The 67,100-nt window shown below is 41.7% G+C and overlaps 3 non-coding genes across 3 annotated transcripts; 1 reads left to right on the top strand and 2 right to left on the bottom strand.

Moving 5' to 3' along the window:
• The first annotated feature begins 10,069 nt into the window (after positions 1–10,069).
• LOC140280596 (U5 spliceosomal RNA) lies at positions 10,070–10,183 on the top strand. Its single transcript, XR_011909537.1, has one exon. It is a non-coding gene; the product is annotated as a U5 spliceosomal RNA (small nuclear RNA).
• A 39,720-nt stretch (positions 10,184–49,903) lies between these two features.
• On the bottom strand, positions 49,904–50,087 carry LOC140280462 (U2 spliceosomal RNA). Its single transcript, XR_011909428.1, has one exon. It is a non-coding gene; the product is annotated as a U2 spliceosomal RNA (small nuclear RNA).
• Positions 50,088–50,395: 308 nt separating this feature from the next.
• Positions 50,396–50,509, bottom strand: LOC140280702 (U5 spliceosomal RNA). The gene has a single exon (XR_011909634.1). It is a non-coding gene; the product is annotated as a U5 spliceosomal RNA (small nuclear RNA).
• Between the last annotated feature and the right edge of the window lie 16,591 nt (positions 50,510–67,100).

Below are 67,100 nucleotides of genomic sequence, written 5' to 3'. Positions count from 1 at the left end.
ATACACCATCAAAAGCGGGAGAGGAGGTGTTCCACTGTAAGAAGGTGTGAATGTCTGACCATAGTTGGTAAAAAGCGGGTAAGAAAAGGTGAAAATACCCGACTGTACACAATCAATAGCGGGAGCGGAGTTGTTCGGCTACTAAAAGGTGTGAAAGTCCGACCCTGGTTTGTAAAAAGCGGGTAAGAGAAGGTGCGAATGCCCGACAATGTATGATCAAAAGAGGGAGCGGAGGTTTTCGGCTGCAAGAAGGTCTGAATGTCCAACAATAATTTTGTAAAAACCGGGGAAGATAAGGCTCGAAAGCCCGACTATACATCATCAAAAGCGGGAGCGGAGGTGTTCAGCTGCAAGAAGGTCTGAATGTCCATCAATAATTGCTAGAAAACATGAAAGAAAATTTTCGAATATCAAACCACACATCATCATAAGCGGGAGAGGAGGTGTTCAGCTGCAAGAAGGTGTGAATGTCCGACCATAGTTTTTAAAAAATGGGTAAGAAAAGGTGCGAATGCTCAACCATACATCATCAAAAGCAGGAGTGGATGTGTTCGGCTAAAAGAAGGTTTGAATGTCCGACCATAGTTCGTAAAATGCGGGTAAGAAAAGGTTCGAATGCCCGAACATACACCATCAAAAGAGGGAGCGGAGGTGTTCCGCTGTAAGACGGTGTGAATGTCCAACAATAGTTGGTAAAAAGCGGGTAAGAAAAGGTTAAAATACCCGACTGTACACAATCAATAGCGGGAGCGGAGTTGTTCGGCTACTAAAAGGTGTGAAAGTCCGACCCTGGTTTGTAAAAAGCGGGTAAGAAAAGGTTCGAATGCCCGAACATACACCATCAAAAGAGGGAGCGGAGGTGTTCCGCTGTAAGACGGTGTGAATGTCCGATTATAGTTGGTAAAAAGCGGGTAAGAAAAGGTTAAAATACCAAACTGTACACAATCAAAAGAGGGAGCGGAGTTGTTCAGCTAAGAGAAGGTGTGAAAGTCCAACCATGGTTTGAAAAAAGTGGGTAAGAAAAGGTTCGTATGCCCGAATATACACTATCAAAACCGGAAGCGTAGGTGTTCGGCTGCAAGAAGGTGTGAACGTCCGACCAAAGATTGTAAAAAAGCAGTTAAGAAAAGGTTCGAATATCTAACCAAACATAATCAAAAGCGGGAGCAGAGCTGTTCGACTGCAAGTAGGTGTGAATGTCAGAGAATAATTTGCAAAAAGCTGATGAGAAAGGGTGAGAAATCCCGACTATACACCATCAAATGCGGTAGCGGAGTTGTTCGGCTGTGAGTAGGTGTGATTTTCCAACCATAATTGCTGAAAAATGTGTTAGAAAAGGTAAGAATGCCGGTCCATACATCATCAAAAGCGGGAGAGGTGGTGTTCGGCTGCAAGTAGGTGTGAATGTCCATTAATAATTGCTTTAAAACATGAAAGAAAATTTTCGAATATCAAACCTTACATGATCATTAGCGGGAGAGGAGGTGTTCAGCTGCAATAAGATGTGAATATCCACCCATAATTACTGAAAAATGGGTAGGAAAAGATGCGAATGTCCAACCATAAATCATCAAAAGCAGGAGTGGAGTTGTTCAGCTACAAGAAGGTATGAAAGTCCAACCATGGTTTGTAAAAAGCGGGTAAGAGAAGGTTCGAATACCCGAATATATACCATCAAAAGCGGAAGCGGGGGTGTTCGGCTGCAAGAAGGTGTGAACGTCCGACCATAGTTTGTAAAAAGCAGTTAAGAAAAGGTTTGAATATCCAACCGAACATAATCAAAAGCGGGAGCAGAGCTGTTCGACTGCAAGTAGGTGTGAATGTCAGATCATAATTGCTGAAAAATGTGATAGAAAAGACTAGAATTCCGGACAATACATCATCAAAAGCGGGAGAGGTGGTTTTTCGGCTGCAAGTAGGTGTGAATGTCCAGCCATAATTACTCACAAACGGGGGAAGAAAAGGTAGTATTTCCAGACCACACATGATCAAAACAGGGAATGGAGGTGGTTCAGCTGCAAGGTGTGAATGTCTGACTAAAGTTTGTAAAAACCGTGTAAGACAAGGGGCGAATGCCCGACAATGTATGATCAAAAGAGGGAGCGGAGGTTTTCGGCTGCAAGGTCTGAATGTCCAACCATAATTTGTAAAAATCGGGGAAGAAAAGGCTCGAAAGCCCGACTATACACCATCAAAAGCGGGAGCAGAGGTGTTCAGGTGCAAGAAGGTCTGAATGTCCGACCAATAATTACTGAAAAATGGGTAAGAAAATGTGCGAATGCCAAATCATACATCATCAAAAGCAGGAGCGGATGTGTTCGGCTACAAGAAGGTTTGAATGTCCAACCATAGTAAGTAATAGGTGGGTAAGAAAAGGCTCTAAAGCCCGAACATACACCATCAAAGGAGGGAGCGGAGGTGTTCCGCTGTAAGAAGGTGTGAACTTCCGACCAAAGTTTGTAAAAAGCATTAAGAAAATGTTCGAATATCCAACCAAACATAATCAAAAGCGGGAGCAGAGCTGTTCGACTGCAAGTAGGTGTGAATATCAGATCATAATTTGAAATAAGCTGATGAGAAAGGATGAGAATGCCCGACTATACACTATCAAATGTGGGAGCGGAGGTGTTCGTCTGTGAGTAGGTGTGAATGTCCGACCATAATTGCTGAAAAATGTGTTAGAAAAGGTAAGAATGCCGGACCATATATCATCAAAAGCGGGAGAGGTTGTGTTCGGCTGCAAGAAGGTGTGAATGTCCAGCCATAATTACTCACAAACGGGTAAGAAAAGGTACTATTGCCAGACCATATATGATCAAAACAGGGAGCGGAGGTGGTTCAGCTGCAAGAAGGTTTGAATGTCCGACTAAAGTTTGTAAAAAGCGGGTAAGACAAGGTGTGAATGCCCGACAATGTATGATCAAAAGAGGAGCGGAGGTTTTCTGCTGCAAGAAGGTCTGAATGTCCACCCATAATTACTGAAAAATGGGTAAGAAAAGGTGCGAAAGCCCAACCGCACATGATCATAAGTGGATGAGAAGGTGTTCGACTGCAAGTAGGTGTGAATGTAAGATCATAATTTGTAAAAAGTGGGTAAGAAAAGGTAAGAATGCCCAACCATAAATTATCAAAAGCGGCAGCAGAGTTTCGGCTGGTATTTATCAATGTCTAGATAGATTTCAACAAAAAACAACGTTGTACTTTGCAGTAAAAGAAAGTGCAAATCAAAAGTTTTAGGAATCCGAGAATAAGCTTATTTTCATGAGTTCTGCACGATTTCGGATTTTATGTATAAAATGAATTTCTTCACGCAAACTAAGTTAACACTGCTTTGTCCTTCATATGTACCCATTTCTACATATATTTCAAGCATAAACTTCCTCATATTACCCTGAATGAGAAAGAGCCACACTTGTGATTAAGCCATACGCCCCTTTTGAGGAGTTCTGCGTGATTTGGGATTTTATCTATAAAATTAATTCCTTCACTCAAACTATGTTAAAACGGCTTTTACCTTCATATTTATAAATGTCTCGATAGATTTAAACAAAAAAACAACGTTGTACTTTGCAGTAAAGGAAAGAGCAAATCAAAAGTTTTAGGAATCCGAGAATAAGCTTATTTTCATGAGTTCTGCACGATTTCGGATTTTATGTATAAAATGAATTCATTCACTCAAACCAAGTTAAAACTGCTTTTTCCTTCATATTTATCAATGTCTAGATCGACTTCAACGAAGAACAATATTGTATTTTGCAGTAGAAGAAAGAGCAAAGCTGAAGGATCAGGAATCCGAGAATAAGCTTCTTTTCATACGTTCTGCATGATTTGGGATTTTATCTATAAAATCAATTCCTTCACTCAAACTATGTTAAAACGGCTTTTACCTTCATATTTATCAATGTCTCGATAGATTTAAACAAAAAAACAACGTTGTACTTTGCAGTAAAAGAAAGAGCAAATCAAAAGTTTTAGGAATCCGAGAATAAGCTTATTTTCATGAGTTCTGCACGATTTCGGATTTTATGTATAAAATGAATTCATTCACTCAAACCAAGTTAAAACTGCTTTTTCATTCATATTTATCAATGTCTAGATCGACTTCAACAAAGAACAACATTGTATTTTGCAGTAGAAGAAAGAGCAAAACTGAAGGATCAGGAATCCGAGAATAAGCTTCTTTTCATACGTTCTGCATGATTTGGGATTTTATGTATAAAATGAATTCCTTCACTCAAATTAAGTTAACACTGCTTTGTCCTTCATATGTACCCATTTCTACATATATTTCAAGCATAAACTTCCTCATACTACCCTGAATGAGAAAGAACCACACTTGTGATTAAGCCATACGCCCCTTTTGAGGAGTTCTGCATGATTTGGGATTTTATGTATAAAATGAATTCATTCACTCAAACCAAGTTAAAACTGCTTTTTCCTTCATATTTATCAACGTCTAGATCGACTTCAACAAAGAACAACATTGTATTTTGCAGTAGAAGAAAGAGCAACACTGAAGGATCAGGAATCCGAGAATAAGCTTATTTTCTTATGGGCGAGTGGGAACTGCTTTGTCCTTCATATTTATCAATGTGTAGATGGATTTCAACTTCTTCTACTGCAAAGTCCAATGTTTTTCTTTGTTGAAGTCGATCTAGACATTGATGAATAGGGAAGGACAAAGCAGTTTTAACTTGGTTTCAGTGAAGTAATGCATTTTATAAGCAAAATCCCAAATCATGCAGAACTCACGAAATGCTTTTTCTCGCTTTTCACTGCTTTTTACAAACTTTGGTCGGACGTTCACACCTTCTTGCATCCGAACACCTCCGCTTCCGCTTTTGATGATGTATATTCGGGCATTCGAACCTTTTTTTACCCGCTTTTTACAAACTATTGTCGGACTTTCACACCTTCTTGCAGCCGAACACCACCTCTCCCGCTTTTGATGATGTATAGTCGGGCTTTCGAGCCTTTTCTTACCCGGTTTTTACAATTTATGGTTGGACATCCAGACCTTGCAGCCGAACACCTCCGCTCTCTCTTTTGATCATACATTGTTGGGCATTCGCACCTTGTCTTACCCGCTTTTTACAAACTATAGTCAGACATTCACACCTTGCAGCTGAACCTCCGCTCCCTGTTTTGATCATGTATGGTCTGGCAATACTACCTTTTCTTCCCCCGTTTGTGAGTAATTATGGCTGGACATTCACACCTACTTGCAGTCGAACAGCTCAGCTCCCGCTTTTGATTATGTTTGGTTGGATATTCGAACCTTTTCTTAACTGCTTTTTACAAACCATGGTCGGACTTTCACACCTTCTTGTAGCCGAACAACTCCGCTCCCGCTATTGATTGTGTACAGTCAGGTATTTTAACCTTTTCTTACCCGCTTTTTACCAACTATTGTTGGACATTCACACCTTCTTACAGCGGAACACCTCCGCTCCCTCTTTTGATGGTGTATGTTCGGGCACTCGAACCTTTTCTTACCCGCTTTTTACAAACTATGGTCAGACATTCAAACCTTCTTGTAGCCGAACACACCCACTCCTACTTTTGATGATGGGTATTCAAACCTACTTGTTGACCGCTTTTCATTAATTATGGGTGGACATACACACCTTGTCGCAGCCAAACACCTCCGCTCCCTGTTTTGATCATGTATGATTGGACATTCGCACCTTTTCTCACCCGCTTTTTACTATGGTCGGCCATTCACAGCTTCCTCTCCACCATACTTGTATGGTGGGATATTCACACCCACTTGCATCCGAAGACCTCCGCCCCCACTTTTGTTGATATTTAGTCGGTCATTCGCAGCTTACCCGCTTTTGGCAAACTATGGCCTTCTTGCAGCCAAACACCTCTGATCTCGTTTTTGATGATGTAAGGTTGGGCATTCAGACCTTGCTTCACCTGCTTTTCACCAAATATAGTCGAACAGTCACACCTTCTTGCACCCGAACACTTCTGCTCCACCTTTTAGTGTTCTATGGGGTATTCACACCTTTTTTTTCACCGCATTTTATTGATTATGGTTGGAAATTCTCATCCACTCTTATCCGAAGACTTCTCCTCCTGCTTTTGTTAATATATAGTCGGGCATTCAAACCTTTTCTTACCCGCTTTTTACAAATTATGGTCGAACATTCACACCTACTTGCAGCCGAATACCTCCGCTCCCGCTTTTGATGGTGTATAGTCGGGCTTTCGAGCCTTTTCTTCCCCGGTTTTTACAAATTATGGTTGTACATTCAGACCTTGCAGCCGAAAACCTCCGCTCCCTCATTTGATCATACATTGTCAGGCATTCGCACCTTGTCTTACCCGCTTTTTATAAACTTTAGTCAGACATTCACACCTTGCAGCTGAACCACCTCCGCTCCCTGTTTTGATAATGTATGGTCTGGCAATACTACCTTTTCTTACCGGTTTGTGAGTAATTATGGCTGGACATTCACACCTACTTGCAGCCGAACACCACTTTTCCCGCTTTTGATGATGTATGGTCCGGCATTCTAGTCTTTTCTAACACATTTTTCAGCAATTATGGTTTGACATTCACACCTACTCACAGCCGAACACTTCCGCTCCCGCATTTGATGGTGTATAGTCGGGCATTCTCACCCTTTCTCATCAGCTTTTTGCAAATTATGATCTGACATTCACACCTACTTGCAGTCGAACAGCTCTGCTCCCGCTTTTGATTATGTTTGGTTGGATATTCGAAACTTTTCTTCACTGCTTTTTACAAACTTTGGTCGGACGTTCACACCTTCTTACAGCGGAACACCTCCGCTCCCTCCTTTGATGGTGTATGTTCGGGCATTCGAACCTTTTCTTACCCGCTTTTTACAAACTATGGTCAGACATTCAAACCTTCTTGTAGCCGAACACATCCACTCCTGCTTTTGATGATGGGTATTCAAACCTACTTGTTGCCCGCTTTTCATTAATTATGGGTTGACATACACACCTTGTCGCAGCCAAACACCTCCGCTCCCTGTTAGGATCATGTATGGTTGGGCATTCGAGCCTTTTCTTACCCATTTTGCAGTAATTATGGGTGGACATTCACACCTTCTTGCATTTGAACACCTCCTCTCCCGCTTATGATCATGTGCGGTTTGATATTCGAAAATTCTCTTCCATGTTTTCTAGCCATTATTGATGGACATTCAGACCTTCTTGCAGCTGAACACCTCCGCTCCAGCTGTTGATGGTGTATAGTCGGGCTTTCGAGCCTTTTCTTCCCAGATTTTTACAAAATATGGATGGACATTCAGACCTTGTTTCAGCCGAAAACCTCCGCTCCCTCTTTTGATCATACATTGTCGGGCATTCGCACCTTTTCTTACCCGCTTTTTACAAACCATGGTCGGATTTTCACACCTTTTAGTAGCGGAACAACTCTGCTCCCGCTATTGATTGTGTACAATCGGGTATTTTAACCTTTTCTTACCTGCTTTTTGCCAACTATGGTCGGACATTCACACCTTCTTACAGCGGAACACCTCCGCTCCCTCCTTTGATGGTGTATGTTCGGGCATTCGAACCTTTTCTTACCCGCTTTTTACAAACTATGGTCAGACATTCACACCTTCTTGCAGCCGAACACTTCCGCTCTACCTTTTAGTGTTCTATGGGGTATTCACACCTTTTTTTTCACCGCATTTTATAGATTATGGTTGTAAATTCTCACCCACTCTTATCCGAAGACCTCTCCTCCTGCTTTGGTTAATATATAGTCGGGCATTCGAACCTTTTCTTACCCGCTTTTTACAAATTATGGTCGAACATTCACACCTACTTGCAGCCGAACACCTCCGCTCCCGCTTTTGATGGTGTATAGTCGGGCTTTCTTGCCTTTTCTTCCCCGGTTTTTACAAATTATGGTTGGACATTCAGACCTTGCAGCCGAAAACCTCTGCTCCCTCTTTTGATCATACATTGTCAGGCATTCGCACCTACTTGCAGCCGAATACTTCCGCTCCACCTTTTAGTGATGTATGGTTGGCATTTGCAGCTTTTCTTACCCTTTCTTACCCTACTGATTGCTTAAGATTAAGTTGTTTTTTCTCAAACTACAACATTTTTTTAATTGTTGAAACTTGATTTGAAGTGGATAAATAAGGAGGACAAACAGTTTTAAGTCAGGTTGATAGAAGGAATTAATTTTATAGCAAAATCTGTATTTCGTCATATGTCGAGAGATGCTTATTGCTGAAGAAGTACAAAGTACAACGTTGTTTATCGTTGAAACTTGATTAGACATGAATAAATATGAAGGACAAAGCAGTCTTAACTTGGTTAGAGTTAAGGAATTCGTTTTATAGGAGAATCCGAATTCGTGCATAACTCGTAAAATAGAGCTTATTTTCGGATTCCTGAAGAATGAGTCTGGTTCTTTCTCATAATACAAAGTTTGTTGTTTATTGTTGAAACTTCATCAGAAGTGAAGAAATAAATGAATGCCTATCAACAAATGTGGGATCTAAACTCTAGTGCTTCCTCTAAAATAATTTCCTTTCTCAATTCAGAAATGTGTGTGTGTAAGTCACAACACCTGTGACACCAAAACGGCTTTCTTTTCTCTCTTTTCTCTACACTCTGCACTGTGAGCACACACACCAAATCAGAAAGGCTTTTTTCTCTCTTTTCTACATTATGGACTGTGGGGACACAAAACCGCTCTCTCCTTTTTTTTTTTGATTGTGTGCCAGGGCGTTGTCTCACGTATTAGATTATGCTTACGATACGAATGGGTTTATCAGTCACATCAGAATCCATACATACTGATCCTCCCGTAATAAAATGGTCGGATCTTATCAAACACACTTTGTTTCTTGTGACAATCAAGTCAGCGAAACAGCGTATACACGTCAAGACACTGAATCAAGTTTGCCACAAGAACTCATAAGTTTGGCAGTATTGCTCTGCCGTCAGCAATCATACACCCATTTTATTTTCGTGAGACATGTGCAGGCACCTGTTCATCTACTGTTCTATCACTATGAATTAGTTTATCTATTATCAATAAGGATACTTCTACAACTACTATCAAAGTATGTCCAGACTTCTTATGTTGTCAGTTGCTATATATGAATAAGTGGGTAGCTACTGACAAGCATTAAGCATGTCACACAGCCCAAACATATAACATTTCAGGACACACCACACAGTTAACAACCACAGTGAAGTGTCAAAGCCCAAACATGTAACATTCAACAGGACACTTACACAACACATTCAAATCAAACAGTCAGACAACATACAAGAACATATACCCCAGCCGGCATTGCTCCCTGCCTATTTTCCTACAGCTCACTATGTGTGCGCACACCTTTATTCACAAACTCTTCAACTTATACTCTTTTACCAAAGCTGCTACAGCTCGATTGGCCGAATACCCTTAGATCCTATTTCGGTGAATTTGACATCTGCCTTACATGTAACAGATTAGCGGTTTAGCAGTTTTAATTTAGTTTGAGTGAAGGAATTCATTTTATAGCAAAATCCGAAATCGTGAAGCACTCATGAAAGTAAGCTTATTCTCGGATTCCTGAAACTTTAGATTTGCTCTTTCTTTTACTGCAAAGTACAACGTTGTTTTTTTTTTGTTTAAATCTTTCTAGACATGGTAAATATGAAGGACAAAGCAGTTTTAACATAGTTTGAGTGAAGGAATTCATTTTATAGATAAAATCCCAAGAGTCTGCAGAGAAAAGAGAGTGAATGCGAAGTAGACTTTAACACGGCTATGGGAGCGAGCCGAGTGTCGGCTAACCGGGAGAATTGCTTGAAAGAAACGCGACACCGAATGAGCGGTCAGAACAAAGCCTCAATACGGTTTTCCCGTGGTGCTTTTGCTGCTGCCTTGTCTTTTGCACAGAGTAAAAGACAAGGCAGCCATCGAATAGATTGTTCCTACTTGGTCAGCCGAGGAGCGGGGGGGGGGGGGGGGGGGGGGGGGGAGCAAGCGTCTCAACCAAGCAAAGCTCACCATGGGGAAGGTGGCTATGGCAACTAGCCTGATGCCCTGCTCCCGCAGTGACGGATAATCGTACTCTGGTTTCTCTTCATAACGTACAAGTCTTTCGCCTTTTACTAAAGACTTCTGTGGAGAGCAGCACTAATGAGTTGTTTCTATTTTTGGCAGGCTTTACCTTTGCGGGTGAAGCCCTTTCTGTCTGTGCAAAAGAAATCTTCTTACTGTGCAGAGTGACTTCTCTGAGTAGAGTCGCCTTACTTGTTGCGACTGTGCCGATGTTCGAAGCTGGAGTGCAAAGTTGTTGCTTGAATGGTGCTTGCTGGAGCGTGCGGGAGTGCAAAGTTATACCATTTAAAAGGGCTGAAGAGTGCTCAGTGCAGCGGGTGGGCGACACTCTGGCCACCTTGAAAACCGAGGTTACATCCACTACCAGGGGCAGCCCAAGTTCTGCCGCAAGTGTGGTGAGCATGGGCACCTGGTTGAGGCTTGTACCAAGGTGTTATGTGGGAAGAGCAGAGAAATTGGGCAAACTTTTGGAGAGTGTCCAAATGGCAGGAAATGTAATCTCTGTGGAGAATTAAATCACCTCTTCAGAGATTGCCCTAAATCTTTTGCCAACAAATTAAAGACGGTAAAGCCACAGTCAAGCCAACAAAGAGAAGGACCAAAGGTGGCAGTTGGTGAACAAAGTGAAGAGGTTGACCCAATAAATTCAAACTTCCCGCCAAAAGCTTGGATTGGAAGTGAGGAGCAAAAAGGGGAGGGGCCTGTAGAGGCCTCACCACTCAGTGTTGAAGTCTGTGAGAATTCACAGGCAGAGGGTGGAGCTACGCTAAATGAGGAGGAAGAGCAGACAGGTGAGTCTAGTGAAGATACTCACCTCCCCGAAGGTCAACAGCCGAAGAGGACGGCATCTGAGCCTCTGATTCCCCAGTGGTATCAGAGAAGAGGGGAAGGGTTAGGTCCCTTTCAGACAGTTCTTCAGTGGAAGAACCTAGAGTCTTCCCCTCCGACTCACAAAATGAGGTCTCCTTTTTAACTTCAGGTCTGCAATCGACCCCCAGGGACTCAAAGTTAAATGCAACATTGCGTCAGAGGCCAACACCGAGAGTCCGAAAAGGAAATATAGATCACCCTACTCACTTTTCACCTAAAGAAATGAAGGAAGAGCTAGTTTCCCAAGAAATAACCTGTGTGTAATTTGTTTTTATAACTTAGAAAAACGAAAATGACATACCTACTTTCCTTTATGCTTTTAATGGTTCTCACCTTCTCAACACTAAATGTGAGAAGTGTGAAATCAAAGACAAGAGCCCAGAGTATTTTATCCTTCTTAGACTCCATAAAATCAGATGTGTTTTTAATACAAGAATGTGGACTACCTTTTTTAAAAAACCATAGACAATGGGAGGAAATGTGGCCCCATTTATCGATATGGAGTGGCTCAAATCAAAATAAAAATGATGGTGTGGCCATTCTAATTAAAAATCCGCATGTTCTGGTGAAAGGTAGCACAGTGGTGAGAGACGGACGGGCACTTTTAGCACACTTGAATTTTATGGGGCAAGACTTTAACCTCTTAAATATTTATGGTTTCAATGGAAAAAATGAAAGGTATGACCTTTTAGAAGATATACAGCTTTACATGCTAGGGCAAGTACCTTTCCTAGGAGGGGATTTTAACTGTATCTTGAGCAGGAAAGATAGAAAAAGAGCAGGGGTAGATTTTAAAGTGGATAAGACTTCGATTTTACTTCAGGGCATATGCAGGGATTTTAAGCTTACTGACTGTTTTAAAACCATGCATCCCAGAGAGGAGGGCTTCACCTGGTTTAGTCATGATGGCACCAGAGCCTCTCGCATTGATTATTTCTTTACTAGAGATTGCCCACCCACTGATGTTAGATTAACCCCTGTTTTCTTTTCAGACCACCTTATGCTCTCCTGCACCCTTTCACCCCCTTCTGGTGTGACGGTAGGAAGTGGTCTGTGGAAACTCAACTGTTCCCTGTTGGAGGATGAAATCATAGTCAGTCAGTACAGGGAATGTTATAAAGAGTGGCAGACCCTTCAAGACCTCTACGAAACACATGCACAATGGTGGGAAATGGTGAAGGAAACGACCCAGACTTTTTTTAAACAGCAAGGTAAACGTTAAAAAAGGAAAGAGAATAGATGTATGATGGGACTACATAAACGCTTACAGCGCTACTTTAAACTAAATCAGTGTGGCATAGACTTTAAAGAAGAAATCAAAGATGTCAAAAAGGAAATGTCAGTTTTAGCAGAAATAAAGAGTAAAGGAATTTTTGTAAGAAGCAGGGAGCAGGAAATTGAGGAAGGTGAAAAAGAAAGAAAGTTATAAATAAAAAGGAGTGTATTCAAAATCTAAAAAGAGAAGATGAGTTTTTAACAAAATCCACACAAGAGATGATTGAAACTGTACATACCTTTTATAGTAACATGTACAAAGAGAAACCAGTGCACTTGGAAACATCGGCAGAAATCTTAAAATTCGTTGACAAAACCTTAAAAGAGAATGCACACTTGACACAGAATTTTACTGCTTTAGAGTTAAAAAAATGCCTAACAGGTTTTAAGAGAAGTCGAGCTCCGGGTTTAGACGGGCTTCCTGCAGAATTCTATCTGACCTATTGGGACCTTTTATCATCAGACATTTTAGATGTTTTTAAAGATTTTGAAAAACTCGACCGACTGCCTGACAGTTTTAGAGTGGGAATAGTGACTCTACTTTATAAAAAAAATGATAAGACTGACCTAAAGAATTGGAGGCCCATCACACTTTTAAACTTTGACTGTAAACTTTTTAGCAAGGTTTTAGCGACACGGATGTCCTCTGTTTTAGAGGAGGTAATTCACCCAGACCAAGCTTGTGCCATCTCAGGGAGACAACTCACCGACAGCCTCGTACTGATTCGAGACATCATTGATTACGCTAGAGACAGAAACACCCGGCTTGTCATCTTAAATTTAGACTTTGAAAAAGCATTTGATCGGGTCTCGCATCAATATCTCTTTCAGGTGTTGCAGCCATCGAAAAGGGCCCGATTGTTCCTACTTGGTGAGCTTTGCTTGGTTGAGACGCTTGCTCCCCCCCCTTGCTCCTCGGCTGACCAAGTAGGAACAATCAGGCCCTATTCGATGGCTGCCTTGTCTTTTACTCTGTGCAAAAGACAAGGCAGCCACAAACACCACGGGAACACCGTATTTCTACATACGTACATTTCTGAATTGAGAAAGGAAATTATTTTAGAGGAAGCACTAGAGTTTAGATCCCACATTTGTTGATAGGCATTCATTTATTTCTTCACTTCTGATGAAGTTTCAACAATAAACAACAAACTTTGTATTATGAGAAAGAACCAGACTCATTCTTCAGGAATCCGAAAATAAGCACGAATTCGGATTCTCCTATAAAACGAATTAATTAACTCAAACCAAGATAAGACTGCTTTGTCCTTCATATTTATTCATGTCTAATCAAGTTTCAACGATAAACAACGTTGTACTTTGTAGAATGAGAAAGAACTTCTTCAGCAATAAGCATCTCTCGACATATGACGAAATACAGATTTTGCTATAAAATTAATTTCTTCTATCAGCGTGACTTAAAACTGTTTGTCCTCCTTATTTATCCACTTCAAATCAAGTTTCAACAATTAAAAAAAAAATTGTAGTTTGAGAAAGAACAACTTAATCTTCAGCAATCAGTATAAAAAGAGGGTAACAAAAGGTGCAAATGCCAACCATACATCACTAAAAGGTGGAGCGGAAGTATTCAGCTGCAAGTAGGTGTGAATGTTCGACCATAATTTGTAAAAAGTGGGTAAGAAAAGGTTCGAATGCCCGACTAAATATTAACAAAAGCGGGAGGAGAGGTCTTCGGATGAGAGTGGGTGAGAATTTCCTACCATACAAGTATGGTGGAGAGGAAGCTGTGATTGAACGACAATAGAAAAAAGCAGGTGAGAAAAGGTGCGAATGTCAAAACATACATGATCAAAACAGGGAGCGGAGGTGTTTGGCTGCGACAAGGTGTGAATGTCCACCCATAATTAATGAAAAACGGGCAACAAGTAGGTTCGAATGCCCAACCATACATCATCAAAAGCAGGAGTGGATGTGTTCGGCTTCAAGAAGGTATGAATGTCCATCAATAATTGCTATAAAACATGAAAGAAAATTTTCGATTATCAAACCGCACATAATCATAAGCGGGAGAGGAGGTGTTCCACTGCAAGAAGGTGTGAATATCCACCCATAATTACTGAAAAATGGGTAAGAAAAGGTGCGAATGCCCAACCATACATCATCAAAAGCAGGAGTGGATGTGTTCGGCTACAAGAAGGTTTGAATGTCCGACCATAGTTTGTAAAAAGCGGGTAAGAACAGGTTTGTATGCCCGACTGTACACAATCAAAAGAGGGAGCGGAGTTGTTCAGCTACAAGAAGGTGTGAAAGTCCGACCATGGTTTGTAAAAAGCGGGTAAGAACAGGTTCATATGCCCGAATATACACCATCAAATGCGGGAGCGGAGGTGTTCAGCTGTGAGTAGGTGTGAATCTCCAACCATAATTGCTGAAAAATGTGTTAGAAAAGGTAAGAATGCCGGTCCATACATCATCAAAAGCGGGAGAGGTGGTGTTCGGCTGCAAGTAGGTGTGAATGTCCAGCCATAATTACTCACAAATGGGTAAGAAAAGGTAGTATTGCCAGACCATACATGATCAAAACAGGGAGCGGAGGTGGTTAAGCTGCAAGAAGGTGTTAATGTCCGACTAAAGTTTGTAAAAAGCGGGTAAGAAAAGGTGCGAATGCCCGACAATGTATGATCAAAAGAGGGAGCGGAGGTTTTCGGCTGAAAGAAGGTCTGAATGTCCAACCATAATTTGTAAAAACCGGGGAAGAAAAGGCTCGAAAGCCCGACTATACACCATCAAAATCTGGAGCGGAGGTGTTCAGCTGCAAGAAGGTCTGAATGTCCATCAATAATTGCTAGAAAACATGAAAGAAAATTTTCGAATATCAAACCGCACATGATAATAAGCGGGAGAGGAGGTGTTCAGCTGCAAGAAGGTGTGAATGTCCACCCATAATTACTGAAAAATGGGTAAGAAAAGGTGCGAATTCCCAACCATACATCATCAAATGCACGAGTGGATGTGTTCGGCTACAAGAAGGTTTGAATGTCCGACCATAGTTTGTAAAAAGCGGGTAAGAAAAGGTTCGAATGCCCAAACATACACCATCAAAAGAGGGAGCGGAGGTGTTCCGCTGTAAGAAGGTGTTAATGTCCGACCATAGTTGGTAAAAAGCGGGTAAGAAAAGGTTAAAATACCCGACTGTACACAATCAATAGCGGGAGCGGAGTTGTTCGGCTACTAAAAGGTGTGAAAGTCCGACCCTGGTTTTAAAAAGCGGGTAAGAAAAGGTTCGAATGCCCGAACATACACCATCAAAAGAGGTAGCGGAGGTGTTCCGCTGTAAGACGGTGTGAATGTCCGATCATAGTTGGTAAAAAGCGGTAAGAAAAGGTTAAAATACCCGACTGTACACAATCAAAAGAGGGAGCGGAGTTGTTCAGCTAAGAGAAGGTGTGAAAGTCCGACCATGGTTTGTAAAAAGCGGGTAAGAAAAGGTTCGTATGCCCGAATATACACTATCAAAATCGGAAGCGTAGGTGTTCGGCTGCAAGAAGGTGTGAACGTCCGACCAAAGTTTGTGAAAAAGCAGTTACGAAAAGGTTCGAATATCTAACCAAACATAATCAAAAGCGGGAGCAGAGCTGTTCGACTGCAAGTAGGTGTGAATGTCAGAGAATAATTTGCAAAAAGCTGATGAGAAAGGGTGAGAAATCCCGACTATACACCATCAAATGCGGGAGCGGAGTTGTTCGGCTGTGAGTAGGTGTGAATCTCCAACCATAATTGCTGAAAAATGTGTTAGAAAAGGTAAGAATGCCGGTATGTACATCATCAAAAGCGGGAGAGGTGGTGTTCGGCTGCAAGTAGGTGTGAATGTCCATTAATAATTGCTTTAAAACATGAAAGAAAATTTTCGAATATCAAACCTTACATGATCATTAGCGGGAGAGGAGGTGTTCAGCTGCAAGAAGGTGTGAATATCCACCCATAATTACTGAAAACTGGGTAGGAAAAGATGCGAATGTCCAACCATAAATCATCAAAAGCAGGAGTGGAGTTGTTCAGCTACAAGAAGGTATGAAAGTCCAACGATGGTTTGTAAAAAGCGGGTAAGAGAAGGTTCGAATACCCGAATATATACCATTAAAAGCGGAAGCGGAGGTGTTCGGCTGCAAGAAGGTGTGAACGTCCGACCAAAGTTTTGAAAAAGCAGTTAAGAAAAGGTTTGAATATCCAACCGAACATAATCAAAAGCGGGAGCAGAGTTGTTCGACTGCAAGTAGGTGTGAATGTCAGATCATAATTGCTGAAAAATGTGATAGAAAAGACTAGAATGCCGGACAATATATCATCAAAAGCGGGAGAGGTGGTTTTTCGGCTGCAAGTAGGTGTGAATGTCCAGCCATAATTACTCACAAACGGGGGAAGAAAAGGTAGTATTTCCAGACCACACATGATCAAAACAGGGAATGGAGGTGGTTCAGCTGCAAGGTGTGAATGTCTGACTAAAGTTTGTAAAAACCATGTAAGACATGGGGCGAATGCCCGACAATGTATGATCAAAAGAGGGAGCGGAGGTTTTCGGCTGCAAGGTCTGAATGTCCAACCACAATTTGTAAAAATCGGGGAAGAAAAGGCTCGAAAGCCCGACTATACACCATCAAAAGCGGGAGCAGAGGTGTTCAGGTGCAAGAAGGTCTGAATGTCCGACCAAAAATTACTGAAAAATGGGTAAGAAAAGGTGCGAATGCCAAATCATACATCATCAAAAGCAAGAGCGGATGTGTTCGGCTACAAGAAGGTTTGAATGTCCAACCATAGTAAGTAATAGGCGGGTAAGAAAAGGCTCGAATGCCCGACTATATACCATCAAAAGCGGAAGCGGAGGTGTTCGGCTGCAAGACGGTGTGAACGTCCAACCAAAGTTTGTAAAAAGCAGTTAAGAAAATGTTCGAATATCCAACCAAACATAATCAAAAGCGGGAGCAGAGCTGTTCGACTGCAAGTAGGTGTGAATATCAGATCATAATTTGCAAAAAGCTGTTGAGAAAGGGTGAGAATGCCCGACTATACACTATCAAATGTGGGAGCGGAGGTGTTCGTCTGTGAGTAGGTGTGAATCTCCGACCATAATTGCTGAAAAATGTGTTAGAAAAGGTAGTATTGCCAGACCATATATGATCAAAACAGGGAGCGGAGGTGGTTCAGCTGCAAGAAGGTTTGAATGTCCGACTAAAGTTTGTAAAAAGCGGGTAAGACAAGGTGTGAATGCCCGACAATGTATGATCAAAAGAGGAGCGGAGGTTTTCGGCTGCAAGAAGGTCTGAATGTCCACCCATAATTACTGAAAAATGGGTAAGAAAAGGTGCGAAAGCCCAACCGCACATGATCATAAGTGGATGAGAAGGTGTTCGACTGCAAGTAGGTGTGAATGTAAGATCATAATTTGTAAAAAGCGGGTAAGAAAAGGTAAGAATGCCCAACCATAAATTATCAAAAGCGGCAGCAGAGTTTCGGCTGGTATTTATCAATGTCTAGATAGATTTCAACAAAAAACAACGTTGTACTTTGCAGTAAAAGAAAGTGCAAATCAAAAGTTTTAGGAATCCGAGAATAAGCTTATTTTCATGAGTTCTGCACGATTTCGGATTTTATGTATAAAATGAATTCCTTCACGCAAACTAAGTTAACACTGCTTTGTCCTTCACATGTACCCATTTCTACATATATTTCAAGCATAAACTTCCTCATACTACCCTGAATGAGAAAGAGCCACACTTGTGATTAAGCCATACGCCCCTTTTGAGGAGTTCTGCATGGTTTGGGATTTTATCTATAAAATTAATTCCTTCACTCAAACTATGTTAAAACGGCTTTTACCTTCATATTTATCAATGTCTCGATAGATTTAAACAAAAAAACAACGTTGTACTTTGCAATAAAAGAAAGAGCAAATCAAAAGTTTTAGGAATCCGAGAATAAGCTTATTTTCATGAGTTCTGCACGATTTCGGATTTTATGTATAAAATGAATTAATTCACTCAAACCAAGTTAAAACTGCTTTTTCCTTCATATTTATCAATGTCTAGATCGACTTCAACAAAGAACAACATTGCATTTTGCAGTAGAAGAAAGAGCAAAACTGAAGGATCAGGAATCCGAGAATAAGCTTCTTTTCATACGTTCTGCATGATTTCGGATTTTATGTATAAAATGAATTCCTTCACTCAAACTAAGTTAACACTGCTTTGTCCTTCATATGTACCCATTTCTACATATATTTCAAGCAAAAACTTCCTCATACTACCCTGAATGAGAAAGAGCCACACTTGTGATTAAGCCATACGCCCCTTTTGAGGAGTTCTGAATTATTTGGGATTTTATCTATAAAATCAATTCCTTCACCCAAACTATGTTAAAACGGCTTTTACCTTCATATTTATCAATGTCTCGATAGATTTAAACAAAAAAACAACGTTGTACTTTGCAATAAAAGAAAGAGCCAATCAAAAGTTTTAGGAATCCGAGAATAAGCTTATTTTCATGAGTTCTGCACGATTTCGGATTTTATGTATAGAATGAATTCATTCACTCAAACCAAGTTAAAACTGCTTTTTCATTCATATTTATCAATGTCTAGATCGACTTCAACAAAGAACAACATTGTATTTTGCAGTAGAAGAAAGAGCAAAACTGAAGGATCAGGAATCCGAGAATAAGCTTATTTTCTTATGGGCAAGTGGGAACTGCTTTGTCCTTCATATTTATCAATGTGTAGATGGATTTCAACTTCTTCTACTGCAAAGTCCAATGTTTTTCTTTGTTGAAGTCGATCTAGACATTGATGAATATGGAAGGACAAAGCAGTTTTAACTTGGTTTGAGCAAAGCAATTCATTTTATAGCAAAATCCGAAATCGTGCAGAACTCACGAAAAGCTTTTTCTCGCTTTTCACTGCTTTTTACAAACTTTGGTCGGACGTTCACACCTTCTTGCATCCGAACAACTCCGCTTCCGTTTTTGATTATGTATATTCGGGCATTCGAACCTTTTATTACCCGCTTTTTACAAACCATTGTCGGACTTTCACACCTTCTTGCAGCCGAACACCACCTCTCCCGCTTTTGATGATGTATGGTCCAGTATTCTTACCTTTTCTAACACATTTTTCAGCAATTATGGTCGGACATTCACACCTACTCACAGCTGGACACCTCCGCTCCCGCTTTTGATCATACAATGTCGGGACATCGCTCCTTGTCTTACCAGCTTTTTACAAACTTTAGTCGAACATTCACACCTTCTTGCAGCTGAACACCTCCGCTCCCGCTTTTGATGATGTATAGTCGGGCTTTCGAGCCTTTTCTTACCCGGTTTTTACAAATTATGGTTGGACATTCAGACCTTGCAGCCGAACACCTCCGTTCTCTCTTTTGATCATACATTGTCGGGCATTCGCACCTTGTCTTACCCGCTTTTTACAAACTATAGTCAGACATTCACACCTTGCAGCTGAACCTCCGCTCCCTGTTTTGATCATGTATGGTCTGGATATACTACCTTTTCTTCCCCCGTTTGTGAGTAATTATGGCTGGACATTCAGACCTACTTGCAGTCGAACAGCTCTGCTCCCGCTTTTGATTATGTTTGGTTGGATATTCGAACCTTTTCTTAACTGCTTTTTACAAACCATGGTCGGACACCTTCTTGTAGCCGAACAACTCCGCTCCCGCTATTGATTGTTTACAGTCGGGTATTTTAACCTTTTCTTACCCGCTTTTTACCAACTATGGTCGGACATTCACACCGTCTTACAGCGGAACACCTCCGCTCCCGCTTTTTATGGTGTATAGTCGGGCATTCGAACCATTTCTTACCCGCTATTTACAAACTATGGTAGGACATTCAAACTTTCATGTATCCGAAAACCTCCGCTCTCTCTTTTGATCATACATTGTCGGACATTCGCACCTTTTCTTACCCGCTTTTTACAAACCATGGTCGGACTTTCACACCTTCTTGTAGCCGAACACATCCGCTCCCGCTATTGATTGTGTACAGTCGGGTATATTAACCTTTTCTTACCCGCTTTTTACCAAGTATGGTTGGACATTCACACCTTCGTACAGCGGAACACCTCCTCTCCCGCTTATGATCATGTACGGTTTGATATTCGAAAATTTACTTTCTTGTTTTAAAGCAATTATTGATGGACATTCAAACCTTCTTTTTGATGGTGTATAGTCGGGCTTTCGAGCCTTTTCTTCCCGGTTTTTACAAACCATGGTGTGACTTTCACACCTTCTTGTAGCCGAACACATCCGCTCCCGCTATTGATTGTGTACAGTCGGGTATTTTAACCTTTTCTTACCCGCTTTTTACCAAGTATGGTCGGACATTCACACTTTCGTACAGCGGAACACCTCCGCTCCCTCTTTTGATGGTGTATGTTCGGGCATTCAAACCTTTTCTTACCCGCTTTTTCCAAACTATGGTCGGCTATTCACAGCTTCCTCTCCACCATACTTGTATGGTGGGATATTCACACCCACTTGCATCCGAAGACCTCCGCCCCAAATTTTGTTGATATTTAGTCGGACATTCGCACATTACCCGCATTTGGCAAACTATGGCCTTCTTGCAGCCAAACAACTCTGATCTTGCTTTTGATGATGTAAGGTTGGGCATTCAGACCTTGCTTCACCTGCTTTTCACCAAATATAGTCGGACATTCACACCTTCTTGCAGCCGAACACTTCCGCTCCACCTTTTAGTGTTCTATCACACCTTTTTTTTCACCGCATTTTATACATTATGGTTGGAAATTTTCAACCACTCTCATCCGAAGACCTCTCCTCCCGCTTTTGTTAATATATTTGAACTTTAGTTTGACATTCAAACCTTCTTGCAGCTGAACCACCTCCGCTCCCTGTTTTGATCATATATGGTCTGGCTACTACCTTTTCTTACCCGTTTGTGAGTAATTATGGCTGGACATTCACACCTACTTGCAGTCGAACACAACCTCTCTCGCTTTTGATGATGTATGGACCGGCATTTTTACCTTTTCTAACACATTTTTCAGCAATTATGGTCGGAGATTCACACCTACTCACAGCCGAACAACTCCGCTCCCGCATTTGATGATGTATAGTCGGGCATTCTCACCCTTTCTCATCAGCTTTTTGCAAATTATGATCTGACATTCACACCTACTTGCAGTCGAACAGCTCTGCTCCCGCTTTTGATTATGTTTGGTTGGATATTCGAACCTTTTCTTAACTTCTTTTTACATATTTTGGTTGGACGTTCACACCTTCTTGTAGCCGAACACTTCCACTCCTGCTTTTGATGATGTATGGTTGGGCATTCACACCTTTTTTTTGCCCATTTTTCAGGAATTATGGGTGGACATTCACACCTTGCAGCTGAAAACCTCCTATCCCACTTATGATCATGTGCGGTTTGATTTTCGAAAAGTTTCTTTCATGTTTTCTAGCAATTATTGATGGACATGTAGACCTTCTTGCAGCTGAACACCTCCGCTCCCGCTTTTGATCATACATTGTCAGGCATTCGCACCTTGTCTTACCCACTTTTTACAAACTTTAGTCGAACAGTCACACCTTTTTGCAGCCGAACACCACCTCTCCCGCTTTTGATGATGTATGGTCCAGCATTCTTACCTTTTCTAACACATTCTTCAGCAATTATGGTCGGACATTCACACCTACTCAGAGCCGAACACCTCCGCTCCCGCATTTGATGGTGTATAGTCGGGCATTCTCACCCTTTCTCATCAGCTTTTTACAAATTATGATCTGACATTCACACCTGCTTTTGATAATTTATTGTTAGGCATTCACACCTTTTTTTTACCCATTTTTCATGAATTATGGGTGGACATTCACACCTTCTTGCAGCCGAACACCTCCTCTCCCGCTTATGACCATGTGCGGTTTGATATTCGAAAATTTACTTTCTTGTTTTAAAGCAATTATTGATGGACATTCAAACCTTCTTTTTGATGGTGTATAGTTGGGCTTTCGAGCCTTTTCTTCCCGGTTTTTACAAACCATGGTCGGACTTTCACACCTTCTTGTAGCCGAACAACTCCGCTCCCGCTATTGATTGTGTACAGTCGGGTATTTTAACCTTTTCTTACCCGCTTTTTACCAACTATGGTCGGACATTCACACCGTCTTACAGCGGAACACCTCTGCTCCCGCTTTTGATGGTGTATAGTCGGGCATTCGAACCTTTTCTTACGCGCTTTTTACAAACTATGGTGGGACATTCAAACCTTCTTGTATCCGAAAACCTCCGCTCTCTCTTTTGATCATACATTGTCGGACATTCGCACCTTTTCTTACCCGCTTTTTACAAACCATGGTCGGACTTTCACATCTTCTTGTAGCCGAACACATCCGCTCCCGCTATTGATTGTGTACAGTCGGGTATTTTAACCTTTTCTTACCCGCTTTTTACCAAGTATGGTCGGACATTCACACCTTCGTACAGCGGAACACCTCTGCTCCCTCTTTTGATGGTGTATGTTCGGGCATTCAAACCTTTTCTTACCCGCTTTTTCCAAACTATGGTCGGCTATTCACAGCTTCCTCTCCACCATACTTGTATGGTGGGATATTCACACCCACTTGCATCCGAAGCCCTCCGCCCCAAATTTTGTTGATATTTAGTCGGACATTCGCACCTTACCTGCTTTTGGAAAACTATGGCCTTCTTGCAGCCAAACACCTCTGATCTCGCTTTTGATGATGTAAGGTTGGGCATTCAGACCTTGCTTCACCTGCTTTTCACCAAATATAGTCGGACATTCACACCTTCTTGCAGCCGAACACTTCCGCTTTTAGTGTTCTATGAGGCATTCACATATTTTTTTTCACCGTATTTTATAGATTATGGTTGGAAATTCTCACCCACTCTCATCCGAAGACCTCTCCTCCCGCTTTTGTTAATATATAGTCGGGCATTCGAACCTTTTCTTACCCGCTTTTTACAAATTATAGTCGAACATTCACACCTACTTGCAGCTGAATACTTCCGCTCCACCTTTTAGGTATGTATGGTTGGCATTTGCACCTCTTTTTATACTGATTGCTGAAGATTAAGTTGTACTTTCTCAAACTACAACATTTTTTTTGTTGTTGAAACTTGATTTGAAGTGGATAAATAAGGAGGACAAACAGTTTTAAGTCAGGCTGATAGAAGGAATTAGTTTTATAGGAAAATCTGTACTTCGTCATATGTCGAGAGATGCTTATTGCTGAAGAAGTTCTTTCTCATTCTACAAAGTACAACGTTGTTTATCGTTGAAACTTGATTAGACATGAATAAATATGAAGGACAAAGCAGTCTTAACTTGGTTTGAGTTAAGGAATTCGTTTTATAGGAGAATCCGAATTCGTGCATAACTCATAAAATAGAGCTTATTTTCGGATTCCTGAAGAATGATTCTGGTTCTTTCTCATAATACAAAGTTTGTTGTTTATTGTTGAAACTTCATCAGAAGTGAAGAAATAAATTAATGCCTATCAACAAATTGACCTTCTGTTGACCTTCGGGGAGGTGAGTATCTTCACTAGACTCACCGGTCTTTGATTTCACACTTCTCACATTTAGTGTTGAGAAGGTGAGAACCATTAAAAGCATAAAGGAAAGTAGGTATGTCATTTTCGTTTTTCTAAGTTATCAAAACAAATTACACACAGGTTATTTCTTGGGAAACTAGCTCTTCCTTCATTTCTTTAGGTGAAAAGTGAGTAGGGTGATCTATATTTCCTTTTCGGACTCTCGGTGTTGGCCTCTGACGCAATGTTGCATTTAACTTTGAGTCCCTGGGGGTCGATTGCAGAGCTGAAGTTAAAAAGGAGACCTCATTTTTTGAGTCGGAGGGGAAGACTCTAGGTTCTTCCACTGAAGAACTGTCTGAAAGGGACCTAACCCTTCCCCTCTTCTCTGATACCACTGGGGAATCAGAGGCTCAGATGCCGTCCTCTTCGGCTGTTGACCTTCGGGGAGGTGAGTATCTTCACTAGACTCACCTGTCTGCTCTTCCTCCTCATTTAGCGTAGCTCCACCCTCTGCCTGTGAATTCTCACAGACTTCAACACTGAGTGGTGAGGCCTCTACAGGCCCCTCCCCTTTTTGCTCCTCACTTCCAATCCAAGCTTTTGGCGGGAAGTTTGAATTTATTGGGTCAACCTCTTCACTTTGTTCACCAACTGCCACCTTTGGTCCTTCTCTTTGTTGGCTTGACTGTGGCTTTACCGTCTTTAATTTGTTGGCAAAAGATTTAGGGCAATCTCTGAAGAGGTGATTTAATTCTCCACAGAGATTACATTTCCTGCCATTTGGACACTCTCCAAAAGTTTGCCCAATTTCTCTGCTCTTCCCACATAACACCTTGGTACAAGCCTCAACCAGGTGCCCATGCTCACCACACTTGCGGCAGAACTTGGGCTGCCCCTGGTAGTGGATGTAACCTCGGTTTTCAAGGTGGCCAGAGTGTCGCCCACCCGCTGCACTGAGCACTCTTCAGCCCTTTTAAATGGTATAACTTTGCACTCCCGCACGCTCCAGCAAGCACCATTCAAGCAACAACTTTGCACTCCAGCTTTGAACATCGGCACAGTCGCAACAAGTAAGGCGACTCTACTCAGAGAAGTCACTCTGCACAGTAAGAAGATTTCTTTTGCACAGACAGAAAGGGCTTCACCCGCAAAGGTAAAGCCTGCCAAAAATAGAAACAACTCATTAGTGCTGCTCAACATTGTACTTTGCAGTAAAAGAAAGAGCAAATCTAAAGTTTCAGGAATCCGAGAAGAAGCTTAGTTCTTCACGATTTCGGATTTTGCTATAAAATGAATTCCTTCACTCAAACTAAATTAAAACTGCTAAACCGCTAATCTGTTACATACAAGGCAGATGTCAAATTCACCGAAATAGGATCTAAGGGTATTTGGCCAATCGAGCTGTAGCAGCTTCGGTAAAAGAGTATAAGTTGAAGAGTTTGTGAATAAAGGTGTGCGCACACATAGTGTGCTGTACGAAAATAGGCAGGGAGCAATGCCGGCTGGGGTATATGTTCTTGTATGTTGTCTGACTGTTTGATTTGAATGTGTTGTGTAAGTGTCCTGTTGAATGTTACATGTTTGGGCTTTGACACGCTTCACTGTGGTTGTTAACTGTGTGGTGTGTCCTGAAATGTTATATGTTTGGGCTGTGTGACATGCTTAATGCTTGTCAGTAGCTACCCAGTTATTCATATATAGCAACTGACAACATAAGAAGTCCGGACATACTTTGATAGTAGTTGTAGAAGTATCCTTATTGATAATAGATCACTAATTCATAGTGATAGAACAGTAGATGAACAGGTGCTTGCACATGTCTCACGAAAATAAAATGGGTGTATCATTGCTGATGGCAGAGCAATACTGCCAAACTTATGAGTTCTTGTGGCAAACTTGATTCAGTGTCTTGACGTGTATACGCTGTTTCGCTGACTTGATTGTCACAAGAAACAAAGTGTGTTTGATAAGATCCGACCATTTTATTACGGGAGGATCAGTATGTATGGATTCTGATGTGACTGATAAACCCATTCGTATCTTAAGCATAATCTAATACATGAGACAACGCCCTGGCACACGATAAAAAAAAAAAAGAGAGAGAGCGGTTTTGTGTCCCCACAGTCCATAATGTAGAAAAGAGAGAAAAAAGCCTTTCTGATTTGGTGTGTGTGCTCATAGTGCAGAGTGTAGAGAAAATAAAGCCGTTTTGGTGTCACGGGTGTTGTGACTTACACACACACATTTCTAAATTGAGAAAGGAAATTATTTTAGAGGAAGCACTAGAGTTTAGATCCCACATTTGTTGATAGGCATTCATTTATTTCTTCACTTCTGATGAAGTTTCAACAATAAACAACAAACTTTGTATTATGAGAAAGAACCAGAATCATTCTTCAGGAATCCGAAAATAAGCTCTATTTTATGAGTTATGCACGAATTCGGATTCTCCTATAAAACGAATTCCTTAACTCAAACCAAGTTAAGACTGCTTTGTCCTTCATATTTATTCATGTCTAATCAAGTTTCAACGATAAACAACGTTGTACTTTGTAGAATGAGAAAGAACTTATTCAGCAATAAGCATCTCTCGACATATGACGAAGTACAGATTTTGCTATAAAATTAATTCCTTCTATCAGCCTGACTTAAAACTGTTTGTCCTCCTTATTTATCCAATTCAAATCAAGTTTCAACAAATAAAAAAACGTTGTAGTTTGAGAAAGTACAACTTAATCTTCAGCAATCAGTATAAAAAGAGGTGCAAATGCCAACCATACATACCTAAAAGGTGGAGCGGAAGTATTCAGCTGCAAGTAGGTGTGAATGTTCGACTATAATTTGTAAAAAGCGGGTAAGACAAGGTGCGAATGCCTGACAATGTATGATCAAAAGCGGGAGCGGAGGTGTTCAGCTGCAAGAAGGTCTACATGTCCATCAATAATTGCTAGAAAACATGAAAGAAACTTTTCGAAAATCAAACCGCACATGATCATAAGTGGGATAGGAGGTGTTCAGCTGCAAGGTGTGAATGTCCACCCATAATTCCTGAAAAATGGGCAAAAAAAAGGTGTAAATGCCCAACCATACATCATCAAAAGCAGGAGTGGAAGTGTTCGGCTACAAGAAGGTGTGAACGTCCAACCAAAATATGTAAAAAGAAGTTAAGAAAAGGTTCGAATATCCAACCAAACATAATCAAAAGCGGGAGCAGAGCTGTTCGACTGCAAGTAGGTGTGAATGTCAGATCATAATTTGCAAAAAGCTGATGAGAAAGGGTGAGAATGCCCGACTATACACCATCAAATGTGGGAGCGGAGTTGTTCGGCTGTGAGTAGGTGTGAATCTCCGACCATAATTGCTGAAAAATGTGTTAGAAAAGGTAAGAATGCCGGTCCATACATCATCAAAAGCGAGAGAGGTTGTGTTCGGCTGCAAGTAGGTGTGAATGTCCAGCCATAATTACTCACAAACGGGTAAGAAAAGGTAGTATTGCCAGACCATATATGATCAAAACAGGGAGCGGAGGTGGTTCAGCTGCAAGAAGGTTTGAATGTCCGACTAAAGTTCAAATATATTAACAAAAGCGGGAGGAGAGGTCTTCGGATGAGAGTGGTTGAAAATTTCCGACCATAATGTATAAAATGCGGTGAAAAAAAGGTGTGATAGAACACTAAAAGGTGGAGCGGAAGTGTTCGGCTGCAAGAAGGTGTGAATGTCCGACTATATTTGGTGAAAAGCAGGTGAAGCAAGGTCTGAATGCCCAACCTTACATCATCAAAAGCGAGATCAGAGGTGTTTGGCTGCAAGAAGGCCATAGTTTGCCAAAAGCGGGTAAGGTGCGAATGTCCGACTAAATATCAACAAAATTTGGGGCGGAGGTCTTCGGATGCAAGTGGGTGTGAATATCCCACCATACAAGTATGGTGGAGAGGAAGCTGTGAATAGCCGACCATAGTTTGGAAAAAGCGGGTAAGAAAAGGTTTGAATGCCCGAACATACACCATCAAAAGAGGGAGCGGAGGTGTTCCGCTGTACGAAGGTGTGAATGTCCGACCATACTTGGTAAAAAGCGGGTAAGAAAAGGTTAAAATACCCGACTGTACACAATCAATAGCGGGAGCGGATGTGTTCGGCTACAAGAAGATGTGAAAGTCCGACCATGGTTTGTAAAAAGCGGGTAAGAAAAGGTGCGAATGTCCGACAATGTATGATCAAAAGAGAGAGCGGAGGTTTTCGGATACAAGAAGGTTTGAATGTCCCACCATAGTTTGTAAAAAGCGGGTAAGAAAAGCTTCGAATGCCCGACTATACACCATCAAAAGCGGGAGCAGAGGTGTTCCGCTGTAAGACGGTGTGAATGTCCGACCATAGTTGGTAAAAAGCGGGTAAGAAAAGGTTAAAATACCCGACTGTACACAATCAATAGCGGGAGCGGAGTTGTTCGGCTACAAGAAGGTGTGAAAGTCCGACCATGGTTTGTAAAAACCGGGAAGAAAAGGCTCGAAAGCCCGACTATACACAATCAAAAAGAAGGTTTGAATGTCCATCAATAATTGCTTTAAAACAAGAAAGTAAATTTTCGAATATCAAACCGCACATGATCATAAGCGGGAGAGGAGGTGTTCGGCTGCAAGAAGGTGTGAATGTCCACCCATATTTCATGAAAAATGGGTAAAAAAAAAGGTGCGAATGCCTAACAATACATTATCAAAAGCAGGTGTGAATGTCAGATCATAATTTGTAAAAAGCTGATGAGAAAGGGTGAGAATGCCCGACTATACACCATCAAATGCGGGAGCGGAGGTGTTCGGCTCTGCGTAGGTGTGAATGTCCGACCATAATTGCTGAAGAATGTGTTAGAAAAGGTAAGAATGCTGGACCATACATCATCAAAAGCGGGAGAGGTGGTGTTCGGCTGCAAAAAGAAGTGACTGTTCGACTAAAGTTTGTAAAAAGTGGGTAAGACAAGGTGCAAATGCCTGACAATGTATGATCAAAAGCGGGAGCAGAGGTGTTCAGCTGCAAGAAGGTCTACATGTCCATCAATAATTGCTAGAAAACATGAAAGAAACTTTTCGAAAATCAATCCGCACATGATCATAAGTGGGATAGGAGGTGTTCAGCTGCAAGGTGTGAATGTCCACCCATAATTCCTGAAAAATGGGCAAAAAAAAGGTGTGAATGCCCAACCATACATCATCAAAAGCAGGAGTGGAAGTGTTCGGCTACAAGAAGGTGTGAACGTCCAACCAAAATATGTAAAAAGAAGTTAAGAAAAGGTTCGAATATCCAACCAAACATAATCAAAAGCGGGAGCAGAGCTGTTCGACTGCAAGTAGGTGTGAATGTCAGATCATAATTTGCAAAAAGCTGATGAGAAAGGGTGAGAATGCCCGACTATACATCATCAAATGCGGGAGCGGAGTTGTTCGGCTGTGAGTAGGTGTGAATCTCCGACCATAATTGCTGAAAAATGTGTTAGAAAAGGTAAGAATGCCGGTCCATACATCATCAAAAGCGAGAGAGGTTGTGTTCGGCTGCAAGTAGGTGTGAATGTCCAGCCATAATTACTCACAAACGGGTAAGAAAAGGTAGTAGCCAGACCATATATGATCAAAACAGGGAGCGGAGGTGGTTCAGCTGCAAGAAGGTTTGAATGTAAAACTAAAGTTCACATATATTAACAAAAGCGGGAGGAGAGGTCTTCGGATGAGAGTGGTTGAAAATTTCTAACATAATGTATAAAATGCGGTGAAAAAAAAGGTGTGATAGAACACTAAAAGGTGGAGCGGAAGTAGTCGGCTGCAAGAAGGTGTGAATGTCCGACTATATTTGGTGAAAAGCAGGTGAAGCAAGGTCTGAATGCCCAACCTTACATCATCAAAAGCGAGATCAGAGGTGTTTGGCTGCAAGAAGGCCATAGTTTGCCAAAAGCGGGTAAGGTGCGAATGTCCGACTAAATATCAACAAAATTTGGGGCGGAGGTCTTCGGATGCAAGTGGGTGTGAATATCCCACCATACAAGTATGGTGGAGAGGAAGCTGTGAATAGCCGACCATAGTTTGGAAAAAGCGGGTAAGAAAAGGTTTGAATGCCCGAACATACACCATCAAAAGAGGGAGCGGAGGTGTTCCGCTGTACGAAGGTGTGAATGTCCGACCATACTTGGTAAAAAGCGGGTAAGAAAAGGTTAAAATACCCGACTGTACACAATCAATAGCGGGAGCGGATGTGTTCGGCTACAAGAAGATGTGAAAGTCCGACCATGGTTTGTAAAAAGCGGGTAAGAAAAGGTGCGAATGTCCGACAATGTATGATCAAAAGAGAGAGCGGAGGTTTTCGGATACAAGAAGGTTTGAATGTCCCACCATAGTTTGTAAAAAGCGGGTAAGAAAAGCTTCGAATGCCCGACTATACACCATCAAAAGCGGGAGCAGAGGTGTTCCGCTGTAAGACGGTGTGAATGTCCGACCATAGTTGGTAAAAAGCGGGTAAGAAAAGGTTAAAATACCCGACTGTACACAATCAATAGCGGGAGCGGAGTTGTTCGGCTACAAGAAGGTGTGAAAGTCCGACCATGGTTTGTAAAAACCGGGAAGAAAAGGCTCGAAAGCCCAACTATACACCATCAAAAAGAAGGTTTGAATGTCCATCAATAATTGCTTTAAAACAAGAAAGTAAATTTTCGAATATCAAACCGCACATGATCATAAGCGGGAGAGGAGGTGTTCGGCTGCAAGAAGGTTTGAATGTCCACCCATAATTCATGAAAAATGGGTAAAAAAAAAGGTGCGAATGCCTAACAATACATTATCAAAAGCAGGTGTGAATGTCAGATCATAATTTGTAAAAAGCTGATGAGAAAGGGTGAGAATGCCCGACTATACACCATCAAATGCGGGAGCGGAGGTGTTCGGCTCTGAGTAGGTGTGAATGTCCGACCATAATTGCTGAAGAATGTGTTAGAAAAGGTAAGAATGCTGGACCATACATCATCAAAAGCGGGAGAGGTGGTGTTCGGCTGCAAAAAGGTGTGACTGTTCGACTAAAGTTTGTAAAAAGAGGGTAAGACAAGGTGCGAATGCCTGACAGTGTATGATCAAAAGCGGGAGCGGAGGTGTTCAGCTGCAAGAAGGTCTACATGTCCATCAATAATTGCTAGAAAACATGAAAGAAACTTTTCGAAAATCAATCCGCACATGATCATAAGTGGGATAGGAGGTGTTCAGCTGCAAGGTGTGAATGTCCACCCATAATTCCTGAAAAATGGGCAAAAAAAAGGTGTGAATGCCCAACCATACATAATCAAAAGCAGGAGTGGAAGTGTTCGGCTACAAGAAGGTGTGAACGTCCAACCAAAATATGTAAAAAGAAGTTAAGAAAAGGTTCGAATATCCAACCAAACATAATCAAAAGCGGGAGCAGAGCTGTTCGACTGCAAGTAGGTGTGAATGTCAGATCATAATTTGCAAAAAGCTGATGAGAAAGGGTGAGAATGCCCGACTATACATCATCAAATGCGGGAGCGGAGTTGTTCGGCTGTGAGTAGGTGTGAATCTCCGACCATAATTGCTGAAAAATGTGTTAGAAAAGGTAAAAATGCCGGTCCATACATCATCAAAAGCGAGAGAGGTTGTGTTCGACTGCAAGTAGGTGTGAATGTCCAGCCATAATTACTCACAAACGGGTAAGAAAAGGTAGTAGCCAGACCATATATGATCAAAACAGGGAGCGGAGGTGGTTCAGCTGCAAGAAGGTTTGAATGTCAAACTAAAGTTCAAATATATTAACAAAAGCGGGAGGAGAGGTCTTCGGATGAGAGTGGTTGAAAATTTCCAACCATAATGTATAAAATGCGGTGAAAAAAAAGGTGTGATAGAACACTAAAAGGTGGAGCGGAAGTGTTCGGCTGCAAGAAGGTGTGAATGTCCGACTATATTTGGTGAAAAGCAGGTGAAGCAAGGTCTGAATGCCCAACCTTACATCATCAAAAGCAAGATCAGAGTTGTTTGGCTGCAAGAAGGCCATAGTTTGCCAAAAGCGGGTAAGGTGCGAATGTCCGACTAAATATCAACTAAATTTGGGGCGGAGGTCTTCGGATGCAAGTGGGTGTGAATATCCCACCATAAAAGTATGGTGGAGAGGAAGCTGTGAATAGCCGACCATAGTTTGGAAAAAGCGGGTAAGAAAAGCTTCGAATGCCCGACTATACACCATCAAAAGCGGGAGCAGAGGTGTTCCGCTGTAAGACGGTGTGAATGTCCGACCATAGTTGGTAAAAAGCGGGTAAGAAAAGGTTAAAATACCCGACTGTACACAATCAATAGCGGGAGCGGAGTTGTTCGGCTACAAGAAGGTGTGAAAGTCCGACCATGGTTTGTAAAAACCGGGAAGAAAAGGCTCGAAAGCCCAACTATACACCATCAAAAAGAAGGTTTGAATGTCCATCAATAATTGCTTTAAAACAAGAAAGTAAATTTTCGAATATCAAACCGCACATGATCATAAGCGGGAGAGGAGGTGTTCGGCTGCAAGAAGGTTTGAATGTCCACCCATAATTCATGAAAAATGGGTAAAAAAAAAGGTGCGAATGCCTAACAATACATTATCAAAAGCAGGTGTGAATGTCAGATCATAATTTGTAAAAAGCTGATGAGAAAGGGTGAGAATGCCCGACTATACACCATCAAATGCGGGAGCGGAGGTGTTCGGCTCTGAGTAGGTGTGAATGTCCGACCATAATTGCTGAAGAATGTGTTAGAAAAGGTAAGAATGCTGGACCATACATCATCAAAAGCGGGAGAGGTGGTGTTCGGCTGCAAAAAGGTGTGACTGTTCGACTAAAGTTTGTAAAAAGAGGGTAAGACAAGGTGCGAATGCCTGACAGTGTATGATCAAAAGCGGGAGCGGAGGTGTTCAGCTGCAAGAAGGTCTACATGTCCATCAATAATTGCTAGAAAACATGAAAGAAACTTTTCGAAAATCAATCCGCACATGATCATAAGTGGGATAGGAGGTGTTCAGCTGCAAGGTGTGAATGTCCACCCATAATTCCTGAAAAATGGGCAAAAAAAAGGTGTGAATGCCCAACCATACATAATCAAAAGCAGGAGTGGAAGTGTTCGGCTACAAGAAGGTGTGAACGTCCAACCAAAATATGTAAAAAGAAGTTAAGAAAAGGTTCGAATATCCAACCAAACATAATCAAAAGCGGGAGCAGAGCTGTTCGACTGCAAGTAGGTGTGAATGTCAGATCATAATTTGCAAAAAGCTGATGAGAAAGGGTGAGAATGCCCGACTATACATCATCAAATGCGGGAGCGGAGTTGTTCGGCTGTGAGTAGGTGGGAATCTCCGACCATAATTGCTGAAAAATGTGTTAGAAAAGGTAAAAATGCCGGTCCATACATCATCAAAAGCGAGAGAGGTTGTGTTCGACTGCAAGTAGGTGTGAATGTCCAGCCATAATTACTCACAAACGGGTAAGAAAAGGTAGTAGCCAGACCATATATGATCAAAACAGGGAGCGGAGGTGGTTCAGCTGCAAGAAGGTTTGAATGTCAAACTAAAGTTCAAATATATTAACAGAAGCGGGAGGAGAGGTCTTCGGATGAGAGTGGTTGAAAATTTCCAACCATAATGTATAAAATGCGGTGAAAAAAAAGGTGTGATAGAACACTAAAAGGTGGAGCGGAAGTGTTCGGCTGCAAGAAGGTGTGAATGTCCGACTATATTTGGTGAAAAGCAGGTGAAGCAAGGTCTGAATGCCCAACCTTACATCATCAAAAGCAAGATCAGAGTTGTTTGGCTGCAAGAAGGCCATAGTTTGCCAAAAGCGGGTAAGGTGCGAATGTCCGACTAAATATCAACTAAATTTGGGGCGGAGGTCTTCGGATGCAAGTGGGTGTGAATATCCCACCATAAAAGTATGGTGGAGAGGAAGCTGTGAATAGCCGACCATAGTTTGGAAAAAGCGGGTAAGAAAAGGTTTGAATGCCCGAACATACACCATCAAAAGCGGGAGCAGAGGTGTTCCGCTGTAAGACGGTGTGAATGTCCGACCATAGTTGGTAAAAAGCGGGTAAGAAAAGGTTAAAATACCCGACTGTACACAATCAATAGCGGGAGCGGAGTTGTTCGGCTACAAGAAGGTGTGAAAGTCCGACCATGGTTTGTAAAAACCGGGAAGAAAAGGCTCGAAAGCCCGACTATACACCATCAAAAAGAAGGTTTGAATGTCCATCAATAATTGCTTTAAAACAAGAAAGTAAATTTTCGAATATCAAACCGCACATGATCATAAGCGGGAGAGGAGGTGTTCGGCTGCAAGAAGGTGTGAATGTCCACCCATAATTCATGAAAAATGGGTAAAAAAAAAGGTGCGAATGCCTAACAATACATTATCAAAAGCAGGTGTGAATGTCAGATCATAATTTGTAAAAAGCTGATGAGAAAGGGTGAGAATGCCCGACTATACACCATCAAATGCGGGAGCGGAGGTGTTCGGCTCTGAGTAGGTGTGAATGTCCGACCATAATTGCTGAAGAATGTGTTAGAAAAGGTAAGAATGCTGGACCATACATCATCAAAAGCGGGAGAGGTGGTGTTCGGCTGCAAAAAGGTGTGACTGTTCGACTAAAGTTTGTAAAAAGTGGGTAAGACAAGGTGCGAATGCCTGACAATGTATGATCAAAAGCGGGAGCGGAGGTGTTCAGCTGCAAGAAGGTCTACATGTCCATCAATAATTGCTAGAAAACATGAAAGAAACTTTTCGAAAATCAAACCGCACATGATCATAAGTGGGATAGGAGGTGTTCAGCTGCAAGGTGTGAATGTCCACCCATAATTCCTGAAAAATGGGCAAAAAAAAGGTGTGAATGCCCAACCATACATAATCAAAAGCAGGAGTGGAAGTGTTCGGCTACAAGAAGGTGTGAATGTCCAACCAAAATATGTAAAAAGAAGTTAAGAAAAGGTTCGAATATCCAACCAAACATAATCAAAAGCGGGAGCAGAGCTGTTCGACTGCAAGTAGGTGTGAATGTCAGATCATAATTTGCAAAAAGCTGATGAGAAAGGGTGAGAATGCCCGACTATACATCATCAAATGCGGGAGCGGAGTTGTTCGGCTGTGAGTAGGTGTGAATCTCCGACCATAATTGCTGAAAAATGTGTTAGAAAAGGTAAGAATGCCGGTCTATACATCATCAAAAGCGAGAGAGGTTGTGTTCGACTGCAAGTAGGTGTGAATGTCCAGCCATAATTACTCACAAACGGGTAAGAAAAGGTAGTAGCCAGACCATATATGATCAAAACAGGGAGCGGAGGTGGTTCAGCTGCAAGAAGGTTTGAATGTCAAACTAAAGTTCAAATATATTAACAAAAGCGGGAGGAGAGGTCTTCGGATGAGAGTGGTTGAAAATTTCCAACCATAATGTATAAAATGCAGTGAAAAAAAAGGTGTGATAGAACACTAAAAGGTGGAACGGAAGTGTTCGGCTGCAAGAAGGTGTGAATGTCCTACTATATTTGGTGAAAAGCAGGTGAAGCAAGGTCTGAATGCCCAACCTTACATCATCAAAAGCAAGATCAGAGTTGTTTGGCTGCAAGAAGGCCATAGTTTGCCAAAAGCGGGTAAGGTGCGAATGTCCGACTAAATATCAACTAAATTTGGGGCGGAGGTCTTCGGATGCAAGTGGGTGTGAATATCCCACCATAAAAGTATGGTGGAGAGGAAGCTGTGAATAGCCGACCATAGTTTGGAAAAAGCGGGTAAGAAAAGGTTTGAATGCCCGAACATACACCATCAAAAGCGGGAGCAGAGGTGTTCCGCTGTAAGACGGTGTGAATGTCCGACCATAGTTGGTAAAAAGCGGGTAAGAAAAGGTTAAAATACCCGACTGTACACAATCAATAGCGGGAGCGGAGTTGTTCGGCTACAAGAAGGTGTGAAAGTCCGACCATGGTTTGTAAAAACCGGGAAGAAAAGGCTCGAAAGCCCGACTATACACCATCAAAAAGAAGGTTTGAATGTCCATCAATAATTGCTTTAAAACAAGAAAGTAAATTTTCGAATATCAAACCGCACATGATCATAAGCGGGAGAGGAGGTGTTCGGCTGCAAGAAGGTGTGAATGTCCACCCATAATTCATGAAAAATGGGTAAAAAAAAAGGTGCGAATGCCTAACAATACATTATCAAAAGCAGGTGTGAATGTCAGATCATAATTTGTAAAAAGCTGATGAGAAAGGGTGAGAATGCCCGACTATACACCATCAAATGCGGGAGCGGAGGTGTTCGGCTCTGAGTAGGTGTGAATGTCCGACCATAATTGCTGAAGAATGTGTTAGAAAAGGTAAGAATGCTGGACCATACATCATCAAAAGCGGGAGAGGTGGTGTTCGGCTGCAAAAAGGTGTGACTGTTCGACTAAAGTTTGTAAAAAGTGGGTAAGACAAGGTGCGAATGCCTGACAATGTATGATCAAAAGCGGGAGCGGAGGTGTTCAGCTGCAAGAAGGTCTACATGTCCATCAATAATTGCTAGAAAACATGAAAGAAACTTTTCGAAAATCAAACCGCACATGATCATAAGTGGGATAGGAGGTGTTCAGCTGCAAGGTGTGAATGTCCACCCATAATTCCTGAAAAATGGGCAAAAAAAAGGTGTGAATGCCCAACCATACATAATCAAAAGCAGGAGTGGAAGTGTTCGGCTACAAGAAGGTGTGAATGTCCAACCAAAATATGTAAAAAGAAGTTAAGAAAAGGTTCGAATATCCAACCAAACATAATCAAAAGCGGGAGCAGAGCTGTTCGACTGCAAGTAGGTGTGAATGTCAGATCATAATTTGCAAAAAGCTGATGAGAAAGGGTGAGAATGCCCGACTATACATCATCAAATGCGGGAGCGGAGTTGTTCGGCTGTGAGTAGGTGTGAATCTCCGACCATAATTGCTGAAAAATGTGTTAGAAAAGGTAAGAATGCCGGTCCATACATCATCAAAAGCGAGAGAGGTTGTGTTCGACTGCAAGTAGGTGTGAATGTCCAGCCATAATTACTCACAAACGGGTAAGAAAAGGTAGTAGCCAGACCATATATGATCAAAACAGGGAGCGGAGGTGGTTCAGCTGCAAGAAGGTTTGAATGTCAAACTAAAGTTCAAATATATTAACAAAAGCGGGAGGAGAGGTCTTCGGATGAGAGTGGTTGAAAATTTCCAACCATAATGTATAAAATGCAGTGAAAAAAAAGGTGTGATAGAACACTAAAAGGTGGAGCGGAAGTGTTCGGCTGCAAGAAGGTGTGAATGTCCTACTATATTTGGTGAAAAGCAGGTGAAGCAAGGTCTGAATGCCCAACCTTACATCATCAAAAGCAAGATCAGAGTTGTTTGGCTGCAAGAAGGCCATAGTTTGCCAAAAGCGGGTAAGGTGCGAATGTCCGACTAAATATCAACAAAATTTGGGGCGGAGGTCTTCGGATGCAAGTGGGTGTGAATATCCCACCATACAAGTATGGTGGAGAGGAAGCTGTGAATAGCCGACCATAGTTTGGAAAAAGCGGGTAAGAAAAGGTTTGAATGCCCGAACATACACCATCAAAAGAGGGAGCGGAGGTGTTCCGCTGTACGAAGGTGTGAATGTCCGACCATACTTGGTAAAAAGCGGGTAAGAAAAGGTTAAAATACCCGACTGTACACAATCAATAGCGGGAGCGGATGTGTTCGGCTACAAGAAGATGTGAAAGTCCGACCATGGTTTGTAAAAAGCGGGTAAGAAAAGGTGCGAATGTCCGACAATGTATGATCAAAAGAGAGAGCGGAGGTTTTCGGATACAAGAAGGTTTGAATGTCCCACCATAGTTTGTAAAAAGCGGGTAAGAAAAGCTTCGAATGCCCGACTATACACCATCAAAAGCGGGAGCAGAGGTGTTCCGCTGTAAGACGGTGTGAATGTCCAACCATACTTGGTAAAAAGCGTGTAAGAAAAGGTTAATATACCCGACTGTACACAATCAATAGCGGGAGCGGATGTGTTCGGCTACAAGAAGGTGTGACAGTCCGACCATGGTTTGTAAAAAGCGGGTAAGAAAAGGTGCGAATGTCCGACAATGTATGATCAAAAGAGAGAGCGGAGGTTTTCGGATACACGAAAGTTTGAATGTCCTACCATAGTTTGTAAATAGTGGGTAAGAAAAGGTTCGGATGCCCGACTATACACCATAAAAAGCGGGAGCGGAGGTGTTCCGCTGTAAGATGGTGTGAATGTCCGACCATAGTTGGTAAAAAGCGGGTAAGAAAAGGTTAAAATACCCGACTGTACACAATCAATAGCGGGAGCGGAGTTGTTCGGCTACAAGAAGGTGTGAAAGTCCGACCATGGTTTGTAAAAACCGGGAAGAAAAGGCTCGAAAGCCCGACTATACACCATCAAAAAGAAGGTTTGAATGTCCATCAATAATTGCTTTAAAACAAGAAAGTAAATTTTCGAATATCAAACCGCACATGATCATAAGCGGGAGAAGAGGTGTTCGGCTGCAAGAAGGTGTGAATGTCCACCCATAATTCATGAAAAATGGGTAAAAAAAAAGGTGCGAATGCCTAACAATACATTATCAAAAGCAGGTGTGAATGTCAGATCATAATTTGTAAAAAGCTGATGAGAAAGGGTGAGAATGCCCGACTATACACCATCAAATGCGGGAGCGGAGGTGTTCGGCTCTGAGTAGGTGTGAATGTCAGACCATAATTGCTGAAGAATGTGTTAGAAAAGGTAAGAATGCTGGACCATACATCATCAAAAGCGGGATAGGTGGTGTTCGGCTGCAAAAAGGTGTGACTGTTCGACTAAAGTTTGTAAAAAGTGGGTAAGACAAGGTGCAAATGCCTGACAATGTATGATCAAAAGCGGGAGCGGAGGTGTTCAGCTGCAAGAAGGTCTACATGTCCATCAATAATTGCTAGAAAACATGAAAGAAACTTTTCGAAAATCAAACCGCACATGATCATAAGTGGGATAGGAGGTGTTCAGCTGCAAGGTGTGAATGTCCACCCATAATTCCTGAAAAATGGGCAAAAAAAAGGTGTGAATGACCAACCATACATCATCAAAAGCAGGAGTTGAAGTGTTCGGCTACAAGAAGGTGTGAACGTCCAACCAAAATATGTAAAAAGAAGTTAAGAAAAGGTTCGAATATCCAACCAAACATAATCAAAAGCGGGAGCAGAGCTATTCGACTGCAAGTAGGTGTGAATGTCAGATCATAATTTGCAAAAAGCTGATGAGAAAGGGTGAGAATGCCCGACTATACATCATCAAATGCGGGAGCGGAGTTGTTCGGATGTGAGTAGGTGTGAATCTCCGACCATAATTGCTGAAAAATGTGTTAGAAAAGGTAAGAATGCCGGTCCATACATCATCAAAAGCGAGAGAGGTTGTGTTCGACTGCAAGTAGGTGTGAATGTCCAGCCATAATTACTCACAAACGGGTAAGAAAAGGTAGTAGCCAGACCATATATGATCAAAACAGGGAGCGGAGGTGGTTCAGCTGCAAGAAGGTTTGAATGTCAAACTAAAGTTCAAATATATGAACAAAAGCGGGAGGAGAGGTCTTCGGATGAGAGTGGTTGAAAATTTCCAACCATAATGTATAAAATGCGGTGAAAAAAAAGGTGTGATAGAACACTAAAAGGTGGAGCGGAAGTGTTCGGCTGCAAGAAGGTGTGAATGTCCTACTATATTTGGTGAAAAGCAGGTGAAGCAAGGTCTGAATGCCCAACCTTACATCATCAAAAGCAAGATCAGAGTTGTTTGGCTGCAAGAAGGCCATAGTTTGCCAAAAGCGGGTAAGGTTCGAATGTCCGACTAAATATCAACAAAATTTGGGGCGGAGGTCTTCGGATGCAAGTGGGTGTGAATATCCCACCATACCAAGTATGGTGGAGAGGAAGCTGTGAATAGCCGACCATAGTTTGGAAAAAGCGGGTAAGAAAAGGTTTGAATGCCCGAACATACACCATCAAAAGAGGGAGCGGAGGTGTTCCGCTGTACGAAGGTGTGAATGTCCGACCATACTTGGTAAAAAGCGGGTAAGAAAAGGTTAAAATACCCGACTGTACACAATCAATAGCGGGAGCGGATGTGTTCGGCTACAAGAAGATGTGAAAGTCCGACCATGGTTTGTAAAAAGCGGGTAAGAAAAGGTGCGAATGTCCGACAATGTATGATCAAAAGAGAGAGCGGAGGTTTTCGGATACAAGAAGGTTTGAATGTCCCACCATAGTTTGTAAAAAGTGGGTAAGAAAAGCTTCGAATGCCCGACTATACACCATCAAAAGCGGGAGCAGAGGTGTTCCGCTGTAAGACGGTGTGAATGTCCAACCATACTTGGTAAAAAGCGTGTAAGAAAAGGTTAATATACCCGACTGTACACAATCAATAGCGGGAGCGGATGTGTTCGGCTACAAGAAGGTGTGACAGTCCGACCATGGTTTGTAAAAAGCGGGTAAGAAAAGGTGCGAATGTCCGACAATGTATGATCAAAAGAGAGAGCGGAGGTTTTCGGATACACGAAAGTTTGAATGTCCTACCATAGTTTGTAAATAGTGGGTAAGAAAAGGTTCGGATGCCCGACTATACACCATAAAAAGCGGGAGCGGAGGTGTTCCGCTGTAAGATGGTGTGAATGTCCGACCATAGTTGGTAAAAAGTGGGTAAGAAAAGGTTAAAATACCCGACTGTACAAAATCAATAGCGGGAGCGGAGTTGTTCGGCTACAAGAAGGTGTGAAAGTCCGACCATGGTTTGTAAAAAGCAGTTAAGAAAAGGTTCGAATATCCAACCAAACATAATCAAAAGCGGGAGCAGAGCTGTTCGACTGCAAGTAGGTGTGAATGTCCAGCCATAATTACTCACAAACGGGGGAAGAAAAGGTAGTATTGCCAGACCATACATGATCAAAACAGGGAGCGGAGGTTCAGCTGCAAGGTGTGAATGTCTGACTATAGTTTGTAAAAAGCGGGTAAGACAAGGAGCGAATGCTCTGAATGTAAATGGTAAATGGACTTGTACTTGTATAGCGCTTTTGTAGTCTAGCTGACCACTCAAAGCGCTTCACTACATGCCGCATTCACCCCCACTCACACACATTCATACAGCACGTCTTAGGGGATAACTACGTGCTTTCTAAGCATTCACACACATTCATACCCCCAATGATACACTGGGGGAGCAACGTGGGGTTCAGTGTCTTGCCCAAGGACGCTTCGACATGTATCCTGGGGAAGCCAGAGTCGAACCACCGACCTTCCGATTGGTGTGCGACTGCTCATCCTCCTGAGCTACAGCCGCCCAACCATAATTTGTAAAAACCGGTTAAGAAAAGAATTGAAAGCCCGACTATACATCATCAAAAGCGGGAGCGGAGGTGTTCAGCTGCAAGAAGGTGTGAATGTTCGACTAAAGTTTGTAAAAAGCTGGTAAGACAAGGGGCGATGTCCCGACATTGTATGATCAAAAGCGGGAGCGGAGGTGTCCAGCTGTGAGTAGGTGTGAATGTCCGACCATAATTGCTGAAAAATGTGTTAGAAAAGGTAAGAATACTGAACCATACATCATCAAAAGCGGTAGAGGTGGTGTTCGGCTGCAAGAAGGTGTGAAAGTCCGACAATGGTATGTAAAAAGCGGGTAATAAAAGGTTCGAATGCCCGAATATACATCATCAAAAGCGGAAGCGGAGGTGTTCGGATGCAAGAAGGTGTGAACGTCCGACCAAAGTTTGTAAAAAGCAGTGAAAAGCGAGAAAAAGCATTTCGTGAGTTCTGCATGATTTGGGATTTTGCTTATAAAATGCATTACTTCACTCAAACTATGTTAAAACTGATTTGTCCTTCATATTTACCATGTCTAGAAATATTTAAACAAAAAAACAACGTTGTACTTTGCAGTAAAAGAAAGAGCAAATCTAAAGTTTCAGGAATCCGAGTATAAGCCTGCTTTCATGAGTTCTGCACGATTTCGGATTTTGCTATAAAATGAATTGCTTTGCTCAAACCAAGTTAAAACTGCTTTGTCCTTCCATATTCATCAATGTCTAGATCGACTTCAACAAAGAAAAACATTGTACTTTGCAGTAGAAGAAGTTGAAATCCATCTACACATTGATAAATATGAAGGACAAAGCAGTTCCCACTTGCCCATAAGAAAATAAGCTTATTCTCGGATTCCTGATCAGTTCAGGAAACTTCAGTTTTGCTCTTTCTTCTACTGCAAAATACAATGTTTTTCTTTGTTGAAGTCGATCTAGACATTGATAAATATGAATGAAAAAGCAGTTTTAACTTGGTTTGAGTGAATGAATTCATTTTATACATAAAATCCGAAATCGTGCAGAACTCATGAAAATAAGCTTATTCTCGGATTCCTAAAACTTTTGATTGGCTCTTTCTTTTACTGCAAAGTACAACGTTGTTTTTTTGTTTAAATCTATCGAGACATTGATAAATATGAAGGTAAAAGCCGTTTTAACATAGTTTGAGTGAAGGAATTGATTTTATAGATAAAATCCCAAATCATGCAGAACTCCTCAAAAGGGGCGTATGGCTTAATCACAAGTGTGGCTCTTTCTCATTCAGGGTAGTATGAGGAAGTTCATGCTTGAAATATATGTAGAAATGGGTACATATGAAGGACAAAGCAGTGTTAACTTAGTTTGAGTGAAGGAATTCATTTTATACATAAAATCCCAAATCATGCAGAACGTATGAAAAGAAGCTTATTCTCGGATTCCTGATCCTTCAGTTTTGCTCTTTCTTCTCCTGCAAAATACAATGTTGTTCTTTGTTGAAGTCGATCTAGACATTGATAAATATGAAGGAAAAAGCAGTTTTAACTTGGTTTGAGTGAATGAATTCATTTTATACATAAAATCCGAAATCGTGCAGAACTCATGAAAATAAGCTTATTCTCGGATTCCTAAAACTTTTGATTTGCTCTTTCTTTTATTGCAAAGTACAACGTTGTTTTTTTGTTTAAATCTATCGAGACATTGATAAATATGAAGGTAAAAGCCGTTTTAACATAGTTTGAGTGAAGGAATTAATTTTATAGATAAAATCCCAAACCATAAAGAACTCCTCAAAAGGGTCGTATGGCTTAATCACAAGTGTGGCTCTTTCTCATTCAGGGTAGTATGAGAAAGTTTATGCTTGAAATATATGTAGAAATGGGTACATATGAAGGACAAAGCAGTGTTAACTTAGTTTGCGTGAAGGAATTCATTTTATACATAAAATCCGAAATCGTGCAGAACTCATGAAAATAAGCTTATTCTCGGATTCCTAAAACTTCTGATTTGCACTTTCTTTTACTGCAAAGTACAACGTTGTTTTTTGTTGAAATCTATCTAGACATTGATAAATACGAGCCGAAACTCTGCTGCCACTTTTGATAATTTATGGTTGGGCATTCTTACCTTTTCTTACCCGCTTTTTACAAATTATGATCTTACATTCACACCTACTTGCAGTCGAACACCTTCTCATCCACTTATGATCATGTGCGGTTGGGCTTTCGCACCTTTTCTTACCCATTTTTCAGTAATTATGGGTGGACATTCAGACCTTCTTGCAGCCGAAAACCTCCGCTCCTCTTTTGATCATACATTGTCGGGCATTCACACCTTGTCTTACCCGCTTTTTACAAACTTTAGTCGGACATTCAAACCTTCTTGCTGCTGAACCACCTCCGCTCCCTGTTTTGATCATATATGGTCTGGCAATAGTACCTTTTCTTACCCGTTTGTGAGTAATTATGGCTGGACATTCACACCTACTTGCAGCCGAACACAACCTCTCCCGCTTTTGATGATATATGGTCCGGCATTCTTACCTTTTCTAACACATTTTTCAGCAATTATGGTCGGACATTCACACCTACTCACAGACGAACACCTCCGCTCCCACATTTGATAGTGTATAGTCGGGCATTCTCACCCTTTCTCAACAGCTTTTTGCAAATTATGATCTGATATTCACACCTACTTGCAGTCGAACAGCTCTGCTCCCGCTTTTGATTATGTTTGGTTGGATATTCGAACATTTTCTTAACTGCTTTTTACAAACTTTGGTCGGACGTTCACACCGTCTTGCAGCCGAACACCTCCGCTTCCGCTTTTGATGGTATATAGTCGGGCATTCGAGCCTTTTCTTACCCGCGTATTACTTACTATGGTTGGACATTCAAACCTTCTTGTAGCCGAACACATCCGCTCCTGCTTTTGATGATGTATGATTTGGCATTCGCACCTTTTCTTACCCATTTTTCAGTAATTTTTGGTCGGACATTCAGACCTTCTTGCACCTGAACACCTCTGCTCCCGCTTTTGATGGTGTATAGTCGGGCTTTCGAGCCTTTTCTTCCCCGATTTTTACAAATTGTGGTTGGACATTCAGACCTTGCAGCCGAAAACCTCCGCTCCCTCTTTTGATCATACATTGTCGGGCATTCGCCCCTTGTCTTACACGGTTTTTACAAACTTTAGTCAGACATTCACACCTTGCAGCTGAACCACCTCCATTCCCTGTTTTGATCATGTGTGGTCTGGAAATACTACCTTTTCTTCCCCCGTTTGTGAGTAATTATAGCTGGACATTCACACCTACTTGCAGCCGAAAAACCACCTCTCCGACGTTTGATGATGTATTGTCCGGCATTCTAGTCTTTTCTATCACATTTTTCAGCAATTATGATCTGACATTCACACCTACTTGCAGTCGAACAGCTCTGCTCCCGCTTTTGATTATGTTCGGTTAGATATTCAAACCTTTTCTTAACTGCTTTTTACAAACTTTGGTCGGACGTTCACACCTTCTTGCAGCCGAACACCTCAGCTTCCGCTTTTGATGGTATATATTCGGGTATTCGAACCTTCTCTTACCCGCTTTTTACAAACCATGGTTGGACTTTCATACCTTCTTGTAGCTGAACAACTCCACTCCTGCTTTTGATGATTTATGGTTGGACATTCGCATCTTTTCCTACCCATTTTTCAGTAATTATGGGTGGATATTCACACCTTCTTGCAGCTGAACACCTCCTCTCCCGCTAATGCTCATGTAAGGTTTGATATTCGAAAATTTTCTTTCATGTTTTAAAGCAATTATTAATGGACATTCACACCTACTTGCAGCCGAATACCACCTCTCCCGCTTTTGATGATGTATGGACCGGCATTCTTACATTTTCTAACACATTTTTCAGCAATTATGGTTGGAGAATCACACCTACTCACAGCCGAACAACTCCGCTACCGCATTTGATGGTGTATAGTCGGGATTTCTCACCCTTTCTCATCAGCTTTTTGCAAATTATTCTCTGACATTCACACCTACTTGCAGTCGAACAGCTGTGCTCCCGCTTTTGATTATGTTTGGTTAGATATTCGAACCTTTTCTTAACTGCTTTTTCACAAACTTTGGTCGGACGTTCACACCTTCTTGCAGCCGAACCCCTACGCTTCCGGTTTTGATAGTGTATATTCGGGCATACGAACCTTTTCTTACCCGCTTTTTACAAACCATGGTCGGACTTTCACACCTTCTCTTAGCTGAACAACTCCGCTCCCTCTTTTGATTGTGTACAGTCGGGTATTTTAACCTTTTCTTACCCGCTTTTTACCAACTATGATCGGACATTCACACCGTCTTACAGCGGAACACCTCCGCTACCTCTTTTGATGGTGTATGTTCGGGCATTCGAACCTTTTCTTACCCGCTTTTTAAAACCAGGGTCGGACTTTCACACCTTTTAGTAGCCGAACAACTCCACTCCCGCTATTGATTGTGTACAGTCGGGTATTTTAACCTTTTCTTACCCGCTTTTTACCAACTATGGTCGGACATTCACACCTTCTTACAGCGGAACACCTCCGCTCCCTCTTTTGATGGTGTATGTTTGGGCATTCGAACCTTTTCTTACCCGCTTTTTACAAACTATGGTCGGACATTCAAACCTTCTTGTAGCCGAACACATCCACTCGTGCATTTGATGATGTATGGTTGGGAATTCGCACCTTTTCTTACCCATTTTTCAGTAATTATGGGTGGACATTCACACCTTCTTGCAGCTGAACACCTCCTCTCCCGCTTATTATCATGTGCGGTTTTATATTCGAAAATTCTCTTTCATGTTTTCTAGCAATTATTGATGGACATTCAGACCTTCTTGCAGCTGAACACCTCCGCTCCAGCTTTTGATGGTGTATAGTCGGGCTTTCGAGCCTTTTCTTCCCCGGTTTTTACAAATTATGGTTGGACATTCAGACCTTCTTTCAGCCGAAAACCTCCGCTCCCTCTTTTGATCATACATTGTCGGGCATTCGCACCTTTTCTTACCCGCTTTTTACAAACCTTAGTCGGACATTAACACCTTCTTTCAGCTTAACCACCTCCACTCCCTGTTTTCATCATGTATGGTCTGGCAATACTACCTTTTCTTACCCATTTGTGAGTAATTATGGCTGGACATTCACACCTACTTGCAGCTGAACACCACCTCTCCCGCTTTTGATGATATATGGACCGGCATTCTTACCTTTTCTAACACATTTTTCAGCAATTATGGTTGGAGATTCACACCTACTCACAGCCGATCACCTCCGCTCCCGCATTTGATGGTGTATATTCGGGCATACGAACCTGTTCTTACCCGCTTTTCACAAACCATGGTCGGACTTTCACACCTTCTTGTAGCTGAAGAACTCCGCTCCCTCTTTTGATTGTGTACAGTCGGGCATACAAACCTGTTCTTACCCGCTTTTTACAAACTATGGTCGGACATTCAAACCTTCTTGTAGCCGAACACATCCACTCCTGCTTTTGATGATGTATGGTTGGGCATTCGCACCTTTTCTTACCCATTTTTCAGTAATTCTGGGTGGATATTCACACCTTCTTGCAGCGGAACACCTCCTCTCCCGCTTATGATTATGTGCGGTTTGATATTCGAAAATTTTCTTTCATGTTTTATAGCAATTATTGATGGACATTCATACCTTCTTGAAGCCGAACACATCCACTCCTGCTTTTGATGATGTATGGTTGGGCATTCGAACCTACTTGTTGCCCGTTTTTCATTAATTATGGGTGGACATTCATGTAGCTCAGGAGGAAGAGCAGTCGCTCTTCAATCGGCCACCAATCGGAAGGTCGGTGGTTCGACTCTGGCTTCCCCAGGATACATGTCGAAGCGTCCTTGGGCAAGACACTGAACCCCACGTTGCTTCCCCAGTGTATCATTGGGGGTATGAATGTGTGTGAATGCTTAGAAAGCACGTAGTTATATCCTAAGACGTGCTGTATGAATGTGTGTGAGTGGGGTGAATGTGGCATGTAGTGAAGCGCTTTGAGTGGTCAGCTAGACTAGAAAAGCGCTATACAAGTACAAGTCCATTTACCATTTACATTCACACCTTGTCGCAGCCAAACACCTCCGCTCCCTGTTTTGATCATGTATGTTTTGACATTCGCACCTTTTCTCACCTGCTTTTTACTATTGTCAGCCAATCACAGCTTCCTCTCCACCATACTTGTATGGTAGGAAATTCTCACCCACTCTCATCCGAAGACCTCTCCTCCCGCTTTTGTTAATATTTAGTCGGGCATTCGAACCTTTTCTTACCCACTTTTTACAAATTATGGTCGAACATTCACACCTACTTGCAGCTGAATACTTCCGCTCCACCTTTTAGTGATGTATGGTTGGCATTTGCACCTTTTGTTACCCTCTTTTTATACTGATTGCTGAAGATTAAGTTGTTCTTTCTCAAACTACAATTTTTTTTTAATTGTTGAAACTTGATTTGAAGTGGATAAATAAGGAGGACAAACAGTTTTAAGTCACGCTGATAGAAGAAATTAATTTTATAGCAAAATCTGTATTTCGTCATATGTCGAGAGATGCTTATTGCTGAAGAAGTTCTTTCTCATTCTACAAAGTACAACGTTGTTTATCGTTGAAACTTGATTAGACATGAATACATATGAAGGACAAAGCAGTCTTAACTTGGTTTGAGTTAATTAATTCGTTTTATAGGAGAATCCGAATTCGTGCTTATTTTCGGATTCCTGAAGAATGAGTCTGGTTCTTTCTCATAATACAAAGTTTGTTGTTTATTGTTGAAACTTCATCAGAAGTGAAGAAATAAATGAATGCCTATCAACAAATGTGGGATCTAAACTCTACTGCTTCCTCTAAAATAATTTCTTTTCTCAATTCAGAAATGTGTGTGTGTAAGTCACAACACCCGTGACACCAAAACGGCTTTCTTTTCTCTCTTTTCTCTACACTCTGCACTATGAGCACACACACCAAATCAGAAAGGCTTTTTTCTCTCTTTTCTACATTATGGACTGTGGGGACACAAAACCGCTCTCTCTTTTTTTTTTGATTGTGTGCCAGGGCGTTGTCTCACGTATTAGATTATGCTTAAGATACGAATGGGTTTATCAGTCACATCAGAATCCATACATACTGATCCTCCCGTAATAAAATGGTCGGATCTTATCAAACACACTTTGTTTCTTGTGACAATCAAGTCAGCGAAACAGCGTATACACGTCAAGACACTGAATCAAGTTTGCCACAAGAACTCATAAGTTTGGCAGTATTACTCTGCCGTCAGCAATCATACACCCATTTTATTTTCGTGAGACGTGCAGGCACCTGTTCATCTACTGTTCTATCACTATGAATTAGTTTATCTATTATCAATAAGGATACTTCTACAACTACTATCAAAGTATGTCCAGACTTCTTATGTTGTCAGTTGCTATATATGAATAAGTGGGTAGCTACTGACAAGCATTAAGCATGTCACACAGCCCAAACATATAACATTTCAGGACACACCACACAGTTAACAACCACAGTGAAGTGTCAAAGCCCAAACATTCAACAGGACACTTACACAACACATTCAAATCAAACAGTCAGACAACATACAAGAACATATACCCCAGCCGGCATTGCTCCCTGCCTATTTTCCTACAGCTCACTATGTGTGCGCACACCTTTATTCACAAACTCTTCAACTTATACTCTTTTACCAAAGCTGCTACAGCTCGATTGGCCGAATACCCTTAGATCCTATTTCGGTGAATTTGACATCTGCCTTACATGTAACAGATTAGCGGTTTAGCAGTTTTAATTTAGTTTGAGTGAAGGAATTCATTCATTCGGTTTTGTGTCCCCACAGTCCATAATGTAGAAAAGAGAGAAAAAACCCTTTCTGATTTGTTGTGTGTGCTCATAGTGCAGAGTGTAGAGAAAAGAAAGCCGTTTTGGTGTCACGGGTGTTGTGACTTACACACACACATTTCTAAATTGAGAAAGGAAATTATTTTAGAGGAAGCACTAGAGTTTAGATCCCACATTTGTTGATAGGCATTCATTTATTTCTTCACTTCTGATAAAAATGATAAGACTGACCTAAAGAATTGGAGGCCCATCACACGTTTAAACTTTGACTGTAAACTTTTTAGCAAGGTTTTAACGACACGGATGTCCTCTGTTTTAGAGGAGGTAATTCACCCAGACCAGGCTTGTGCCATCTCAGAGAGACAACTCACCGACAGCCTCGTACTGATTCGAGACATCATTGATTACGCTAGAGACAGAAACACCCGGCTTGTCATCTTAAATTTAGACTTTCAAAAAGCTTTTGATCGGGTCTCGCATCAATATCTCTTTCAGGTGTTGCAGCCATCGAATAGGGCCCGATTGTTCCTACTTGGTGAGATTTGCTTGGTTGAGACGCTTGCTCCCCCCCCTTGCTCCTCGGCTGACCAAGTAGGAACAATCGGGCCCTATTCGATGGCTGCCTTGTCTTTTACTCTGTGCAAAAGACAAGGCAGCCACAAACACCACGGGAACACCGTATTGAGGCTTTGTTCTGACCACTCATTCGGTGTCGCGTTTCTTTCAAGCAATTCTCCCGGTTAGCCCACACTCGGCTCGCTCCCAGAGCTCTGTTAAAGTCTACTTCGCATTCACTCTCTTTTCTCAGCAGATTAAAAGAAAGTTTCATCTTGGGCTCCCTGAAACTTCCATCCTGCACCGCTGTTTGCTTTTTCACAAGAGCAGAGAAGAGCGCACCGTTCCCAGCGGCACTGCAGTACTGGGTCGATGCTTGGAGTGAACGGAGCAAGCTTCTTTTTCAACTCCTATTCTTAAAAATCCATTTAATATGTAGTCCTCGTATAGAGGACATATTAAACTGATAAGAACAGATACTACACTTGATCTTAGCCAAAAGGCCGAGAAGCGATAACTGTCCACTGTTTCAGGTCCGGGGGCCCTTGCTGGCACAATGCGCACTTGTAGCAGTGTTCTTTTTATGGCCATAGGTGGCCAGAGTGTCACGTTGCACCTCCGCCCACCCGTTGCACTGAGCACTCTTCAGCCCTTTTAAATGGTATAACTTTGCACTCCCGCATGCTCCAGCAAGCACCATTCAAGCAACAACTTTGCACTCCAGCTTCGAACATCGGCACAATCGCAACAAGTAAGGCGACTCTACTCAGAGAAGTCACTCTGCACAGTAACAAGATTTCTTTTGCACAGACAGAAAGGGCTTCACCCGCAAAGGTAAAGCCTGCCAAAAATAGAAACAACTCATTAGTGCTGCTCTCCACGAAAGTCTTTAGTAAAAGGCGAAAGACTTGTATGTTATGAAGAGAAACCAGAGTACGATTATCCGTCACTGCGGGAGCAGGGCATCAGGCTAGTTGCCATAGCCACCTTCCCCATGGTGAGCGTTTTTTGGTTGAAACGCTTGCCCCTGTGCAATCGACAAGGCAGCAACAAAAACACCACGGGAACACCGTATTGAGGCTTTGTTCAGACCGCTCATTCGGTGTCGCGTTTCTTTCAAGCAATTCTCCCGGTTAGCCCACACTCGGCTCGCTCCCAGAGCCGTGTTAAAGTCTACTTCGCATTCACTCTCTTTTCTCAGCAGACTCTTGGGATTTTATCTATAAAATGAATTCCTTCACTCAAACTATGTTAAAACTGCTTTGTCCTTCATATTTACCATGTCTAGAAAGATTTAAACAAAAAAAAACAACGTTGTACTTTGCAGTAAAAGAAAGAGCAAATCTAAAGTTTCAGGAATCCGAGAATAAGCTTACTTTCATGAGTTCTTCACGATTTCAGATTTTGCTATAAAATGAATTCCTTCACTCAAACTAAATTAAAACTGCTAAACCGCTAATCTGTTACATGTAAGGCAGATGTCAAATTCACCGAAATAGGATCTAAGGGTATTCGGCCAATCGAGCTGTAGCAGCTTCGGTAAAAGAGTATAAGTTGAAGAGTTTGTGAATAAAGGTGTGCGCACACATAGTGAGCTGTAGGAAAATAGGCAGGGAGCAATGCCGGCTGGGGTATATGTTCTTGTATGTTGTCTGACTGTTTGATTTGAATGTGTTGTGTAAGTGTCCTGTTCAATGTTACATGTTTGGGCTTTGACACGCTTCACTGTGGTTGTTAACTGTGTGGTGTGTCCTGAAATGTTATATGTTTGGGCTGTGTGACATGCTTAATGCTTGTCAGTAGCTACCCAGTTATTCATATATAGCAACTGACAACATAAGAAGTCCGGACATACTTTGATAGTAGTTGTAGAAGTATCCTTATTGATAATAGATCACTAATTCATAGTGATAGAACAGTAGATGAACAGGTGCCTGCACATGTCTCACGAAAATAAAATGGGTGTATGATTGCTGACGGCAGAGCAATACTGCCAAACTTATGAGTTCTTGTGGCAAACTTGATTCAGTGTCTTGACGTGTATACGCTGTTTCGCTGACTTGATTGTCACAAGAAACAAAGTGTGTTTGATAAGATCCGACCATTTTATTACGGGAGGATCAGTATGTATAGATTCTGATGTGACTGATAAACCCATTCGTATCTTAAGCATAATCTAATACGTGAGACAACGCCCTGGCACACGATAAAAAAAAAAAGAGAGAGCGGTTTTGTGTCCCCACAGTCCATAATGTAGAAAAGAGAGAAAAAAGCCTTTCTGATTTGGTGTGTGTGCTCACAGTGCAGAGTGTAGAGAAAAGAGAGAAAAGAAAGCCGTTTTGGTGTCACGGGTGTTGTGACTTACACACACACATTTCTGAATTGAGAAAGGAAATTATTTTAGAGGAAGCACTAGAGTTTAGATCCCACATTTGTTGATAGGCATTCATTTATTTCTTCACTTCTGATGAAGTTTCAACAATAAACAACAAACTTTGTATTATGAGAAAGAACCAGACTCATTCTTCAGGAATCCGAAAATAAGCTCTATTTTACGAGTTATGCACGAATTCGGATTCTCCTATAAAACGAATTCCTTAACTCTAACCAAGTTAAGACTGCTTTGTCCTTCATATTTATTCATGTCTAATCAAGTTTCAACGATAAACAACGTTGTACTTTGTAAAATGAGAAGTAACTTCTTCAGCAATAAGCATCTCTCGACATATGACGAAATACAGATTTTGCTATAAAATTAATTCCTTCTATCAGCCTGACTTAAAACTGTTTGTCCTCCTTATTTATCCACTTCAAATCAAGTTTCAACAATTAAAAAAATGTTGTAGTTTGAGAAAAAACAACTTCATCTTAAGCAATCAGTAGGGTAAGAAAGGGTAAGAAAAGGTGCAAATGCCAACCATACATCACTAAAAGGTGGAGCGGAAGTATTCGGCTGCAAGTAGGTGCGAATGCCTGACAATGTATGATCAAAAGAGGGAGCGGAGGTTTTCGGCTGCAAGGTCTGAATGTCCAACCATAATTTGTAAAAACCGGGGAAGAAAAGGCTCGAAAGCCCGACTATACACCATCAAAAGCGGGAGCGGAGGTGTTCGGCTGCAAGTAGGTGTGAATGTTCAACCATAATTTGTAAAAAGCGGGTAAGAAAAGGTTCGAATGCCCGACTATATATTAACCAAAGCAGGAGGAGAGGTCTTCGGATACGAGTGGGTGAGAATTTACAACCATAATCTATAAAATGCGGTGAAAAAAAAGGTGTGAATACCCCATAGAACACTAAAAGGTAGAGCGGAAGTGTTCGGCTGCAAGAAGGTGTGAATGTCTGACCATAGTTTGTAAAAAGCGGGTAAGAAAAGGTTTGAATGCCCGAACATACACCATCAAAGGAGGGAGCGGAGGTGTTCCGCTGTAAGAAGGTGTGAATGTCCGACCATAGTTGGCAAAAAGCAGGTAAGAAAAGGTTAAAATACCCGATTGTACACAATCAATAGCGGGAGCAGAGTTGTTCCGCTACTAAAAGGTGTGAAAGTCCGACCATGGTTTGTAAAAAGCGGGTAAGAAAAGGTGTGAATGCCCGACAATGTATGATCAAAAGAGGGAGAGGAGGTTTTCGGCTGAAACAAGGTCTGAATGTCCATCCATATTTTGTAAAAATCTGGGAAGAAAAGGCTCGAAAGCCCGACTATACACCATCAACAGCTGGAGCGGAGGTGTTCAGCTGCAAGAAGGTCTGAATGTCCATCAATAATTGCTAGAAAACATGGAAGAGAATTTTCGAATATCAAACCGCACATGATCATAAGCGGGAGAGGAGGTGTTCAAATGCAAGAAGGTGTGAATGTCCACCCATAATTACTGCAAAATGGGTAAGAAAAGGTACGAATGCCCAACCATACATGATCCTAACAGGGACCGGAGGTGTTTGGCTGCGACAAGGTGTGTATGTACACCCATAATTAATGAAAAGCGGGCAACAAGTAGGTTTGAATACCCATCATCAAAAGCAGGAGTGGATGTGTTCCGCTGTAAGAAGGTGTGAATGTCCAACCATAATTGGCAAAAAGCAGGTAAGAAAAGGTTAAAATACCCTATTGTACACAATCAATAGCGGGAGCAGAGTTTTTCCGCTACTAAAAGGTGTGAAAGTCCGACCATGAATTGTAAAAAGCGGGTAAGAAAAGGTGCGAATGCCCGACAATGTATGATCAAAAAAGGGAGCGGAGGTTTTCGGCTGAAAGAAGGTCTGAATGTCCATCCATAATTTGTAAAAATCGGGGAAGAAAAGGCTCGAAAGCCCGACTATACACCATCAACAGCTGGAGCGGAGGTGTTCAGCTGCAAGAAGGTCTGAATGTCCATCAATAATTGCTAGAAAACATGGAAGAGAATTTTCGAATATCAAACCGCACATGATCATAAGCGGGAGAGGAGGTGTTAAAATGCAAAAAGGTGTGAATGTCCACCCATAATTACTGCAAAATGGGTAAGAAAAGGTACGAATGCCCAACCATACATCATCAAAAGCAGGAGTGGATGTGTTCGGCTACAAGAAGGTTTTAATGTCCGACCATAGTTTGTAAAAAACGGGTAAGAAAAGGTTCGAATGCCCGAACATACACCATCAAAAGAGGGAGCGGAGGTGTTCCACTGTAAGAAGGTGTGAATGTCTGACCATAGTTGGTAAAAAGCGGGTAAGAAAAGGTGAAAATACCCGACTGTACACAATCAATAGCGGGAGCGGAGTTTTTCGGCTACTAAAAGGTGTGAAAGTCCGACCCTGGTTTGTAAAAAGCGGGTAAGAGAAGGTGCGAATGCCCGACAATGTATGATCAAAAGAGGGAGCGGAGGTTTTCGGCTGCAAGAAGGTCTGAATGTCCAACAATAATTTTGTAAAAACCGGGGAAGAAAAGGCTCGAAAGCCCGACTATACATCATCAAAAGCGGGAGCGGAGGTGTTCAGCTGCAAGAAGGTCTGAATGTCCATCAATAATTGCTAGAAAACATGAAAGAAAATTTTCGAATATCAAACCACACATCATCATAAGCGGGAGAGGAGGTGTTCAGCTGCAAGAAGGTGTGAATGTCCGACCATAGTTTGTAAAAAATGGGTAAGAAAAGGTGCGAATGCTCAACCATACATCATCAAAAGCAGGAGTGGATGTGTTCGGCTAAAAGAAGGTTTGAATGTCCGACCATAGTTCGTAAAATGCGGGTAAGAAAAGGTTCGAATGCCCGAACATACACCATCAAAAGAGGGAGCGGAGGTGTTCCGCTGTAAGACGGTGTGAATGTCCAACAATAGTTGGTATAAAGCGGGTAAGAAAAGGTTAAAATACCCGACTGTACACAATCAATAGCGGGAGCTGAGTTGTTCGGCTACAAGAAGGTGTGACAGTCCGACCATGGTTTGTAAAAAGCGGGTAAGAAAAGGTTCGAATGCCCGAATATATACCATCAAAAGCGGAAGCGGAGGTGTTCGGCTGCAAGAAGGTGTGAATGTCCGACCAAAGTTTGTAAAAAGCAGTGAAGAAAAGTTTCGAATATCCAACCAAACATAATCAAAAGCGGGAGCGGAAGTGTTCGGCTGTGAGTAGGTGTGAATGTCAAACCATAATATCTGAAAAATGTGTTAGAAAAGACTAGAATGCCGGACCATACATCATCAAAAGCGGGAAAAGTGGTGTTCGGCTGCAAGTAGATGTGAATGTCCAGCCATAATTACTCACAAACCGGTAAGAAAAGGTAGTATTGCCAGACCATACATTATCAAAACAGGGAGCGGAGGTGGTTCAGCTGCAAGGTGTGAATGTCTGACTAAAGTTTATAAAAAGCGGGTAAGACAAGGTGCGAATGCCTGACAACGTATGATCAAATGAGGGAGCGGAGGTTTTCGGCTGCAAGGTCTGAATATACAACCATAATTTGTAAAAACCGGGGAAGAAAAGGCTCGAAAGCCCGACTATACACCATCAAAAGCGGGAGCGGAGGTGTTCGGCTGCAAGTAGGTGTGAATGTTCGACCATAATTTGTAAAAAGCGGGTAAGAAAAGGTTTGAATGCCCGACTATATATTAACAAAAGCAGGAGGAGAGGTCTTCGGATAAGAGTGGGTGAGAATTTCCAACCATAATCAATAAAATGCGGTGAAAAAAAAGGTGTGAATACCCCATAGAACACTAAAAGGTGGAGCAGAAGTGTTCGGCTGCAAGAAGGTGTGACTGTTCGACTATATTTGGTGAAAAGCAGGTGAAGCAAGGTCTGAATGCCCAACCTTACATCATCAAAAACGAGATCAGAGGTGTTTGGCTGCAAGAAGGCCATAGTTTGCCAAAAGCGGGTAAGCTGCGAATGACCGACTAAATATCAACAAAAGTGGGGGCGGAGGTCTTCGGATGCAAGTGGGTGTGAATATCCCACCATACAAGTATGGTGGAGAGGAAGCTGTGAATGGCCGACCATAGTAAAAAGCGGGTGAGAAAAGGTGCGAATGTCCAATCATACATGATCAAAACAGGGAGCGGAGGTGTTTGGCTGCGACAAGGTGTGTATGTCCACCCATAATTAATGAAAAGCGGGCAACAAGTAGGTTTGAATACCCATCATCAAAAGCAGGAGTGGATGTGTTCGGCTACAAGAAGGTTTGAATGTCTGACCATAGTTTGTAAAAAGCGGGTAAGAAAAGGTTCGAGTGCCCGAACATACACCATCAAAAGAGGGAGCGGAGGTGTTCCGCTGTACGAAGGTGTGAATGTCCGACCATACTTGGTAAAAAGCGGGTAAGAAAAGGTTAAAATACCCGACTGTACACAATCAATAGCGGGAGCGGATGTGTTCGGCTACAAGAAGGTGTGACAGTCCAAACCATGGTTTGTAAAAAGCGGGTAAGAAAAGGTGCGAATGTCCGACAATGTATGATGAAAAGAGAGAGCGGAGGTTTTCGGATACACGAAGGTTTGAATGTCCTACCATAGTTTGTAAAAAGCGGGTAAGAAAAGGTTCGAATGCCCGACTATACACCATAAAAAGCGGGAGCGGAGGTGTTCCGCTGTAAGACGGTGTGAATGTCCGACCATAGTTGGTAAAAAGCGGGTAAGAAAAGGTTAAAATACTCGACTGTACACAATCAATAGCGGGAGCGGAGTTGTTCGGCTACAAGGAGGTGTGAAAGTCCAACCATGGTTTGTAAAAAGCAGTTAAGAAAAGGTTCGAATATCCAACCAAACATAATCAAAAGCGGGAGCAGAGCTGTTCGACTGCAAGTAGGTGTGAATGTCCAGCCATAATTACTCACAAACGGGGGAAGAAAAGGTAGTATTGCCAGACCATACATGATCAAAACAGGGAGCGGAGGTTTGCTGCAAGGTGTTAATGTCCAACCATAATTTGTAAAAACCGGGTAAGAAAAGGCTCGAAAGCCCGACTATACATCATCAAAAGCGGGAGCGGAGGTGTTCAGCTGCAAGAATGTGTGAATGTTCGACTAAAGTTTGTAAAAAGCTGGTAAGACAAGGAGCGATGTCCCGACATTGTATGATCAAAAGCGGGAGCGGAGGTGTCCAGTTGTGAGTAGGTGTGAATGTCCGACCATAATTGCTGAAAAATGTGTTAGAAAAGGTAAGAATACTGGACCATACATCATCAAAAGCGGGAGAGGTGGTGTTCGGCTGCAAGAAGGTGTGAAAGTCCGACAATGGTTTGTAAAAAGCGGGTAAAAAAAGGTTCAAATGCCCGAATATACATCATCAAAAGCGGAAGCGGAGGTGTTCGGATGCAAGAAGGTGTGAACGTCCGACCAAAGTTTGTAAAAAGCAGTGAAAAGCGAGAAAAAGCATTTCGTGAGTTCTGCATGATTTGGGATTTTGCTTATAAAATGCATTACTTCACTCAAACTATGTTAAAACTGATTTGTCCTTCATATTTACCATGTCTAGAAATATTTAAACAAAAAAACAACGTTGTACTTTGCAGTAAAAGAAAGAGCAAATCTAAAGTTTCAGGAATCCGAGTATAAGCCTGCTTTCATGAGTTCTGCACGATTTCGGATTTTGCTATAAAATGAATTGCTTTGCTCAAACCAAGTTAAAACTGCTTTGTCCTTCCATATTCATCAATGTCTAGATCGACTTCAACAAAGAAAAACATTGGTTTTTGCAGTAGAAGAAGTTGAAATCCATCTACACATTGATAAATATGAAGGACAAAGCAGTTCCCACTTGCCCATAAGAAAATAAGCTTATTCTCGGATTCCTGATCCTTCAGTGTTGCTCTTTCTTCTACTGCAAAATACAATGTTGTTCTTTGTTGAAGTCGATCTAGACATTGATAAATATGAAGGAAAAAGCAGTTTTAACTTGGTTTGAGTGAATTAATTCATTTTATACATAAAATCCGAAATCGTGCAGAACTCATGAAAATAAGCTTATTCTCGGATTCCTAAAACTTTTGATTGGCTCTTTCTTTTACTGCAAAGTACAACGTTGTTTTTTTTGTTTGAATATATCGAGACATTGATAAATATGAAGGTAAAAGCCGTTTTAACATAGTTTGAGTGAAGGAATTGATTTTATAGATAAAATCCCAAATCATGCAGAACTCCTCAAAAGGGGCGTATGGCTTAATCACAAGTGTGGTTCTTTCTCATTCAGGGTAGTATGAGGAAGTTTATGCTTGAAATATATGTAGAAATGGGTACATATGAAGGACAAAGCAGTGTTAACTTAGTTTGAGTGAAGGAATTCATTTTATACATAAAATCCCAAATCATGCAGAACGTATGAAAAGAAGCTTATTCTCGGATTCCTGATCCTTCAGTTTTGCTCTTTCTTCTACTGCAAAATACAATGTTGTTCTTTGTTGAAGTCGATCTAGACATTGATAAATATGAAGGAAAAAGCAGTTTTAACTTGGTTTGAGTGAATGAATTCATTTTATACATAAAATCCGAAATCGTGCAGAACTCATGAAAATATGCTTATTGTCGGATTCCTAGAACTTTTGATTTGCTCTTTCTTTTATTGCAAAGTACAACGTTGTTTTTTTGTTTAAATCTATCGAGACATTGATATATATGAAGGTAAAAGCCGTTTTAACATAGTTTGAGTGAAGGAATTAATTTTATAGATAAAATCCCAAATCATGCAGAACTCCTCAAAAGGGAGGTATGGCTTACTCACAAGTGTGGCTCTTTCTCATTCAGGGTAATATGAGGAAGTTTATGCTTGAAATATATGTAGAAATGGGTACATATGAAGGACAAAGCAGTGTTAACTTAGTTTGCGTGTGCGGTTGGGCTTTCGCACCTTTTCTTACCCATTTTTCAGTAATTATGGGTGGACATTCAGACCTTCTTGCAGCCGAAAACCTCCGCTCCTCTTTTGATCATACATTGTCGGGCATTCACACCTTGTCTTACCCGCTTTTTACAAACTTTAGTCGGACATTCAAACCTTCTTGCAGCTGAACCACCTCCGCTCCCTGTTTTGATCATATATGGTCTGGCAATAGTACCTTTTCTTACCCGTTTGTGAGTAATTATGGCTGGACATTCACACCTTCTTGCAGCCGAACACAACCTCTCCCGCTTTTGATGATATATGGTCCGGCCTTCTTACCTTTTCTAACACATTTTTTAGCAATTATGGTCGGACATTCACACCTACTCACAGAGGAACACCTCCGCTCCCACATTTGATAGTGTATAGTCGGGCATTCTCACCCTTTCTCATCAGCTTTTTGCAAATTATGATCTGATATTCACACCTACTTGAAGTCGAACAGCTCTGCTCCCCCTTTTGATTATGTTTGGTTGGATATTCGAACATTTTCTTAATGCTTTTTACAAACTTTGGTCGGACGTTCACACCGTCTTGCAGCCGAACACCTCCGCTTCCGCTTTTGATGGTGTATAGTCGGGCATTCGAGCCTTTTCTTACCCACCTATTACTTACTATGGTTGGACATTCAAACCTTCTTGTAGCCGAACACATCCGCTCCTGCTTTTGATGATGTATGATTTGGCATTCGCACCTTTTCTTACCCATTTTTCAGTAATTATTGGTCGGACATTCAGACCTTCTTGCACCTGAACACCTCTGCTCCCGCTTTTGATGGTGTATAGTAGGGCTTTCGAGCCTTTTCTTCCCCGATTTTTACAAATTATGGTTGGACATTCAGAACTTGCAGCCGAAAACCTCCGCTCCCTCTTTTGATCATACATTGTCGGGCATTCGCCCCTTGTCTTACACGGTTTTTACAAACTTTAGTCAGACATTCACACCTTGCAGCTGAACCACCTCCATTCCCTGTTTTGATCATGTGTGGTCTGGAAATACTACCTTTTCTTCCCCCGTTTGTGAGTAATTATGGCTGGACATTCACACCTACTTGCAGCCGAAAAACCACCTCTCCCGCTTTTGATGATGTATTGTCCGGCATTCTAGTCTTTTCTATCACATTTTTCAGCAATTATGATCTGACATTCACACCTACTTGCAGTCGAACAGCTCTGCTCCCGCTTTTGATTATGTTCGGTTGGATATTCAAACCTTTTCTTAACTGCTTTTTACAAACTTTGGTCGGACGTTCACACCTTCTTGCAGCCGAACACCCCCGCTTCCGCTTTTGATGGTATATATTCGGGTATTCGAACCTTCTCTTACCCGCTTTTTACAAACCATGGTTGGACTTTCATACCTTCTTGTAGCTGAACAACTCCACTCCTGCTTTTGATGATTTATGGTTGGACATTCGCATCTTTTCCTACCCATTTTTCAGTAATTATAGGTGGATATTCACATCTTCTTGCAGCTGAACACCTCCTCTCCCGCTAATGATCATGTAAGGTTTGATATTCGAAAATTTTCTTTCATGTTTTAAAGCAATTATTAATGGACATTCACACCTACTTGCAGCCGAACACCACCTCTCCCGCTTTTGATGATGTATGGTTAGATATTCGAACCTTTTCTTAACTGCTTTTTTACAAACTTTGGTCGGACGTTCACACCTTCTTGCAGCCGAAAACCTACACTTCCGGTTTTGATAGTGTATATTCGGGCATACGAACCTTTTCTTACCCGCTTTTTACAAACCATGGTCGGACTTTCACACCTTCTCTTAGCTGAACAACTCCGCTCCCTCTTTTGATTGTGTACAGTCGGGTATTTTAACCTTTTCTTACCCGCTTTTTACCAACTATGATCGGACATTCACACCGTCTTACAGCGGAACACCTCCACTCCCTCTTTTGATGGTATATGTTCGGGCATTCGAACCTTTTCTTACCCACTTTTTACAAACCAGGGTCGGACTTTCACACCTTTTAGTAGCCGAAAAACTCCGCTCCCGCTATTGATTGTGTACAGTCGGGTATTTTAACCTTTTCTTACCCGCTTTTTACCAACTATGGTCGGACATTCACACCGTCTTACAGCGGAACACCTCCTCTCCCGCTTATGATCATGTACGGTTTGATATTCGAAAATTTACTTTCTTGTTTTAAAGCAATTATTGATGGACATTCAAACCTTCTTTTTGATGGTGTATAGTCGGGCTTTCGAGCCTTTTCTTCCCGGTTTTTACAAACCATTTTCGGACTTTCACTCCTTCTTGTAGCCGAACAACTCCGCTCCTGCTATTGATTGTGTACAGTCGGGTATTTTAACCTTTTCTTACCCGCTTTTTACCAACTATGGTCGGACATTCACACCGTCTTACAGCGGAACACCTCTGCTCCCGCTTTTGATGGTGTATAGTCGGGCATTCGAACCTTTTCTTACCCGCTTTTTACAAACTATGGTGGGACATTCAAACCTTCTTGTATCCGAAAACCTCCGCTCTCTCTTTTGATCATACATTGTCGGACATTCGCACCTTTTCTTACCCACTTTTTACAAACCATGGTCGGACTTTCACACCTTCTTGTAGCCGAACAAATCCGCTCCCGCTATTGATTGTGTACAGTCGGGTATTTTAACCTTTTCTTACCCGCTTTTTACCAACTATGGTCGGACATTCACACCTTCGTACAGCGGAACACCTCCGCTCCCTTTTGATGGTGTATGTTCGGGTATTCAAACCTTTTCTTACCCGCTTTTTCCAAACTATGGTCGGCTATTCACAGCTTCCTCTCCACCATACTTGTATGGTTGGATATTCACACCCACTTGCATCCGAAGACCTCTGCCCCAAATTTTTTTGATATTTAGTCGGACATTCGCACCTTACCCGCTTTTGGCAAACTATGGCCTTCTTGCAGCCAAACACCTCTGATCTCGCATTTGATGATTTAACGTTTGGCATTCAGACCTTGCTTCACCTGCTTTTCACCAAATATAGTCGGACATTCACACCTTCTTGCAGCCGAACACTTCCGCTCCACCTTTTAGTGTTCTATCACACCTTTTTTTCACCGCATTTTATACATTATGGTCGGAAATTTTCAACCACTCTCATCCGAAGACCTCTCCTCCCGCTTTCTTTAATATATTTGAACTTTAGTCGGACATTCAAACCTTCTTGCAGCTGAACCACCTCCGCTCCCTGTTTTGATCATATATGGTCTGGCAAAACTACCTTTTCTTACCCGTTTGTGAGTAATTATGGCTGGACATTCACACCTTCTTGTAGCCGAACACTTCCACTCCTGCTTTTGATGATGTATGGTTGGGCATTCACACCTTTTTTTTGCCCATTTTTCAGGAATTATTGGTGGACATTCACACCTTGCAGCTGAACACCTCCTATCCCACTTATGATCATGTGCGGTTTGATTTTCGAAAAGTTTCTTTCATGTTTTCTAGCAATTATTGATGGACATGTAGACCTTCTTGCAGCTGAACACCTCCGCTCCCGCTTTTGATCATACATTGTCAGGCATTCGCACCTTGTCTTACCCACTTTTTACAAACTTTAGTCGAAGAGTCACACCTACTTGCAGCCGAACACAACCTCTCTCGCTTTTGATGATGTATGGACCGGCATTCTTACCTTTTCTAACACATTTTTCAGCAATTATGATCTGACATTCACACCTACTCACAGCTGAACAACTCCGCTCCCGCATTTGATGGTGTATAGTCGGGCATTCTCACCCTTTCTCATCAGCTTTTTGCAAATTATGATCTGACATTCACACCTACTTGCAGTCGAACAGCTCTGCTCCTGCTTTTGATTATGTTTGGTTGGATATTCGAACCTTTTCTTAACTGCTTTTTACAAACTTTGGTTGGACGTTCACACCTTCTTGTAGCCGAACACATGCACTCCTGCTTTTGATGATGTATGGTTGGGCATTCGCACCTTTTTTTTACCATTTTTTCAGGTATTATGGGTGGACATTCACACCTTCTTGCAGCTGAACACCTCTTCTCCCACTTATGATCATGTGTGGTTTGATTTTCGAAAATTTTCTTTCATGTTTTCTAGCAATTATTGATGGACATTTAGACCTTCTTGCAGCTGAACACCACCTCTCCCGATTTTGATGATGTATGGACCGGCATTTTTACCTTTTCTAACACATTTTTCATCAATTATGGTTGGAGATTCACACCTACTCACAGCCAAACAACTAGGCTACCGCATTTGATGGTGTATAGTCGGGATTTCTCACCCTTTCTCATCAGCTTTTTGCAAATTATTCTCTGACATTCACACCTACTTGCAGTCGAACAGCTCTGCTCCCGCTTTTGATTATGTTTGGTTAGATATTCGAACCTTTTCTTAACTGCTTTTTTACAAACTTTGGTCGGACGTTCACACCTTCTTGCAGCCGAACACCTACACTTCCGGTTTTGATAGTGTATATTCGGGCATACGAACCTTTTCTTACCCGCTTTTTACAAACCATGGTCGGACTTTCACACCTTCTCTTAGCTGAACAACTCCGCTCCCTCTTTTGATTGTGTACAGTCGGGTATTTTAACCTTTTCTTTCCCGCTTTTTACCAACTATGATCGGACATTCACACCGTCTTACAGCGGAACACCTCCTCTCCCGCTTATGATCATGTACGGTTTGATATTCGAAAATTTACTTTCTTGTTTTAAAGCAATTATTGATGGACATTCAAACCTTCTTTTTGATGGTGTATAGTCGGGCTTTCGAGCCTTTTCTTCCCGGTTTTTACAAACCATTTTCGGACTTTCACTCCTTCTTGTAGCCGAACAACTCCGCTCCTGCTATTGATTGTGTACAGTCGGGTATTTTAACCTTTTCTTACCCGCTTTTTACCAACTATGGTCGGACATTCACACCGTCTTACAGCGGAACACCTCTGCTCCCGCTTTTGATGGTGTATAGTCGGGCATTCGCACCTTTTCTTACCCGCTTTTTACAAACTATGGTGGGACATTCAAACCTTCTTGTATCCGAAAACCTCCGCTCTCTCTTTTGATCATACATTGTCGGACATTCGCACCTTTTCTTACCCACTTTTTACAAACCATGGTCGGACTTTCACACCTTCTTGTAGCCGAACAAATCCGCTCCCGCTATTGATTGTGTACAGTCGGGTATTTTAACCTTTTCTTACCCGCTTTTTACCAACTATGGTCGGACATTCACACCTTCGTACAGCGGAACACCTCCGCTCCCTTTTGATGGTGTATGTTCGGGTATTCAAACCTTTTCTTACCCGCTTTTTCCAAACTATGGTCGGCTATTCACAGCTTCCTCTCCACCATACTTGTATGGTTGGATATTCACACCCACTTGCATCCGAAGACCTCTGCCCCAAATTTTGTTGATATTTAGTCGGACATTCGCACCTTACCCGCTTTTGGCAAACTATGGCCTTCTTGCAGCCAAACACCTCTGATCTCGCATTTGATGATGTAACGTTTGGCATTCAGACCTTGCTTCACCTGCTTTTCACCAAATATAGTCGGACATTCACACCTTCTTGCAGCCGAACACTTCCGCTTTTAGTGTTCTATGAGGCATTCACATATTTTTTTTCACCGTATTTTATAGATTATGGTTGGAAATTCTCACCCACTCTCATCCGAAGACCTCTCCTCCCGCTTTTGTTAATATATAGTCGGGCATTCGAACCTTTTCTTACCCGCTTTTTACAAATTATGGTCGAACATTCACACCTACTTGCAGCTGAATACTTCCGCTCCACCTTTTAGGTATGTATGGTTGGCATTTGCACCTCTTTTTATACTGATTGCTGAAGATTAAGTTGTTCTTTCTCAAACTACAATTTTTTTTTAATTGTTGAAACTTGATTTGAAGTGGCTAAATAAGGAGGACAAACAGTTTTAAGTAAGGCTGATAGAAGAAATTAATTTTATAGCAAAATCTGTATTTCGTCATATGTCGAGAGATGCTTATTGCTCAAGAAGTTCTTTCTCATTCTACAAAGTACAACGTTGTTTATCGTTGAAACTTGATTAGATATGAATAAATATGAAGGACAAAGCAGTCTTAACTTGGTTTGAGTTAATGAATTCGTTTTATAGGAGAATCCGAATTCGTGCATAACTCATAAAATGGAGCTTATTTTCGGATTCCTGAAGAATGAGTCTGGTTCTTTCTCATAATACAAAGTTTGTTGTTTATTGTTGAAACTTCATCAGAAGTGAAGAAATAAATGAATGCCTATCAACAAATGTGGGATCTAAACTCTAGTGCTTCCTCTAAAATAATTTCCTTTCTCAATTTAGAAATGTGTGTGTGTAAGTCACAACACCCGTGACACCAAAACGGCTTTCTTTTCTCTACACTCTGCACTATGAGCACACACACCAAATCAGAAAGGCTTTTTTCTCTCTTTTCTACATTATGGACTGTGGGGACACAAAACCGCTCTCTCTCTTTCTTTTTTTTTTGATTGTGTTTCAGGGCGTTGTCTCACATATTAGATTATGCTTAAGATACGAATGGGTTTATCAGTCACATCAGAATCCATACATACTGATCCTCCCGTAATAAAATGGTCGGATCTTATCAAACACACTTTGTTTCTTGTGACAATCAAGTCAGCGAAACAGCGTATACACGTCAAGACACTGAATCAAGTTTGCCACAAGAACTCATAAGTTTGGCAGTATTGCTCTGCCGTCAGCAATCATACACCCATTTAATTTTCGTGAGACGTGCAGGCACCTGTTCATCTACTGTTCTATCACTATGAATTAGTTTATCTATTATCAATAAGGATACTTCTACAACTACTATCAAAGTATGTCCAGACTTCTTATGTTGTCAGTTGCTATATATGAATAAGTGGGTAGCTACTGACAAGCATTAAGCATGTCACACAGCCCAAACATATAACATTTCAGGACACACCACACAGTTAACAACCACAGTGAAGTGTCAAAGCCCAAACATTCAACAGGACACTTACACAACACATTCAAATCAAACAGTCAGACAACATACAAGAACATATACCCCAGCCGGCATTGCTCCCTGCCTATTTTCCTACAGCTCACTATGTGTGCGCACACCTTTATTCACAAACTCTTCAACTTATACTTTTTTACCGAAGCTGCTACAGCTCGATTGGCCGAATACCCTTAGATCCTATTTCGGTGAATTTGACATCTGCCTTACATGTAACAGATTAGCGGTTTAGCAGTTTTAATTTAGTTTGAGTGAAGGAATTCATTTTATAGCAAAATCCGAAATCGTGAAGCACTCATGAAAGTAAGCTTATTCTCGGATTCCTGAAACTTTAGATTTGCTCTTTCTTTTACTGCAAAGTACAACGTTGTTTTTTTTGTTTAAATCTTTCTAGACATGGTAAATATGAACGACAAAGCAGTTTTAACATAGTTTGAGTGAAGGAATTCATTTTATAGATAAAATCCCAAGAGTCTGCAGAGAAAAGAGAGTGAATGCGAAGTAGACTTTAACACGGCTATGGGAGCGAGCCGAGTGTCGGCTAACCGGGAGAATTGCTTGAAAGAAACGCGACACCGAATGAGCGGTCAGAACAAAGCCTCAATACGGGATTCTCGTGGTGTTTTTGTTGCTGCCTTGTCTTTTGCATAGAGTAAAAGACAAGGCAGCCATCGAATAGATTGTTTCTACTTGGTCAGCCGAGGAGCAGGGGGGGGGGGGGGGGGGGGGGGGGGGGGGGGGGGCAAGCGTCTCAACCAAGCAAAGCTCACCAAGTAGGAACAATCGGGCCCTTTTCGATGGCTGCAACACCTGAAAGAGATATTGATGCGAGACCCGATCAAATGCTTTTTCAAAGTCTAAATTTAAGATGACAAGCCGGGTGTTTCTGTCTCTAGCGTAATCAATGATGTCTCGAATCAGTACGAGGCTGTCGGTGAGTTGTCTCCCTGAGATGGCACAAGCTTGGTCTGGGTGAATTACCTCCTCTAAAACAGAGGACATCCGTGTCGCTAAAACCTTGCAAAAAAGTTTACAGTCAAAGTTTAAAAGTGTGATGGGCCTCCAATTATTTAGGTCAGTCTTATCATTTTTTTTATAAAGTAGAGTCACTATTCCCACTCTAAAACTGTCAGGCAGTCGGTCGAGTTTTTCAAA

The sequence above is a fragment of the Leuresthes tenuis genome, unplaced genomic scaffold (genome assembly GCF_036924035.1).
Source record: "Leuresthes tenuis unplaced genomic scaffold, fLeuTen1.0.hap1 SCAF_21, whole genome shotgun sequence".
Taxonomy (NCBI): Eukaryota; Metazoa; Chordata; class Actinopteri; order Atheriniformes; family Atherinopsidae; genus Leuresthes; species Leuresthes tenuis.
The sequence above is the reverse complement of the archived record's forward strand: the minus strand, read 5'-3'. Positions and strand labels throughout refer to the sequence as shown.